We start from the raw sequence: 71,611 nt of genomic DNA on the forward strand, positions 1-71,611 counted from the left end.
GAAAAGATGTGGAGACTCTAGAAAGAGTGCAGAGAAGAGAAACAAAGATGATTAGGGCACTGTAGACTAAAACATATGAAGAACGGTTGCAGGGACTGGGTATGTCTAGTTTAATGAAAAGAAGGACTAGGGGAGACATGATAGCAATGTTCCAATATCTCAGGGGTTGCCACAAAGAAGAGGGAGTCAAATTGTTCTCCAAGGCACCTGAGGATAGAACAAGAAGCAATGGGTGGAAACTAATCAAGGAGAGAAGCAACTTAGAACTAAGGAGAAATTTCCTGACAGTTAGAACAATCAATCAGTGGAACAGCTTGCCTCCAGAAGTTGTGAATGCCCCAACACTGGAAGTCTTTAAATAGATGTTGCATAGCCATTTGTCTGGAAAGGTATAGGGTTTCCTGCCTAGGCAGGGGGTTGGACTAGAAGACCTCCAAGGTCCTTTCCAACTCTGCTATTGTATTGTATTGTTTAATGAAAAGAAGGACTAGAGGAGACATGATAGCAGTGTTCCAATATCCCAGGGGCTGATGCAAAGAAGAGGGAGTCAAGCTATTCTCCAAGGCACCTGAGGGCAGGGCAAGAAGGAATGGGTGGAAACTAATCAAGGAGAGAAGCAACTTAGAACTGAGGAGAAATTTCCTGACAGTTGGAACAGTTAGAATAATTTATCAGTGGAATGATTTGCCTCCAGAAGTTGTGAATGCTCCAACACTGGAAGTCTTTAAATAGATGTTGGATAGCCATTTGTCTGAAATCATATAGGGTTTCCTTTCTAGGCAGGGGGTTGGACTAGAAGACCTCCAAGGTCCCTTCCAACTCTGTTATTCTATTCTATTCTATTGTCTGGAATGATATAAGGTCTCCTGCTCAGCAGGAAGTTGGACTATTGGGAGTGTCATGGGATCACCTTTTGCAATCTGACAAGCAAAGTGAATATGGCAAGAAAAGTCATAAAATGGAGTAAAAGTCACTTAACAAATGTTTCACTTAGCAACTTAAATTTTGGGCTCAATCGTGTTTGTAACTCAAGGACTACCTGTACAAGTTATCTGTCATTTTTTCCAAGGCTATCGTAACTTTGAATCATTGTTAAAAGATCAATCTTCTGCCAAGATTGTCAGCTGTAAATATTTCAATGATGGTGGCGTATGAAAAGAGCTCGGATGGCATCTCGATTCCATGCTTGCTCACATGCATGTTCATATTGTGAGTTTTCATTTGGGATTTCGGAGCCAAGGGCACAGAGGAAAAGCTGCTTTTGTTTCATAAATAAGGATCAAGAGATATGGTTTAGTAACAAATTTTCATATGCCCTGGAACTAGAGCTACCAGATTCAGGCTGCAGAAATCCAGCTAACAGTAAGGAGTTAGTATATTCTGACCTTTTTTCTCTGTCATCCAGTGGCTGTTCAGATGTTTGCAGTTTAAATTTCATATTTTTACCAGGAACCATCACATATCTGCTCATTTCTTTCAGTCATTGGCTACCAAAATTACAAAACACTTAGAGCAAAGGACAACATAAAGTCATTGAGTTCCATAAGGGGCCATTTGTTAGGGTTTATGGATCCTAAATTCCAAAATATCTGGACAACATCAGATTGCTTATCTGTAACCGTGGTTTCTTGAATGAGTTGTATTACATCTGATTATAATTTGGAGCAGCACTTCCCAAATGTTTCCTTCATTACCCAAAACCACTTGGAAAATCCATTTTGCCCAATGTAGGTAAAACACTTAAGTCAATTTAAATATTTCTGATGTGATTGGGTAATGGGTTCATGTGTCATTACCTAAAGAAAAACCCGCTTTCATCCAATTGGGTAGTTTACCGATTTTGGAATCGTTAGTTTAAGAGCGTTGGGTAAACCCAACTCTTATTAGAGAATGAAAACAGCAAACATATCAGCTCTAGATCTGGTAGACTGCTTTTTCCCTTCTCCTTTTTCAAAATCACATAAACAAAGGCTGAAACCTGCTTTAGCTGACATAACAATTTTAGATATTAGCTATGTTATACAGGTAGTCCTCAACTTCTGACCACAATGGAACCCAAAATTTGTCGCTAAGTGACACATGTTAGTGAGTTTTGCCCTATTTTCTTGCAACAGTTGTTAAGTGAATCACTGCAATTGTTAAGTTAATAACACGTTTGTTAAATGACAAAGTCCACATTGATTTTGTCAGAAAATTGCAAAAAGTGATCACATGACCTGGGACACTAAAACTCATAAATATGAGTCAATTGTGTTTGAATTTTGATGACATAACCATGGGGATGCTGCCACAGTCATTAAGTGAGAAAAATTGTCACGTCACTTTTTTTAGTGCCATTGTACCTTTGAATGATCACTAAAGAAACTAAGTCAAAAAACACCTGTATAACAAGGCCAAAATGTAGTTGCCTGATTTTGAACACATTAGCTGTGTTTGTATTATGTACTTAAGGTAAAGATAAAGGTTCTGCACGTGCGTGCTAGTCATTTCCAGCTCTAAGGGCAGTGCTCATCTCGTTTCAAAGCTGAAGAGCCAGCACTGTCCGAAGACGTCTCCGTGGTCCTGTGGCCAGCATGACTAAATGCCAAAGGTGCATGGAATGCTGTTACCTTTCCACCAAAGGTGGTTCCTGTGTTTCTACTTGCATTTTTTATGTGCTTTCGAGCTCCTAGATTGGCAGAAGCTGGGACAAATAACAGGAGTTCATTACATGATGCTAGGGATTTGAACTGTTGAACTTCCGACCTTCTGATCGACAAGCTCAGTGTCTTAGCCACTTTGCATAGCCATGCTTAATTGATCTAATTTTCTTGGTTCATGAGTGACATGCTGAATTAGAAATTAACCAAGAACTGGAATAATATGTATATTTATGTTAAGGTAAAATTTGATTGGTTATATTGTTATTCACTAGGTCAAACTCAATTTTATTGAGGGCTTCATTAGCTTTGTGTTTTACCTCGGGGGTCCAGGGTGGGCATGACCAGCTCAACGTCACTCATGTCAGGGGTCCGGTGCTCTTCCAATGAAAACGGGCTCCCGAGCTTCATTTTTGACTGCAATGGCCTCCTGCAACCCTCTGCCAGCAAAAATGGAGCTCGGGAAGGCTGCATTCAGCCCGCCCCCCCCCCCAGCTGCATTTTCACTGGTAGAGGCACCACAGGCCAGTCCTTCCTTGTTTCCAGGGTAGCCCCACAAGCTCAGTCTAAGAACCCTGTGGACTGGATGCAGCCAGTGGGCCTAGAGTTTGACACCCCTGCACTATGCTGTACAAAGCCCATTTTGTTGCAGGCATGTCTTGCTTCTCTCTCTGCCCTAAGCAACAGCAAAATGTATTTCCTTGCCACACAGCAGGCTGGGCAGTCCCTATCAAAGCCAATGTTAGTCAAGAGGACACCTGCCAGGGTTTTCCTATCTTGTTGCCTAGCACTTGCAGGTACTACAGCTGGAAGGAAAAGGGTAGGCAACAGATGTGGGTGTCATACACAGTCTTCCCAGGGTCTCACCAGCCTAGAGAGAGATACATTGTCTTTGAAGGTCTTGGGGATTGGAAGCAGAGGTGGTATTCTGCCAGTCTGCCCCAGTTCGAGCGAACAGGTAGCGGTGGCAGCGGGTGGCTCCACCCACCAGTCCAGACGCTATCACAGACACTATGCACAGAAGCATCACACGTGAGTGAAGCAAGCATGCACACGCTCACGCTCCCGGTTCTGAACCAGTAGCAAAGATAAGAGGAAACCATTACTATAATTTAATCACACAATTTCCATAAGCAACACCACTCCTCCTTCCTTTTTAAAAATAGTTTTTATTAAGAAAGTATTTAACAGAATTAAAACAATGCAAATTGTGAACAAGAGAAAAAAGGGTAAAAGTAATAAGAACATTTTTCTTTTCTATTTCTTTTTTACAAAGTAAGAAGTTTCAGCATTTCGTCCTCTCTTCTTCTTCATCCAACATTGAAGCATGTGATCACCTTTTCTGTTCAGGACTCAAGCCATGTGATCCAGTCCATCATTAAACCAACTTTCCAAGCAGCTCCATGTCTCCAGTGTCTTTTTCCCCACTTGGAGCCGAACCCAGAAGGAAATTTGGTCCAACAGCTGTTATTATGGCCTGGAAACACCTTTCCAAAAAGATTGGCTATTCAGCCTTCGAAAGGGTGCCACTGGGCCAGCTGATGGCATAGGTGATTGAGGTCATCTGTAAGACATACATACAGAAGAAGATCTTTATTCATTCATTAGAGCCATGGTGACACAGTGGTTAGAGTGCAGTACTGCAGGCTACTTCAGCTGATTGCCTATTGACTGCAATTTGGCAGTTGGAATCCCATCAGGCTCAAGCCTTCCATCCTTCCCAGGTCAGTAAAATGAGCAGCCAGATTGTTGGAGACAATATGCTGACTCTGTAAACCACTTAGACAAGGCTGTAAAGCACCGTGAAATGGTATATATGTAAGTCTAAGTGCTATTGCTATCTTTGCATCAGCCCTACCATGTATTATTATTTCCTGCCCTGTCCACCCCACTACTGAAACAGAATGGCTTGAAACCTCTTACCTTGGACAGCTGTTGTTTGACACTGTCCAAGATGAAATGGTTGCCACTCAGCTAGCCAGTGGCACAGCTCATTCAATTCATCTGAAAGACAAAAGAAACAAGGATTTTAGTCATTCCTAATATATTCTTTTACTTTGTTATGATTGCTGGAAAACATTCACCTTCAAAAGGGGAAGATGAACCATTAAAAGGGTGCCATCCTGCCAGCTGAGCGCAGAGTTCATTTACGTCCTCTGTAAGACACAACAAAAAGCAAGTCCATTAGTCCATCATCTCTGGAACAGCCCAAATAATATTTTTATCCAGGGTTATTCTTACCTTGGGACTGGCTACATGAGTATGGCTGCCACCCAGCTAGCAGGGCACACAAGTTCTCTATATCTGTAAGAGACACAAAAAAGGAGCTAGGTCATTAGTACTTCATCCCCTGAGATGGCTCAACCCATTGGTTTTCTTCTGATTTCCTTTCCACCATGGCTTCCGTGAGTTTTCTTTTACAGCCCATCCCCAAATCTTCTACTCTCCGCAGCTCTCGTCTTAATGAAACTATTTCCCTCTGATTAAGTCTTCTGGAGAAACAAGGGATTCCTTCAATGGGTGAGATGGCCCAATTCCTACCTGTCATATTGGAAGAATTGACTTTCCAAAACTACGAGTAGTACTGGCACTATCTCCTATCGAGTCAGCGTCCGGTAAAAAGTGGTCAGTAAAAGTAGAATCATTTAAAAGTGTTTACTCCTGTCCCTTCGGTAACCCTGGACATTCTGAGATGCAAAGAGAATTTTCAGAGTAGAAGCTGATGATGAAACGTGATGTCACCGCAGAAGCCAAGGAGCACACCAGCAATTTCTATCAAGAGGTAAGCCTGGGAGGGAAGAAAATGCCCAGTCCTTCTGCTGACCACCCACCTTCCCTGGTAGCCAATCATCACTTTCAGAGATGTGGGAAATAGCTTTCATTTGGGCAGTAGATGACTTCTTTCTTCTTGAATAAAGTTTTCCTGAATGGCCCAAAGTTAGCAATCCTCAGTCTGTTCCAGCTGTGTGGGAATAAGAGATGACATTGCATTGTTAGCGATCCCTAACACCCACTTTATGATCTGTTTCTATGAGAGGAGGTTTTGAAGTATTTCTAGCAGGACTATCAGATTCTACAACAGCTTTGTTCCCTAGACCACCTGTCTGGTAAACTCGCAAGATTTGTTTTTCTTACCATAAATATGTATACATCTGAACTAGACTATGTTGTTTCTCCGTGTCATATATGTGGGTATATGGATAATTTTGTATTTATCCCGTTATTGGTTATCCATTGAGACCTGTATGCAACAAAATTTCATTTTTAATGTATGCTGATTAGTGTACATTCAAAGTGACAATTAAGTTTTTTATTCTATTCATTCCAATAGCCTATCCTATCCTGTCCTGTCTTATCATATCCTATTCTTCATTCCAATATCTGTCCTATCCTATCCTTCATTCCAATATCTATTCTATTCTATTGTATTCTATTCTTCATTCAAATATTTATTCTATTCTATTCCTGTTCTGTTCTATTCTATTTTATTCTATTCTATTCTTCATTCCAATATCCTATTCTATCCTTTCCTATCCTTCATTCCAATATCTATTCTATTCTATTCTATTCATTCCAATAGCCTATCCTATCCTGTCCTGTCTTATCATATCCTATTCTTCATTCCAATATCTATCCTATCCTTCATTCCAATATCTATTCTATTCTATTATTATTCATTCCAATATTTATTCTATTCTATTCCTGTTCTGTTCTGTTCGATTCTATTCTATTCTATTCTTCATTCCAATATCTATTCTATCCTATCCTATCTTTCATTCCAATATCTATTCTATTCTATCCTATCCTTCATTCCAATATCTATTTATTCTATTCTATTCTTCATTCCAATATCTATTCTATTCTATTCATTCCAATAGCCTATCCTATCCTGTCCTGTCTTATCATATACTATTCTTCATTCCAATATCTATCCTATCCTATCCTTCATTCCAATATCTATTCTACTCTATTCTATTATTATTCATTCCAATATTCATTCTATTCTATTCCTGTTCTGTTCTGTTCTATTCTATACTTCGTTCCAATATCCGATCCTATTCTATCCTATCCTATCCTATCTTTCATTCCAATATCTATTCTATTCTATTCTTCATTCCAATATTTATTCTATTCTATTCCTCTTCTGTTCTATTTTATTTTATTCTATTCTATTCTTCATTCCAATATCCTTTTCTATCCTTTCCGATCCTTCATTCCAATATCTATTCTATTCTATTTATTCTATTCATTCCAATAGCCTAGCCTATCCTGTCCTGTCTTATCATATCCTATTATTCATTCCAATATCTATCCTATCCTATCTTTCATTCCAATATCTATTCTATTCTATTATTCATTCCAATATTTATTCTGTTCTATTCCTGTTCTGTTCTATTCTATTTTATTCTATTCTATTCTTCATTCCAATATCCTATCCTATCCTATCCTATCCTATCCTATTCTATTCTATCCTTCATTCCAATATCTATTATATTCTATCCTATCCTATTCTTCATTTCAATATCTATTCTATTCTATTCGTGAAATTGAATCTGATCAGAGGGCATATTTGGATGGAGACCATAGCATACCACACCAGTGAGGGGGTGCTAAGATATACGACAATTAATAGCTGGAGCAGTGAAGGGTTGGACAGCGAGTAACAGCACACAGTTATAACCAATCGGCTGAAGAGAGCCAGCCACTGAATGCGGGAATCTGAGCTGTAATTGGTTGCTGTGAGAGTAAAGGGGGAGTTTCCTTGTTTCCCGCCATTTTCCTGTGTGCTGTGTGTGGTCTGTGATTTACCTCATGATGTTCCTGTCGTGTTGATTTTCCTGATGATGCTTCTGTTTGTCTCCTGTAAATATATTTATTTACATAAAATTGCCAATTTGTGTCAATGACTCTGACTCCATTTGAACACCGGTTGCGCAATTCCCTGACAAATCTGATCAGAGGACCTATTTGGATGGAGACCATATCACACCACACCAGTCAGGAGGTCCTCACTGTTAAGCTTCCCCTGCAAAGGCTCTTTGCTGCCAATTCACAGCCTTCCCACCTCATGGTCCATTCCACACATGAACTTGTCACCTGAACAGGTATATCCCTTAAGAAATCCAACCAAAACTGAAAAGCTACCCACCCAAAGCACCAACTGAACTTTGTCTTCATGAAGCCAAAGCTACAGATGCAGAGATGAGGATTGATTAGAATGTCTTTAAACAGTACATCAACTGCATCTCATCCTTTGAGATGGAAAAACCCAAAAGGTTAAAGGAACCTGCACATGTTGTGGTCCAAGGGAACCAGCTGTGCAACTTGTCCCATATTCACAATAGCCCCATAGCTTGTGACGAGGAAGGGATGGATGAGGAGAGCATAGGTGGCAGAAGAACCGATGCCTCTGTTCCCATGAACATCAGCCACTTGTTTGATCAGGCAAAACTAAAAGGTGCATTGGCATCATTTTTGAATATTAGGAGTACAGACGAGATAAAACAGATTTTACAGAAGTTGTGAGTACTCCATCACTGGAGGCTTTTAAAGAAAATATTGGACAACCATTTAAATATGAGCCAGCAGTGTGCAGCAGCTGCCAAAAAAGCCAACACAGTTCTAGGCTACATAAACAGAGAGATAGAATCAAGATCACGTGAAGTCATATACCACTTTATAAGTCCTTGGTAAGGCCACACTTGGAATACTGCATTCAGTTTTGGTCGCCACGATGTAGAAAAGATGTGGAGACTCTAGAAAGAGTGCAGAGAAGAGAAACAAAGATGATTAGGGCACTGTAGACTAAAACATATGAAGAACGGTTGCAGGGACTGGGTATGTCTAGTTTAATGAAAAGAAGGACTAGGGGAGACATGATAGCAATGTTCCAATATCTCAGGGGTTGCCACAAAGAAGAGGGAGTCAAATTGTTCTCCAAGGCATCTGAGGATAGAACAAGAAGCAATGGGTGGAAACTAATCAAGGAGAGAAGCAACTTAGAACTAAGGAGAAATTTCCTGACAGTTAGAACAATCAATCAGTGGAACAGCTTGCCTCCAGAAGTTGTGAATGCCCCAACACTGGAAGTCTTTAAATAGATGTTGCATAGCCATTTGTCTGGAAAGGTATAGGGTTTCCTGCCTAGGCAGGGGGTTGGACTAGAAGACCTCCAAGGTCCTTTCCAACTCTGCTATTGTATTGTATTGTTTAATGAAAAGAAGGACTAGAGGAGACATGATAGCAGTGTTCCAATATCCCAGGGGCTGATGCAAAGAAGAGGGAGTCAAGCTATTCTCCAAGGCACCTGAGGGCAGGGCAAGAAGGAATGGGTGGAAACTAATCAAGGAGAGAAGCAACTTAGAACTGAGGAGAAATTTCCTGACAGTTGGAACAGTTAGAATAATTTATCAGTGGAATGATTTGCCTCCAGAAGTTGTGAATGCTCCAACACTGGAAGTCTTTAAATAGATGTTGGATAGCCATTTGTCTGAAATCATATAGGGTTTCCTTTCTAGGCAGGGGGTTGGACTAGAAGACCTCCAAGGTCCCTTCCAACTCTGTTATTCTATTCTATTCTATTGTCTGGAATGATATAAGGTCTCCTGCTCAGCAGGAAGTTGGACTATTGGGAGTGTCATGGGATCACCTTTTGCAATCTGACAAGCAAAGTGAATATGGCAAGAAAAGTCATAAAATGGAGTAAAAGTCACTTAACAAATGTTTCACTTAGCAACTTAAATTTTGGGCTCAATCGTGTTTGTAACTCAAGGACTACCTGTACAAGTTATCTGTCATTTTTTCCAAGGCTATCGTAACTTTGAATCATTGTTAAAAGATCAATCTTCTGCCAAGATTGTCAGCTGTAAATATTTCAATGATGGTGGCGTATGAAAAGAGCTCGGATGGCATCTCGATTCCATGCTTGCTCACATGCATGTTCATATTGTGAGTTTTCATTTGGGATTTCGGAGCCAAGGGCACAGAGGAAAAGCTGCTTTTGTTTCATAAATAAGGATCAAGAGATATGGTTTAGTAACAAATTTTCATATGCCCTGGAACTAGAGCTACCAGATTCAGGCTGCAGAAATCCAGCTAACAGTAAGGAGTTAGTATATTCTGACCTTTTTTCTCTGTCATCCAGTGGCTGTTCAGATGTTTGCAGTTTAAATTTCATATTTTTACCAGGAACCATCACATATCTGCTCATTTCTTTCAGTCATTGGCTACCAAAATTACAAAACACTTAGAGCAAAGGACAACATAAAGTCATTGAGTTCCATAAGGGGCCATTTGTTAGGGTTTATGGATCCTAAATTCCAAAATATCTGGACAACATCAGATTGCTTATCTGTAACCGTGGTTTCTTGAATGAGTTGTATTACATCTGATTATAATTTGGAGCAGCACTTCCCAAATTTTTCCTTCATTACCCAAAACCACTTGGAAAATCCATTTTGCCCAATGTAGGTAAAACACTTAAGTCAATTTAAATATTTCTGATGTGATTGGGTAATGGGTTCATGTGTCATTACCTAAAGAAAAACCCGCTTTCATCCAATTGGGTAGTTTACCGATTTTGGAATCGTTAGTTTAAGAGCGTTGGGTAAACCCAACTCTTATTAGAGAATGAAAACAGCAAACATATCAGCTCTAGATCTGGTAGACTGCTTTTTCTCTTCTTCTTTTTCAAAATCACATAAACAAAGGCTGAAACCTGCTTTAGCTGACATAACAATTTTAGATATTAGCTATGTTATATAGCTAGTCCTCAACTTCTGACCACAATGGAACCCAAAATTTATCGCTAAGTGACACATGTTAGTGAGTTTTGCCCTATTTTCTTGCAACAGTTGTTAAGTGAATCACTGCAATTGTTAAGTTAATAACAAGTTTGTTAAATGACAAAGTCCACATTGATTTTGTCAGAAAATTGCAAAAAGTGATCACATGACCTGGGACACTAACACTCATAAATATGAGTCAATTGTGTCTGAATTTTGATGACATAACCATGGGGAAGCTGCCACAGTCATTAAGTGAGAAAAATTGTCACGTCACTTTTTTTAGTGCCATTGTACCTTTGAATGATCACTAAAGAAACTAAGTCAAAAAACACCTGTATAACAAGGCCAAAATGTAGTTGCCTGATTTAGAACACATTAGCTGTGTTTGTATTATGTACTTAAGGTAAAGATAAAGGTTCTGCACGTGCGTGCTAGTCATTTCCAGCTCTAAGGGCAGTGCTCATCTCGTTTCAAAGCTGAAGAGCCAGCACTGTCCGAAGACGTCTCCGTGGTCCTGTGGCCAGCATGACTAAATGCCAAAGGTGCATGGAATGCTGTTACCTTTCCACCAAAGGTGGTTCCTGTGTTTCTACTTGCATTTTTTATGTGCTTTCGAGCTCCTAGATTGGCAGAAGCTGGGACAAATAACAGGAGTTCATTACATGATGCTAGGGATTTGAACTGTTGAACTTCCGACCTTCTGATCGACAAGCTCAGTGTCTTAGCCACTTTGCATAGCCATGCTTAATTGATCTAATTTTCTTGGTTCATGAGTGACATGCTGAATTAGAAATTAACCAAGAACTGGAATAATATGTATATTTATGTTAAGGTAAAATTTGATTGGTTATATTGTTATTCACTAGGTCAAACTCAATTTTATTGAGGGCTTCATTAGCTTTGTGTTTTACCTCGGGGGTCCAGGGTGGGCATGGCCAGCTCAACGTCACTCATGTCAGGGGTCCGCCGCTCTTCCAATGAAAACGGGCTCCCGAGCTTCATTTTTGACTGCAATGGCATCCTGCAACCCTCTGCCAGCAAAAATGGAGCTCGGGAAGGCTGCATTCAGCCCCCCCCCCCAGCTGCATTTTCATTGGTAGAGGCACCACAGGCCAGTCCTTCCTTGTTTCCAGGGTAGCCCCACAAGCTCAGTCTAAGAACCCTGTGGACTGGATGCAGCCAGTGGGCCTAGAGTTTGACACCCCTGCACTATGCTGTACAAAGCCCATTTTGTTGCAGGCATGTCTTGCTTCTCATGCAGAGAAGAGAAACAAAGATGATTAGGGCACTGGAGACTAAAACATATGAAGAACGGTTGCAGGAACTGTTTAATGAAAAGAAGGACTAGGGGAGACATGATAGCAGTGTCCCAATATCCCAGGGGCTGACATAAAGAAGAGGGAGTCAAGCTATTCTCCAAGGCACCTGAGGGGAGGGCAAGAAGGAATGGGTGGAAACTAATCAAGGAGAGAAGCAACTTAGAACTGAGGAGAAATTTCCTGACAGAACAGTTAGAACAATTTATCAGTGGAATGATTTGCCTCCAGAAGTTGTGAATACTCCAACACTGGAAGTCTTTAAATAGATGTTGGATAGCCATTTGTCTGAAATGGTATAGGATTTCCTGTCTATTTATTTATTTATTTATTATTTATTTATTTATTTATTTATTTATTTGACTTATATACCGCTTCATAGGGCTTTCAGCCCTCTCTAAGCGGTTTACAGATTTTTAGCAAATTGAGTCAGCAAATTGCCCCCACAGTCTAGGTCCTCATTTCACCCACCTCGGAAGGATGGAAGGCTGAGTCAACCTTGAGCCGGTGAGATTTGAACCACTGAACTGCAGATAACAGTCAGCTGAAGTGGCCTGCAGTACTGCACCCTAACCGCTGCGCCACCTCGGCTCCTTTTTAGGAGGGGGGTTGGACTAGAAGACCTCCAAGGTCCCTTCCAACTCTGTTATTCTATTCTATTCTATTGTCTGGAATTATATAAGGTCTCCTGCTCAGCAGGAAGTTGGACTATTGAAGACCTCCAAGGTCCCTTCCAATTCTGCTCTTCTGTTGTTGATGTTGTTGTTATTGAGAGAAAAAGAAAATTATTAGCCTAGAAACCTGTTGACCCTTACTTAAATTTGCCTGGGTATGGACTTTGATTTAAGATATTTTGTATCTGATTATTATGTTTCATTTATCTCCCCACCCTTACTTTTAGCCTAATGCTGAAATTCAGCAGAAACTTTATATTTAGGGAGTCTCATGGGATCACCTTTTGCAATCTGACAAGTAAAGTGAATGTGGCAAGAAAAGTCATAAAATGGAGTAAAAGTCACTTAACAAATGTTTCACTTAGCAACTTAAATTTTGGGCTCAATCGTGGTTGTAATTCGAGGACTACCTGTACAAGTTATTGGTCATTTTTTCCAAGGCTATCGTAACTTTGAATCATTGTTAAATGATTGTAAATTGAGGACTACCTGTATTTTACCTTCTCTAAGGTTACAACATAATTTTCTACTTTCCATAATCTACCTTTCTAATCATAAAATCCATAAATCAGGTTTTTCTCCTTTTCCCCCCCGGGAAAACATGTAGAGGGGTTTTCCATTCATTAACAATTGTAATTGTTAATCTAAGCAAACAGTTTTGCCATCTCTGCTAGTTCCAACATCTTCATTCCTCTCTTGTGGATATTTCAGACTTTCTTTTTTGCACAAAATTACACATCAGGCAACAATGATCATATATAAAAATGGCACTTCTCTAATTGTCCATTAGCCCCACCCAAAAAACTTCTGATTTCAGCTGAATATTAATCTTTAAAAAATTAGTATTGCATTGCCCCAACATTTTCTGCTTCTTTCACAAGACTACCAGACATGATAAAATGACCATGTTGGCCACCTTTCCAATATAAATTTGAAGTATCTTTTATATATTCTTGATATTTTTCTTGTAACTATATACCAATGGTACATTATTTTATAAACATTCTCTTTTAAATTATAACGTAGTATGAATTTCAATCTTTTTAACCACATGTTTTCCAACCATCTCAACATTACATTATCACAAAAGTTCTTAGCCCATTTTATCATGCCAGCTTTCAATTGTTCTTTGTTTCAAATTTCATGTACAAAAATGTGTACGTTTTAATCAAGTACATAATCAGCTTCAAATTCTGTCTTCTGCTGCTCAGTTCCAGATGCCCTATTATCTGCTTTAAATCTTTCTTTTTAACTGTCTATACAAAAACCATATCCTCTGCAACCAGTTGCTCTTTTGGTTTCATCTTTGGTTCTTGCATCTTCCAACAGGTTAACTACCGTAGTTCTCTTTGCCTGCAATTACCTCCATAGACCGATCAGATCCCACAGATTAGGCCTCCTCCGAATTCCATCCGCCGGCCAGTGTCGACTGGCGACTACTCGGAGGAGAGGAGAGCCTTCTCTGTGGCTGCTCCGACCCTCTGGAACGAACTCCCCGTGGAGATTCGAACCCTCACCACCCTCCAGGCCTTCCGCAAGGCCCTTAAAACCTGGCTGTTCCAACAGGCCTGGGGCTAAAGAGCTGTTGCCCCCATCTCGAATGGTATGACTGTTGTATGTTTTTAAATTATGCATTGTTATGCTTTGTTTTTAATTTTTAATTTTTTTTTTTGGTCTGTATTCCCCTTCCCTGGTTGAGTTGTGAGCTGCCCTGAGTCCCCTTCGGGGGAAAAGGGCGGCATATAAATGTAATAAACTGAACTGAACTGAACTGCTGTTTCCTCCTCCTGAAAAAGAGGTGTCCGTGCCTTTAAAACCAGGATATTCAAGAGGGGAATCTTTTTATTTTGGGAGGCTTCTGACGGATTATTGCTTACAAAAGGCACATGATGTTGCCAGGAGCTTTTCTTTTTTTAAAGAGCGAGAAATAGCAAGTGGTCATAAAACAAACCATGCCAAAGGAATATCTTTAAATTAAACGGCATTCTAGAGGGGAGAAAATCTTTCTCCTGGAAGGCCGAAGAAAAAAACTGCAGAAATTAACAGCTCTGTCAACAACGCGTTTTTTAAAAATGAAAAATGAGAGGTATGTATAATGCCATGATTGTCCAAAGTTCCTATGTAAAAGTTTGCAAACTAAAAAACAAATTAAATTAAGATTCACATGACATATGCCATTGACTTTTCTCTTTAGCTGCCATTCCTCTATAATCTATGCAGTTCTTCTGTTTTCCGAAATGCCTATGGCAAATTCAGAAAATTAATCTTATACAAACGCATCAGAATCCGATTAGGATTTGGCTCCTTAATAAGTAAAAGTTAATATGTAAAGAAAAGTATCAAGGAAGTCTGCTCATATGCAAAGTATATTCCTATAAGACAGCTGTGGGAATTTACCCCATAATTGGCTGGGTGAAATTAGCTGGGATCAATAGGATAGGATAGAATATCTATCTGGATCAATATCTATCTGGATCAATTGATCCCAGTGAACATTTGCCAAAAGCCATATGGAGAAAACAGTCCTGGGAAAGCTTTTAGATAAGGAAACCGAATTCATTTTGAGTGTCTATGTGAATAGCAATACACAGATACACACAGAAATGAGAGGCCTCTATTATCTGAGATATAAACACACAGAATTAGCCTTGCATCCTTTTGCCGCCTCGTGTAACAAATCAGTCATTCCCATATGCCTAATGTAGCTCTCTGTATACAATTCCATACTTCCTACCTCCCTTATCAAAGAGTACCTTTTGTCCCTCCTCCCTGCCTTTCTGCCAGAATGTGTAATCAAGAAGTGATTTGTAACATACTGTGAGATCCTTTGTTTGTATTAAACTGCTGACTAGCTTCTTTGAACTTTCCTAATAAAAAGTGTTCTGGTTTAACCAGAAACCACCATTTTCACCCAGTCTGCAGTGTGTGCGTGTCTCATTGCCAAAGCAGCCTAGGAATTAGAGATTCGTGAAGTGGTCCATCGGATTGTGAGAATGCTTGTATCATCAATGCAAGCTCACTCTCACAGACAGCTTTCCCACAAGATGTGATTTGCCTGTTTTGGACTATTCTTCCTATTAATGTTTACCATAATCTTTGAGAGCCAGTTGGTGTAGTGATCAGGCATCAGACTAAAACTCAGGAAACTGTGAGTGGGTGATTTTTGGCCAGTCTCTCTTTCTCAGCTGTAGAAAGCAGGCAAGTGATTAGTCCAAGCTGCCAGAAGGACCCAGGACTGATTCAAAGGCATATATAATGATGGGTACGTAATATATAAATAAATATAAATATATAATACAAAATGTATTATAAATATATTATGTAAACAACATCTGGGGCATCACTGAACTACCATTGGCATTGACAAAATCATCCCCAGTCAATTGCAAAAGGCAGCTTTACTTGGTACAGATAAAAGGTATCCTGCAATGATACCTTTAATCCTATTCATCAATATCTTCCTGTCCCAGGTCCTTGGGAAAGAGTTAACAGGTAGACAAAAATGCCAAATCCAGTCTGAACATCTGACTGTGTCACAAGCATAATGATGACGATGATGACAAAAATCACCATCAGTCAATTGCAAAAGACAGCTTAATATGGAACAGCTTACATCCTGTGACAGTTCCTTCCATCAAGCAACATCTACTTATCCCAGGTTCTTGAGAAGGGCTCATTAGGTGGATAACAATGCAAACCCATCTGGCTGTGCACCTAACCATAATAATTTTTGACCACTGGAAATGAAAAGTAAACATTTAAACACCTGGAGATGAATAAAAACACCTGGAATTGGAGTGGGCTACAGTATATATCTCCCTAGAGCAGAGGTCTTCAAACTTGGCCCACTTTAAGACTTGTGGACTTTAACTAGCAGAATTCTCCAGCCAGCTCTGCTAGAATGGACACCACCAGCAAGGGATGTTGGGAGGCATAATTTAACAATGTCAGGAAGCCATCAGCAGTTTCATTCAAAGTGGGCTTTATATAAGGCATACCATATACAATACAATACAATAGAATAGAATATGCTCATCTTACTTTCTAATTTGCACTGTAATCTTCAGAGTGTCAAGTAATCTTACTCTAGGCTGGTTATACTTTATGAATGTTGCATTAAACAATATTTTCTTATGCAGTATTGCCTTTTTTAAATATTGTAAAAAAGGCCCTTGAATTGAAGGAGTGGTGTGTAAAAATATAAATAAGAGTGCACAGAAAATAGAATTTATGGATAAATAGCACTATGGCAAGCATTTTTCAAATACCCAGGGCAAAAGCACAGAACCTAACCAAATTTTTTCATGTAAGCTCATTTAAAATTAATATCCTCCAACTTGGCAGAAAGACAAAAAAAATATTGTTCCAAAAGTAATCTTTCCCATACCGGGAGTCGAACCCGGGCCGCCTGGGTGAAAACCAGGAATCCTAACCGCTAGACCATATGGGAAGGACATATTCACCTCGTTTCCCCAGCTCAGGTCAAGAATGAAGAAAGCCAAGTCAAGTCAGCCCGTGCCTGCCATCTTTTGGAGGGACAGCAAAGTGCTATAATTTAAAGCAGTCACTTTTCTGAGCGACTATCCTTTGCATTGTCAGTCCCATGCAGCGATAAGTCTACTACAGTAGTATCTTAAATGAAAGAACACTCCCCGTTGATAGAATACATCCCGCTGGAGCCTCCCTACGTTTACCTAATAGTAAATTCTGTGATGAAGTTTACAGGAAGGCACGTTTAGGATTGCAGCTCGAGGTCCCTTCAGACTGAGGTGTTGATCCAGACTGCAGAATTCCGAAAATCCACCAGAGGGCAGCAATGAAGAAGAGGATTGTTTCGATTCCCTGCCATCCAGCGTTAATCCAGAGGTTTGCAACCCTACAGCTCCCCATTAGAGCAACATCTTCCTCTGATGAATCCAATTAAGGAGTAAGGGAAAGAGGTAAATTGGCGGGAGGTAACTGCAGACACCTGGGATAGCGAGGGGCCGAGCTGGTTAAAAGGCAGCTGCAAGCTCTCCTCCCTAATGTTCTCTTCTGAAATTGCTTTTGTACTGATGGGGAGAGTCTGAGTGATCCTACAGAAGGGAACTTTTAGCTTGGTAGTTTTGTCCTTCTCATGTTCCAGGAGAATGGTTTCATATCTCGCAGTAAGGTGAGTTTAGGGGGATGGTGGAAAAAGTTGGCCTGGACTTAGGAAAAAAATGTATCTTACTTAAAATAAGCCTAGTATTTGGGATTGTGGGTCATATTAAGCTGCATTTTACTTAACTGTGGTTTATTAGATAAGCAACAACTGGTTGGGTTCACACAGCTTACAAAACTACCAATAATACTGGTACCTGAATGCCATAGGTGAACCCAAGTATTTGACACAGTAGAGGGTTAGCTTTACCTAGATTATATCCTAATATTTTATCACTATATTCTAAAAATGATGTAACTTCTTATGCTAAATTATTTTTGTAATGTGGTTTGTTTTTATTTTGGTTTTTATTAAACCATAGCAGATAGCTTAGTGTGCATAGTTCAATACTTAACTATAGTTATACCTGAGTCTATCTCTAACCCATAATTTGTGAGCATGTTTGGCTGGGGTAACTTATTGCATCCTGTGATTTTATTTGATTTGGCTTGATATGATAGGTCAATCAATCCATTGTGGGTTGTAAACCAAGCACTTTAGAAACCCAGCCAGTGTGACACCATAGGACTAAGCTGTGATGGTGTTCTAAGATGTGAATTCAGACTGGGTGTATTATGCACCCTCTGCCCTTGCCAGAAAAAAACCAAGATGTGATTTCTTTGATTTTTGTCAAAGTGGTACATGGGCTCATCATCTCTACTGTGCCTTATGGGTTTTGGCTTAATGGAAAGATTGAGTCTGGGTGTTAACTTATTCTGGCAATGGGTTTTCTGTGAGAATGGAACTGAATGAAAGCTACTGAGTAGCTGCTCTTCCTGCTGCGGAGACCTTAAAGTAGGTTTTGGCTTTCAGTGAGTTAGATCCTGAAATCCCAGCTTCTGCTACAGCTAGCCAGCATCGTATCAAGCATATTAACCAGCCTGGGAAGAGTGAGGAGGATGTCCTCTGTGATTGAGATGCCTGTATAAAATGTGACCTTACCCAAATATCTCTTTCAGACTGTTTCTCCTCGTTGTTCTAGTCCCTGGAACATGGCTCCAGTTTGCTTCTATAGCAGGTAAGCAGGAGGCTGAGCAAATGCAGCAAACTAAGATCTTTGTATGCTTTGACTGCCGCTGGAGAAGGTCATCTCCATGGAGTAGAAAGAGTCCCTCCCCCAATTTTCTTTCTTTTGAAGAAATAGAAGGTGGCCTAGTCCTCATCTTGATTAATCACACAAATTGGGCAAAGATTATGTCTTGCTCTTTTCCAAGGTGCAGCCTCCTAAGAAATTGGTACCTTTTAGATATTTTGATTAATTGTTTCTTCCATTATTATTAGAATGGTTAATAAGGAAGGTCAGATAGTAGGTACAGCTAGAGATAGCAACATATATTATACTTCTGGCTATTGCTTGATTGGAAAAGCATCTTGGGACTCAGACTCTGGCAAAGCACTATCGTTAAATTTTTCCAAGCTCTTCCATGCTACATTCATAATCCGTATAGGTTATGCAGAGAGTAAGCTGGTTTGGTGTTCTTTTACTGCAGCCTTCCCCAGCTTAACATGCTTTAGATATTTGGATTATCTTTTTGGCCTTTAGTCTCTGGCGGGAAAGAAAGAAATTAAAGTGTAAAATATCTGGAGAAGCTGGTGAATTGGTGCAGGCTTCTGCAGTTATCAACTGGATCATGTCAAGAATTTCAGATATTCTGAACAGTTGCCTTGCCCATTGGAGAGACCACGACCTGATCCTTTTGGAAACTTTGTTCTCATGCTAAAACAGATCCAGTCAGTTTGAAACATCCCTCACAGGGCAATTGTTGGGAGAAATAGGTAAAGGAAAGCCCCAGGTACCCCACCTTGTGTTCCTGAATGAAATATGAGATTCGAATCTAATAAAATGTTCTTCCTCTTTGAGGTTCAGATTGGGTGGAAGTGGAATGTCTAGGCAGCCTTGCAAAACTCAAGTTGAATCCGAGTTATTTCCACAACAAGTATGTCACTTTTGCTGCCCTTGGTGAGTTTTGATCCTCCTTTGTCTTTTATTGTGAATTGTTAGGAATTTTTCAATCTGATCTTTGTTTTTTAATATGGCATTCCATCTGATGATGCAAGGATGAAGTAATGCTGTTTAGTAAAGAGGTGCAGTGCATCAGATTCAATCTCCAGAGTATGTTTTAAAATGCACTGCAGGAGCCTGCAATGGAGCATCTTGCCTGCAGCATCTTAAAGCAGCCGGGTCTATTCCCAGAAATGTCTGGCAGCTGCCTTAAAATGTTGCAAACAGATGCAGCATTCACTCTCTGCAACATCTTTCAGGAAGTGAATCCAAAGAACTGTGTGGCTTTCTACCTGAGTGGTTAACTCTCTAGGCTCCAGGCAAGTGACAATAACTTGTGCTATAGCTTCAATTTGTCTTCCTAAATTAACCTCCCTTCATTCCATTTGGAAATCAAATGTTTGGGTTTGTTTACTGCCTGGATGGGAGGCTGTGTAAAATCCCACTTGAGACTTCTCCACTTGCATATTGAAGGAATATACTTAATGGTTTCTATATGTTGTGATTCCTCTAAATCTCCCCACCACAATCAGATTTTTTAAAAAACACAACCTAGTACATTAGAACTATTAATATCAATTGGTTTTTGAGGCAAAAGCTATCTTAGCAGCCATTTAATATTGTAGACACATCTATAGCAAGCTCTCTTCCCTGCCAATGATGGCATACATCCATAATTCTGATGCATATTTTCTCTGCTCAAGCTTTCCATCTTTTATGCTGCACCACAAGGGAGGAAATCACTTTCCCCAAACATTTGCAAATGTGGATCTGCCTTAGGTGGAAAAAGGCCTATGCTGCTTATCTTTTATGCAAGATCATGCTTGTCAACAATATGGTGCTGATAACTGCTTAGAAACAGAGTTTTCCTGTTTCTCAATAACTCAATATATTTGTTCTTTCAGATCAGTTTGGCAGAGCTTGGCCGATCAATGAGGTCCAGGCTATGAAATGTGGCTATACCATCTTCCAGGATGCTTGGGGGAACATTGAGGTCCGGGCCTCCCTGATTGGCTGCTACACTCAGATAGTGGTAGGTAGGAGAGGTGTATAATGGTGGACTGGTTGTAAACCAGGCTCTGGAATTCTATACTAATGTCTCAATTCTCAAAGAAAATGATTTGGTCATCATCCATCTTCTTTTGGACAAAGGCTGCAGGTAGATGTTCTGTAGGGTGTAGAGGGCACGCTACGGATGGAGCAAGAAAGGAAATGGGTGTGATCAAAGCAAAAAAAAGGATATGTTTTTATGTTGTCATAAGCCAATCTGTAAGGCACAGGTGTCAAACTCGCCAAGTCATGTTGCCGTCATGTGACATTTTACACCATTTTTCCCATTCGCGGAGCTGGGGTGGGTGTGACCTACGCATGAGGCATCCAGCCTGCAGGCCACCAGTTTGACACCCCTGCTGCAGGGTTCGCTCAGGGGTGTGCTGCTCACGCATGCACAGTACAACTAAAATTGCGCACATGCAGAAGCAAAAAACATGATAGCGCCACCGGGAGAACTGGTTTGGGGGCATGACAGTCCTGGGTTGCTGCCAGTTCCAGCGAGCCAAGCCACCAAGCTACTACTGGTTGGGCCAAACCAGTCCGAATAGGTAGGAACCCACCACTGCCCTGCTGTGAGGTGTTCAAACATTTTCCTCATTATACCCAGGGTTAAGATGTTTAACCTGAGTCTACAAAAATCTGAGGGACCCTGAAAAAAATGCAGAATGTTGTTCCCAGGTTGGAAGATGTATACACAAACGCTAATCTAGGGGTAGGCAAGGTCATGATACTACTTATCACTGCCCACCTTCTTATGCTACATGCAGTCCTACTATATTATCGTGAGTCACCATCATCTGGAATGGTACAGGATCCCTGTCTCTATGAAGCTTGCAATTTGTTCTGCAATACTGTTAACTTCCTGCTTGCGATGTTAATATGGAAATTGTAATCCTGTTCCAGCGGTTCTGAAGATGTTCTTTTCCTATACTGAACAGTACACCTCACTAGCAATGTTGTACCTTAAGTACTTAAAGCAGCACCACTTAATAGGAGGCGTTTCTATGTGCAGGGCCCAAGACCTTGCTGTTAATTATTGCTTTCTTCTTTCTGCAAATTTTTATTTAGGATGATCAACAGTTCACACTAACCATACAAATTGAGGCAGCAACAAACCCAGAGATGCACAATGCAGCTTTGCTCAATGTCCCTGTGAGTTGCTCATATGGCCCATGGCAGCCGAGGGAAATTGTCTGTGAGACAAACTATATGGAGGTAAGTTTGGAGAGCGGTCAAGCAATCCTCAGCACTGATAGTGCTACACAATCAAAATTGTGATGGTTGTACAATTTTCCTGTAAACATGTTGCCAGGAGCTCTCAGATACATTGTGACTGTGGACAGCTGAACTGCACTTGAATAGCTCTGGTTCTGTGTATGTTACATAGAAGTAATGGAAGTAGAATGCAGTTGGCACTTGAACCTGTATGGGCTCTTAGATTCTCCTTTAAGATTTGTTGTTTTTAGCAACGCCAGGTTAAAGCCTGTAGGCGAATAATTTGAAAAGAGATTAATGCTGGAACTGTATGTTCTCTTTTATGGATACCAATTGCAGAATCTGTAGCCAAGAAGTCCTAATCCTCTGCCAAAGAAAGTCACATTTTGCAAGTATAATTCTGTACTAAGGCTAGATGTTGAATTGTGTCAATTTGGGAGAGGCAACTTTGGGAAGGAGGAGAATGTGAAAATCTTGCCAGTCTCTGCTTTTCAGTCATTCCAACATTTTGACAAGTACTACTGATACTTACAAGTAGGGCTGTATGCTCTTCTGTTCAGTTGCCAGTTGAGACAACACAAACACACCCAGCTTTCCACTACAGGTGGCCCTCGACTTACAACACTTCATTTAGCGACCGAAGTTACAACAGCACTGAAAAAAGTGACAGTTTTTCACACTTATGACCATTGCAGCATTCCCCACCGTCATGTGATCAAAATTCAGTCGTTTGGCAACTGATTTCTATTTATGACAGTTGCAGTGCCTTGGGGTCATGTGATCGCTTTTTGCGACCACTTGACAAGCAAGGTCAATAGGGAAGCCAGATTCACTTAACAATCATGTGACTAGCTTAACAACTGCAGTACTCACTTAACAAAGATCACAAGAAAGATGGTAAGAAAGGTTGTGAAATTGGGCAAAACTCACTTAACAAACTCACTTAACTTAGCAACAAAAAGTTTGGGCTCCATTGTGGTCATAAGCTGAGGGCTACCTGTATAGCCACCTGCTTGGACTCACTAAGATGAGATTGATGAGTAGTTCAACAGGTGATAGACTAAGGCAGTGGCTGGATTTCTGGCATGTGAATAAGAGGCCATCGAATATTTTTGGTATTGGGATAGTCTATTTGAGTGAACATTATTAGCCTGTTGCATGATCATGCCAGTCATTGGATCCAGCTGGATTGGCATCTGAATTTGGTTTCAGGAGCAATGCTGGAAGAAATCTTCTTGCTGCAGAGAGGACCCAACTGTCTAACTTTAGAGCAATGGGTCAGTCCAGTCTAGGGACTTCGGGAAGAATAATGCAGAGCTCTAGCGACTGGGGGAAGAATAATGCAGAGCTCTAGCGACTGGGGGAAGAATAATGCAGAACTGGGCCCATCATTTTCTGCACAAGGCGGTTCCTTTTTTTTTTTTAACATAGTAAGGCTGGTTCAGTTTTCGGATAACCTTGAATGTGCCTGGAGGTTAGTTTGGAATTGAACAATTGAAGTAACACATCTAAAGAGCCATATTAAACCATATAAAGAGCCATATTATATACCACACATAATATTACACCGGTCCAGCATCTGATTTTGTTAATATAAACGATGCTGTGCTTCTGTGGTTAGATGGCTTAGGCATTTGGTATTTGGACAGAGATCTTTTTAACGTTTCTATTTTATTGTGTTTTACTAATCTAGGTGAAATGTTAATATGTTGTAGTCCATGTATGATACACCACAGGCTAAATAAATGAATATACCACACCCATCAGTCTGAGAATTTAAGCAGTAGAACTAGAGACAATGATCTTGCCTCAATTTTCCACTGATCCATGATGGAAAACTCAGCTGAAGTCAGGGCAGCATGCATGCGTTGTTAGAACAGGCTGGCCTCTTTGATAGAGTAGAAGAGAGAACCCTTAATTTATAGCATGGACATAAAATAAGGCTGTCCATCATGCCCTGCTTACAATTTAACACGTCTTTAATGCCTCATCTGCAAAGCATGGTCCAGGAAGCGTGGATCATCAACATCCCAAAGGTATCAACTGGCCTCAGGATTACAAATGGGAGGGAGGTGGCTTCTCGCCAGCCTGAGTGCTCATCTCCCAATTGGATGGTATCGGTGTAGCAACTAACCATTCTGCGGTGCAGGCTTGTCTCAGGACTTTCCCAATGTACTGCAACATATTTGCTTTATATGACCTCCTAAGCTTCTGATAATACAACACATAGTTCTGATTTCGGCAAGGAGTGTTGCCTTAAGCAGGAAGTTGTGGTGAGCTGCCAGTGTGGCTGGTGAACTAAATTAATCCACTTCTAAACTCTAATCTTCCTAGCTCAGTGAATATGCTTGTCGCTCCTGCCTCATTAGAAGGCAGGCTGCAGAAGGTGTTCAACTACCTTAGCCTGGGCAGATAGAACATTTATTATCCATTCTTGGTCCTCCTAATTAAGGAAAGTAACTTCCATTTAATGCATTTATTTTATTTGTCTTGTATGCCGCCCACTCCTGGAGGACTCCGGGTGACTCACAACAGACAAGGGAAGGGGGATAAATAGACAAAGACAACACTTTAAAAAAGACACAACATTCACAATTTCCGTGGGGCTGGATGTTTCACAAGCCCCCCGGCCTGCTGGAGCAGCCAGGACTTGGTGGCTTTGCGGAAGGCCGGGAGGGTAGTAAGGGTCCAGATCTCCACGGGGAGGTCATTCCAGAGGGCTGGAGCTGCAACAGAGAAGGCTCTTCCCCGGGGAGTCGCCAGCCGGCATTGGCTGGCAGATGGAATCCGGAGGAGACCTAACCTGTGAGATCTAATCGGTCTCTGGGAGATAATCGGCAGGAGGCGGTCTCTCAGGTACCCAGGTTTGCACTATGCTGTTTTCCATCACAGATAAAGCCAGAATAGGGAGTCCCCATGATGGTAAAGCTGCAGATCAGAACATGGCCCTTCTTGACCAGCATAAAAAAAAGGAACAGATTGTAGTTATTGAGAAGGTTATAGCTTCATACAGCCCTTTTGTGACTTGTGGACTTCAACTCCCAGGGTTCCTAAGCCAGCCATGCTGGCTCAGGAATTCTAGGAGTTGAAGTCCACAAGTCATAATGGGGCCATAGTTCCCTACCTCTGCCTTAATACTACAAAAACGTCCAGGCTGAATTTAAGAACTGGAAGCAATGGGGTGGAATGATAGACATTTATGCTCTTAAACCTCTTAAATGCCTTGAAGTATCTTCCAACTATACCGTCTCTTGTTTCCCCACCAGGTCTCAGTGAGAAGAAATTTCCCTTCAATCTCAGATGGTTTTCTTCAAGATCAGCCTGAAGACTGGGCATCTGCTTTGTCAGAGGTATTTCTCTGTCTTCTCCCTGATCCAAACAGAGTCCAGGTAGCATAATTTCCACACAGACAGTTCTATAACTCTTAAAATGCTTTGTTTTCTTGCTTTCTGCTTCCACATTTTAGGTCAAAAGTGGGACTTCCTCCATATGGCAAATCATCTTTCACATGGGCTCTGAGAATAGATTGATGCTGGTTGAAGAAGCTCAAGCTGCCGGTTATGGGATTAACATGACAGAGACCAGGATCGTGTTGAGAGCTCCCTACAATGCATCTGAAGCTCAGAAAGTGGAAGTGAGCTCACTTTAATTTTCAGAACATATGCAGGACAAAAGGCAGTGGCCAGAATCCATGCGTTCAGTAATGTTGTTTAGCTAAAATAACCATAGCTTGTGGGAATAGGGGTTCATTTCTTCTTCTTGTGCCATATCTGCCATCGGAAATTGGCAATCCTATTTTTATCAACAGCTGCATAAAAAAAGTGCTACTGAGTTTGTCCAAAACAGTCCCTTAGATTTTGAAGCCATGATGTTCTTCTTCTGCCTGGACCTCGTTTGCCTTCAATTTTTCCCTTGGAGGATTAAGTGAAGTATGCCGTATTTTTCCAGGTGTCGCATCACATGTCCAAAATATTCTAACTTTCGCTTTTTTATAGTGTTGATGATTTCTCTTGGTTTTCCCAGGCAGCTTATCACCTCCTTATTTTTGATTTGGTCAACCCAGCTTATACGTAACGGCCACCCGTGAATCCACATTTCACTTCATGTTCATTTCTACCCTTCTCTATTAGTATGGATAGGCACATGGGATTGGTGCCTTCAGACTAAAGAACTTGGTGACATCCCTGATCCCCTACCCACCCAACTGTCTATGGCCCAGGGATACTTGCTCTTTGAAAAAAAATGTAATGTCATCAAACGTGATTTGTATATAGATATTTTATTCCATGTCCTGAAGATCTGGCAATTTGACACTTGGGCAAAGTTAAAAAATTGGAAACTTCGTGCTCCTATTTCAGATCAGTGGCATCCCTTTTTCTTCTGTGAGATCCAGTACCTACTACAAGCAGCGCTGGAATGTCTTCATAGTCGATGCTGCCGTTGCCTGCCCTATAGGTGGGTAAAAAGAGAATAATGATCTACAGACCATGGATCCCTGACCCAATCTCTGAAGGCTTAGGTTTCCCTCCTTATAGCCTTATACTATTTTTTCTCTTCTACCCTTTTACTCCCTAGATGGTATAACCTACGTCGAAGAAACAATCACTTGGACTATCCCAAAGCAGGTTTCTCCTCTTCTAATTGGAGCTGGTACAATCAGAGAGTTGCACGTAGAGATGGGTGTCGACTTATACAAACTGTCAAGCCAGGATATAAAAAGCCGAGGTTACACGCTGGCCAGTAACAAGGATGCCATTATAGTAAAGATACCCATTGGTGCACTGGGTGGTAGCTACAAGGTAGGCATGGGAAACGTTTTGGATATTAAAAGCTACTCTAGGTGATGGTGCATTACGAAGAGGGGATATGGTATATATACTGATGAGTCAAATGTTCTGATGCGGATTTTTAGACTTTTAGATGAGCCGAGGTGGCGCAGTGGTTAAATGCAGCACTGCAGGCTACTTCAGCTGACTGCAGTTCTGCAGTTTGGCTGTTCAAATCTCACTGGCTCAAGGTTGACTCAGCCTTCCATCCTTCCGAGGTGGGTAAAATGAGGACCCGGATTGTTGTTGGGGGCAATATGCTGATTCTGTAAACCGCTTAGAGAGGGCTGAAAGCCCTATGAAGCGGTATATAAGTCTAACTGCTATTGCTATTGCTATTTTAAGTTTTTCTCTTCATTTGTATCGTGTTAAGCCCATTGTGATACAATATAGCTCACCTATATTGGTGTGGGGAAAACATCTTTTTTTTAAGAGGCTGTGCAAAAATATTTGGGTGCCATATCAGTTCTCTTAACGACCCAAGCTGCTCAACCCTGGTCTAGCATACATGAGGACAGATTCCAGGTGTTCATTTATTTTTCACATTTTTGAATTGCCCATCTCCCTCCGAGAGGGACTGGTGGATTCCCACTGTCACAAGCCCTAGGCAACATGGCCAATGGTGAGAGGTGATGGTGTAGTTTTAACGCCATCTGAAGAGCCTCATTTTGCACATTTTTGATCTCTCAAGATACATTATTTGAAGTGGGAAGAAGAAAGATGAATGGTTGACCACAGTTCAGCTTCTGGTTCTGAATGGTACAGTGCACTGAAATGTCGGACTGATGGCAACAGAGCAAACTGGATTCTAAGGGGGATGCCCATTTTTAATAAATGATTTGTCTTGATAGATGACCACTTAAGCCAGGGGTGTCAAACTGGCGGCCCGCGGGCTGGATGCGCCACACGCAGGCCATGCCCACCCCAGCTCCACAAATGGGAAAAACATCATGAAACGTCACATGACAGCAACGTGATGCATGAGTTTGACACGCATGACTTAAGCAATGATTACCAGTTGTTCTTGTCTTCCAGAGTCACGTGGTTGATGGAAAATTGATGATCACCTACAGAATCAACACCTTTGTGGATCATTTATGGGAAGATGACAAGAGAGGTATTACGAAGCATCTTATACTGAAGAAGATCAGCACACCTTTGCAGCTTGCACCCATCAGGATTACAGACTGTGAGTTGTTGTTTTTTTAATAAGAAATTGATACAGGACAGTAGAAAGATGCGGCGTCTATAGTCTTCTGTAGAAGGTGCGATTTTCTATAAAGCTTTCTAGTGGTGGAATGTTCTCTATTGTCCCCTAGTGGTCGGCAAGCCACCTAGATATGTGGGCACACTTGAGTTTTGCAAGATCTGACTTTTAAAAATGCTTTCCTGGAATAATGATCTCACATTTAGATGGTCATTTAAGCAGGACCAGTTGTCTATCATCTGTTATTATTATTATTATTATTATTATTATTATTATTATTATTATTATTATTATTATTATACAATTGTATCACAGCGGCCAGTTGTTTCGCCGGATTTGGCATTGGTTACTAGTCGGGCCCCACCCAGGGGCCTAGGACGTCGTAACGTATTTTCGTAATATGCGTGCAGATCCAAGCAGTGCGGCTTTTTGCATTTGGCTGATGGTGATTTTGTCAATTTTTAACTGTTTTAAATGTAATTCCAGTGCTTTTGGAATAGCACCCAGTGTGCCAATTACCACTGGAATTACCACTGCTGGTTTGTGCCATAGTCGTTGAATTTCGATTTTTAAGTCCTGGTATCTTGCGATTTTTTCATGTTCCTTTTCGGCGACCCTGCTATCACCTGGTATTGCGATGTCTATGATTGTGACCTTATTTTTCTCAACCAGTGTGATGTCTGGTGTATTATGCGCCAGTATTTTGTCGGTTTGTATACGGAAATCCCACAAGATCTTGACCATCTGATTTTCGGTGACTTTTTCAGGCTGATGTTCCCACCAGTTTGTTGCTGTTTTAATATTATAATTTTTGCACAAATTCCAATGGATCATTTGTGCTACTGAATTGTGCCGCAATTTATAATCAGTCTGCGCGATTTTTTTACAGCAGCTGAGTATGTGATCAACAGTTTCATCAGCTTCTTTGCAAAGTCTGCAATTGGCATCATCAGAGGATTTTTCAATTTTGGCCTTAATGGCATTTGTGCGGATAGCTTGTTCTTGCGCAGCCAGGATTAGTGACTCTGTTTCTTTCTTTAATGTACCTGTTTTTAACCATAACCAAGTTTGTTCACTGTCCACTTTATCTTTTATTTTTTCCAGAAATTGTCCATGCAGTGCTTTGTTCTGCCAACTCTCCATTCTTGATTTTATCACATCTTTTCTGTATTCTTGTTTTGTCTGTTGGGCCTTCAGTAGATTTTTGTTCTTTACTTCGATTAATAGATGTTCTTGGGTGTCTTTTAAATAATCAGCCAGTGCATGTTTTTCTTCTTCAACTGTTTGCTTCACTTGTAATAATCCTCTGCCACCTGATTTTCGGGGCAGATATAGTCTATCAGTATCACCACGTGGATGTAAACTGTAGTGCATTGTCATTAGTTTCCTGGTTTTTCGGTCCAAAAGGTCCAAATCAGCTTGTGTCCAGTTGACTATGCCAGCTGTGTATCTTATAACTGGTATTGCCCAGGTATTTATGGCCTTGATTGTATTTCCACCATTCAATTTAGATTTCAAAATTTTCCTAACTCTGTTGGTGTACTCTCGCCTGACAATAGTTTTTACTTCTCCATGCTTGATGTTATCCAACTGCAGAATGCCTAAGTATTTGTAGGCTTCATTTTCTTTGCATTTAATTAGTTGGCCATTGGGCATTTCAATTCCCTCAGATGCAGTGATTTTGCCCCTTTTTATGGATACAGTGGCGCATTTTTCCATGCCAAACTGCATTGAAATATCGGTGCTGAATACTCGGACTGTATTTGTCAATGATTGGATTTCTATTTCTGACTTTCCATAGAGTTTCAAATCATCCATATATAGTAAATGCGAAATTTTTTCAGCTTTTTTGGCTGTTTGGTAGCCTAATTTCATTTTTTTTAAGATTACTGATAGTGGGATCATTGCAATGATGAAGAGAAGAGGTGAAAGTGAATCACCCTGGAAAATTCCTCGCTTGATATTAACCATTCCGTAGCTCTCATTCCCTACTGCCAACTCAGTTCTCCATTGTTTCATTGCCTTTTCAGTAAAGGATGTAATATTTTTGCTAATGCCAGTTGTTTCTAAGCATTTTATGATCCAACTATGTGGCAGTGAGTCAAATGCCTTTTTGTAATCAATCCAGACCATATTCAAGTTCGTTTTTCTGTTCTTACAATTTTCTAATATCATTTTATCAATTAGAAGCTGATCTTTTGTGCCCCTGCTCCTTCTTTTGTTGCCTTTTTGCTCTACTGGCAAGATGTTGTTTGTTTCCAAATAATCCATCATGTTATCTGCAATAATGCCTGTGAGTAATTTGAAGGTTGTTGGTAAGCATGTTATTGGTCTATAGTTTTCAGGTGTTGTTCCTTTAGTTGGATCTTTCTGAATCAAGTATGTTTTTCCAGTTGTCAACCATTCATCAATTTGGCCCTTTTGTAAAATTTCATTCAGTTGCCTGGCCAATATTGCATGTAAACTGGTCAGATATTTGAGCCAGAAACCATGTAATTGGTCCTTTCCAGGTGATGTCCAATTCTTTACCTTTTTAACTCGATTTTTGATCATCTCAGTTGTTATTTCTAATACTTGCATTTGTTTGTTGCCAATGCTTTTCTCAAAGTCATGTATCCACTTTGCTTCCTTGTTGTAGTCCTTTGCATTTTCCCACAATTCTTTCCAGAATTCAACTGTGGCCTGCTTTTCTGGTTTTTCACTTTTGGTGTCACCATTCACATTAAGACTTTGATAAAAACGCCGTTGGTCTGATCGAAATTGCTGATTTTGTTTATATTGGATGATTCATGCCTCATATCTTTCAATTTTTCTAGCTGTTGCTGTTATCTGCTGTTTTACAATCTCTACAGCTTCATTGATGTTTCTTGTATCCAATCTATATCTTCTGATTAGCCGATCTATGATTTTGTTGTTTTTAAGCCGTTGTTCATGCATGTTCTTTAAGTTACTAGCATCTGCCCTTAATTTTTTGATTTTTTGTTCTAGACGGATTTTCCACTTTGGCTTTGATGCTTTTTCTGTTGTGTGACTAGGTACTTTAATTTTAATGCCTAGTTCATTAGTGACTATTACAGCTGCGCTGTACATTAACTGGTTTGTTTCCAAGATGGATCCCGGTTCAATTATTATTATTATTATTATTATTATTATTATTATTATTATTATTAATTTGTCTTGTATGCCACCCACTCCCGGAGGACTCCGGGCGGCTCACAAAAGACAAGGGAAAGGGGGGAACAAGACAAAGACAACATATTAAAAACAAAACCAACATTCACAATTTCTGTGGAGGTAGATGCTTCTCAGCTCCCCCCAGCCTGCTGGAACAGCCAGGACTTGGTGGCTTTGCGGAAGGCCGGGAGGGTAGTAAGGATCCGGATCTCAACAGGGAGCTCGTTCCAGAGGGCCGGAGCTGCAACAGAGACGGCTCTCCCCCGGGGAGTCACCAGCCGACATTGGCTGGCAGATGGAATCCGGACGAGACCCAACCTGTGCGATCTAATTGGTCTAAGGGAGGTAATCGGCAGGAGGCGGTCTCTCAGGTACCCAGGTCCGATGCCATGTAGGGCTTTATAGGTAGCGACCAGCACCTTGAAGCGGATTCGGAGACTAATAGGTAGCCAGTGCAGCTCGCGGAGGATAGGTGTAACGTGGGTGTACCTTGGTGCACCCACAATCGCTCGCGCGGTTGCATTCTGGACTAATTGGAGTCTTCGAACACTCTTCAAGGGCAGCCCCACGTATTGTTTCACCTCCACACTTTTTAGTTTACCACAAGCAGGTTACCCAGAGGGATAAGTTCAGAGAATATAAAGGTTGTTGTAAAAATATCTCTGAAGAAGGCAGTGGCAAACAACTTTTTAATGGAGCCTTGCCAAGAAAACTGCATGGGTGTGTCCATGAAGTCATCGGGAGTTGCTTGAAGGGGATTTTGTATTACTGCAGAGCACAGCTCTAGGCAACCACACCCACCATCTTCATTTCCTTAAGTGCTGGAGCTCAGTTAGACTTAAAAAAAAACATGTCGTGACATGTTGCTGCCATCTTTATCCCTCAATAATAAGGGATAGAGAAACGCGAGAGAAAACAAAGGTCTTTTGATTAACTTATAAAGTGTGGGTCAGAAGACCACAAAGAGGTGGCTCTGGAGTTCTTAACAGACAGAAAGCAATCGGGTTTTCTTAGAGGGAGTGGTGGAAACCAGGACATCTTGTCCAGGGTCCCCCTACAAACCTGGCTGAACCATTTTTTTTTAATTGAAAATTTTGAAAAAAAAACCCTTACAAATATTTACCTCCCTCCCCCCCAACCCCCCCCTCCCCGGCTTCCCAGAACCAATACAAGGTATAAATCTTTAACAAAGCTATTCTAAGATAAACTTAAAAAAAAGTTAGTATCATCTTTCATTTGAGCTTTAACTCCTCTTTGCTAGGCTAACTCTAAACAGATTATATCATTCCTTGTTTCTTCAGTCATAAACTATCTGGAATTTCTTAGTCCCATATTTATTTTGAGTATAGTCAATCCATCTTCTCCACTCCAGTTTATATCTCTCCTTTGAGTGATCCTTGAGATATGCTGATATTTTAGCCATCTCTGCTAGGTTTGTTACTTTCAATGTCCATTCTAGAATAGTAGGCAAATCTTCCTTCTTCCAGTATTGCGCCACCAACAGTTGGCTAAACCATTCTTGATGTGTTGTGTGCATATAGAGAGAGAGGAATGTGCAGGTGTGTGTGTGTGTAGAGAGAGAGGGGGGGAAATCTGAACTCAAAAAGTCAGCTTCACTGAGGCTTAACGTACAGTATCTATTTGCAGCCTTTTGCAGGGGTGGCAACAGATGGCAAAGGAAGAGAAAATGCACCACTTTTGACAGTAAGGGTTGACCTGACACCCAGAAAATGGGCATTGGGTAGCGGCCTGTAAATTGTCCATTCCTGATGTACACTACCTCCTCCTTATCACCCTAGCTTTTTTTAAAAAACAACACTCAACAGAAACATAACAAATGGCTGCCTCTGGACAAGAGACATCAACCTTTGATGATCTTTCCAGTGGATACCAACCCTATTTTCTGCCCATTACTGATAAGGACCACACTGGCTGATGATGCTTTGCTTTGCCATCATGCCAACTTTCCAACTGATTTATTTAACAGTTCATCCAATGCCATCCACATTAAATAGGGTAAGAGCAGTGGCAGATTAAGGCTCACTGGTGCCCTAAGCACTGATAAATCTTGGTGCCCCCCTCCTTTATACATACTGTACAAATATTCATTGGGTTTTTTCTTTCTTTCTCAACTTCGTGGTGCCCCCTTTGGGGGCCGGATGCCCTAAGCACCTGCTTAGTCTGCTTAATGGTCACTACACTAGGTAGAAAAGTCTGGTGAACATCAAGAGGTATCTCCCTGTGTACACTGGTGCCTGTGGGCATCATATTGGCTATTCAAGTCTTAGAATCAGCCAAAGGGGAGGGGATGGTGTCATTCACAAAGCAGTTGGAGGAAAAGATGAGAGAGAACGTCAAGCTCAAAGCAGACTTTTCCTTCAAATGGTTTTCTTCCCCCTGCAGATACAAAGATTAATCGCAAGCTCTTCAATGCAACGGTTGGCTCCTTCTTGCCAGATGTAAACCTGGTTCGTGTGACTGTGGGTCATTCGGGGCCCTTGCCGTTGCCTGAGGCTGAGAAATGGGGCTGTAAGATCATTGAAATCAAACACCCCGACGGCAGCAAAGATTACCTTGTGCAGATCTCATTTGATAGCCCTGGAGTTGAGAAGGAGGTATGAACAGATATCAATGTAGGTCTTGCAGGTGTCACTGTGGGATGTCTTATCATTAGTAGCAAAAGACCACTGGCAACAGAACTGCTGATGTTCCTTTTAACCCCAATATAATAATTCAACCAAAAATGATCTCCATTTTTGTAACTCCATGAAATGACATTCTTTGTTGAGTACCAATACATATTTGGGCGATCCATTCCTGAGAATTCCTGGGAATTTCTAACCTGGGGATGGATTATCCTCCCTTAGTTTTCAGAATAATTTTAGGCCTTGTGAATGTCTTTCCCTTCCCTCCCCAGCGCAAAATGGAACATGGTTGGTCAAAGGCTGGGTAAAAGTAGGTGTTAGATAATTGTATTTGCAGAGGAATACTTGGTGAGGTAGGATTAAAATGCATGGACATATTTTATTAAATTGTATAAAAGAGGGAGCCAAGATTCAAGCTGTAGGGCAGGGCACGGGTGGGTTGCTGCCGGTTTTATTACAACCCGCGTGTGCACTTTTCAATGTAAATTGCATGCGCAGAACAATTTATAGTGAACTGCGCATGCACAGTCACTAAAATCCAAAATGGCGGTGGTCCGGCGGTGGTGAGGGAACTGGTTCAGGGACTTGCAGGTCTGGGTTGCTGCCCGTTCTGCGACCCAGGCCTGAATTCCACTACTGGCTTGGCCGAACCAGGCCAAACTAGGAGCACCCACATCTGGGGCAGGGATGTCAAACGTGATTTCATTGAGGGCTGCATCAGGGTTGGGTTTGACCTCAGGGAGCCAGGGAGGTGGCCGGGGTGGGTGTGGCCAGCTTGATGCCACTCATATTGGGGGCGCCTGTGGAAACACAAGTGCTGTGCCAACAAAAACAGGCTCCCGAGCTCTGTTTTCATCTGTGATGGCCTCCTGCAACCCTCTGCCTCTGCACACAGCCCTCCCGAGCTCCGTTTTCACTGGCAGAGGCACTCTGGGCCAGTCCTTCGCTGTTTCTAGGATGGCCGCGTGAGCCAGATCTATGCATCCTGCAGGCTGGATTCGTCCCCGCAGGCCTTGAGTTTGACACCTCTGCTGTAGGGTATCTGTGGTAAGAGGTATGACAGTGTTTCAATGTGCTACACATGTAAACAAGTTTTGCAATTTAACTTTTGGAAGATGGAGTCAAAATCAGTCTTCCATGACCTTGGTTTTCTCCAAATTCGTGGTCCTCAGCTCCCAGAATTCATAACGATGGTCATGTTGGCTAGGAAATTGAAATAAACCAAGTCCTGATATCTAGAGGTTGCTTGGCTGGATAAGGCTGCTCTAAAGAGTTCGCAACCATCTGAGTCAGTCCATTTATCCATGTAAATTGTTAGATATTGTGTAGATTTTAATGTAGAGTTGCAGAAAGGGACGTATTTTGTAATCCATAAATTTCATCCATCTAAATAGATTGCATGTAACCAATGCTAAGCTCACTTAGTTAATAGTTACACTGTTAGTGATAATGTAGAAATTAATGCTTTCCGTTTTAACTTTTCCCAGTATGTGCCAGAACATTTTCGAAATTATACTACCAACCCCGTATTGCAATTCGTTGTGATTCCTCAGGGAGAATTTTTTGAAGTCCCAGTCCCTCTGTTTGCCTTAGTGAGGGATGCAGGTGAGTTGATTGGAGCTAATATTTTCTGCCTCTTTCCATTATGGATATAATGGAATAATAATATGGTTAGAACCTGGAAGATAGATCCTTGGATAGTAGTATACATTACCACTGCAACTTAGAAGGTAAGCTAGTGAATTGAAAATAAGGTCTGGATATCTGAAATGGTCTAGGGCAGTGTTTCTCAACCTTGGCAACTTGAAGATGTCTGGACTTCAACTGCCAGAATTCCCCAGCCAGCAAATGCTGGCTGGGGAATTCTGGGAGTTGAAGTCCAGACATCTTCAAGTTGACAAGGTTGAGAAACACTGGTCTAGGGTCTCCTGCTTAAGCAGGGGGTTGGACTAGAAGACCTCCAAGGTCCCTTCCAACTCTATTATTCTATGCACTAAATGTTTCGGGTCTCCTGCTTGAGCAGAAGATTGGACTAGGAGACTTCCAAGGTCCCTTCCAACTTTATTATTGTATATTCTATTGACCCAGAAGATGTTACTCTAATGTTGTTACAAACAATTATAGCCTTTCATTGATATCTTAATACTTTTTTTAATAAGACAGTTAAACAGTAGCACTATGATGTAGCTAGACATTTGTATAATGAACTAGCTGATAACCTGGCATTGTCCAGGTATTTATTTATAGGGGGAAATGTCCGGACCAAATGTAATTTCTAATGTTGGATTTTCCCCCTTACCAGAGGGAGCCTCCTTGTGGAGTACTGTGAAATTACCATTACCATGGCAACTCTACTGCGTTTTACAGTAGAAGCCACTTTAAGGCACAACAGGCTGTATCTTAACAGAACACACCACCCTGAAGGATTTTAGAGGTGGCTTACTCCCACAATATTATTTTTTCCAGAGAGTAAGTCATCTGTGTACCAAGTTTGGTTGAAATTGCTCAAGCCGTTCCAGAGTTGTGCTGGAACATACACACCTACACACACACAGCCATATATAATCAAGTAGTTGCTCATGCCATTCTGTGAAACTAAGCTGTCAGAAATGTGAATGGGAAATGCTTGGGGATTGGTGCAGTGAGTGGGAAAGTAAAAGGACAGGCACCCATCTTGTTTCCTCTTCTCTCCAGTGCTGCCTCGCGCAGAAGGATTCTGTGATAACGAAGCCCTCTATTTAGTGGTGAAAGCTGGCAATGTGGATCAGAATTGGTTGCCCTTTGTGGGAAACACACGTCTCACCCAAGAGACTGCACAGACCCTTGAGTATGGATTGCAGGTCAATCAAACTCACCTGGTCCTGAGAGTGCCGAAGCTCGCCACTCACGTGTTTCTGGAGGTATGACAAACCTTGGTCTGGGCAGCCCTTCTATTGAAGAATGTAAAGGGGTGCCCTTCAGGATGGAGTGGGAACCATGGGTAACTATTGTGAACAAGCCTCCCAGGGTCTGCAGGCACAGGTATGCATTGGACTCCCCCTTGCTGCCTTCAGCTCCAACAATCTAGATCAGGGGTCTCCAACCTTGGCCACTTTAAGCTTTCTGGCTGGGGAATTCTGGGAGTTGAAGTCTGCCAGGCTTAAAGTGGCCAAGGTTGGAAACCCCTGACCTAGGTGACAAACATCTGGATGGCACTAAAAGGTAGCAAAGAGTGAGTTTGCAATGTCTCTGCACTGCTATCTTGTGATCATCTGGATGTCTCCAGCCCAAGCATGAGCCATGATGGAAGACTAGCCCAGAATAAAACAGAAGAGTGAGCAAGTGAAGAATCACCCACTTTCTCCTGTGGCTGCTATTACCTTTTCTCCTGATGTTCCTCATGTTGCCTCATTAGTAACAACACGATACTGTTGGCAGCTAACCTTGGAAATTGTTCATGGTTTCCTCACAATCAGTGCTGCTCACTCACTTCCTTCGTCTCCCTCCTCCTACCTCTCTGTGAAAGAACGCAAGGAGAGAAAATGGCCACACCATATCTGGACTGTAAAAAGTCCAGGGAACCACTGAATGGCAGGAAATGGGGGGATTCTTTGTTGTATCTTGCTTTGGGGGTAGAAAACATTACTTATACTTCTAGGAAGTTCCTGCTTCCTAGAAACAAACCTGTAGTCGACTTCCTTTACTTCTGGGAGTAAGCAACCTGCTTGTTTATTATAAGCCAGTATCAAAACCCTCTTTGGTTTAGTAGCAGGTTCTTGTTCCTTCTCTTCCACCATCTAGATGTGTTACTGTAATCTTCACGCTATTTCCAAAGAGGCCATTTCTTTTTCTGTATTAATGAATGGAGAAAATAATCTTCCTGGGAGCCATCTCGGGCAAAGGTACATAAATTGCTGCAGTTAGGAGCTGCATTTGAACTTTGAACAGCCGAGGTGGCGCAGTGGTTAGAGTGCAGTACTGCAGGCTACTTCAGCTAACTGCTAGCTGCAGTTCGGCAGTTCAAATCTCACCGGCTCAAGGTTGACTCAGCTTTCCATCCTTCTGAGGTGGGTAAAATGAGGATCCAGATTGTTGGGAGCAATAGGCTAACTCAGTCAACCGCTTAGAGAGGGATGTAAAAGCACTATGAAGCGGTATATAAGTCTAAGTGCTATTGCTAGTGCTAGCCAGCCAGGAGAAAACCTAAATAAAATACCCTGAAAACCTAACATTAAATTGTACTTTGTGATATGATGCTTAATCATTTCCTACTCTCTTTGTGTCCTAGGAAATAAACTCCTTTGGGGTTGTGACCACCTTCCAGTTGCAATTTAAGGACCATCTCAGTCAAACAGAAATGATTGAATTTACCATTTCCTGCACCTTCTCTCCAAAAGATCTAATTGGTAAATGATATTCCTGTCTCAATGTCTGAAGGATGTTGATTCTGATATCCTTCCAGATACATTAAATGCAGAAATAACCAGATTTCAAGATATCACTTTCAATCTATTTAATCTAGATTAATAAATTCAATATAAAGGCACTCATATATCATTCATGTTATTTTGTACACTACTATATTTTATATATTTTAAAGATTAAGGTGGGTTGGAACTGAAGATAAGTTTTGGAATCACCATTGTATTACTGATATTTCATTAGCAACACAGTTTTTCCCTATCTGAGTTACTCCTTTCCACTTTATGGTTTATGGGAAAATACTGGCATGAATTTGACTTTCATGCCAGTATTTTCATCCCCATTAGTGACCTGTATCCTGCCTTTCATCTCTATTTTAAGTCTCTGCCACCACCCAGCTGCTTTCCAAAGCATCTTTCCTTCCTTAGATTTTTATCCACCTTTATGACTTTATAAGTAACTCAAGGCCACAAATATACTCCTATTTTCCCCAGAACAAAAACCCTACGAGGTAGGTTGGGCTGAGAGACAATGACTGGCACAAAGTCATCCAGTCAGCTTTCATGCCTAACTCACAATCACTTGATTTCTAAGGCTAGCACCTTACATCAAACTGATCCTTCCTTCCTTCCTTCCTTCCTTCCTGCCTGCCTGCCTGCCTGCCTGCCTATTACAGATAAAACTAAAAATACATTTAAAACAGGGGTCACAAGTGACAGTGACCACCATGGGAGAATAAGGGGGAAATATTAACTTACTGCTGATAAGAGCTAAGGACAGGAATACTTTCTCACTCATGCACTGGGGGAGAACTGTTACTATTGAATGATTATGCCCAGCAGATATTTAGATGGGGATACAATCTCAGTTATATTCTATAATCTTCCAAAGCATCTTCATCTTTTTAACAAAAGGATCAATAAGTTAATGCAGCTTCCATAAAGGGCTGCAGTGCACTCCATTCTTGTTAATCAACTTCACCCTTGTAATTCTCTCTCTCTCTCTCTCCCTCTCTCCCTCTCTCTCTCTCTCTCTCTCTCTCTCTCTCTCTCTCTCTCTCTCTCTCTCTCTCTCTCTCTCTCTCTCTCTCTCTCTCTCTCTCTCTCTCTGATGTGGGCTATGCAGAAATTATAGGGCAAGTGGTTTTAGTAGGTCTGCTTCCCTGCTCTTCAATGTGTAGCCTTGATATTTTTTTCATGCTCTCTCGTTGCTTTTTTTAAAAAGGCATTGACCTCTTTTATGAATGATGGGAGATTCATAAATAAATGAGGGAGAGAGAAAATGGTAAAAATGATGCCCATTACTGATGTTACATGGTGACATGTGCTGTAAATTGTTATCATCAACAATCAAAATGTGAAAATCATATTTCTTTCGGAATGGAAGGCTGGTATGAAGGTATTAGAGCGAATGGGTACCCAAGAGTGCCAGTTAACATGGAATGACAGCTGCAATGTTTGCTTGCAGCTGGTTGTGAAAAACTATGATTGGCACCAAGAGCTGATTGTCTGGAGGCATCTATGGTGGCATCAATGATGCGGCTCTACTCGAGGCGAGGGATGAGAATTGGGGTACTGGGGTTGTCAAGGAAGGAATCCTTCTCTCCTGAACTTCCTGGAATAAACTCTGTCTCTTGCAGACTGCCAGCCTAATGGCACAATTGTAGTCTCGGCTCGGACGTTGGTTGGCATGCCAGACTTGGACCTCTCCAATTTAGTGCTGAGAGACAAACGCTGTAAACCAGCTTCTGTGACAAAGGCAGGAGCAGTTTTCCTCTTCAGTGTAAACTCTTGTGGCACAACTCGCAAGGTGAGAGATTACTGGGGGAAGGTTTCCCCCTCTTCAAGAAGGTCTGGAAAAGATGTTGCCAAGTAGAATAGGATATAACCACTGACCAGTCCGTCTACACTCTGGCTGGGTTGGGTTGATTTTTCCCAATGGGAAAGCCAGGTTGGGAATACAGGTTTATATCCATCCAATAGGACATGCATCAACATTTGTGCTCGTAATACAGCTTCATAAGTGACAACTAGAGGAAATGCTTATTTTTACTATGGTACTGGATCTTTCCTATTTCACGTGGGGTGATAAAGGGGACAAGAGAAAAGTCCAACATGGGCCTTTGACCAACCAGGGCAGAGATCCAATTTCTACTTGGAATGCTTCATTCCATTCTTCTTTACAGTTTGAAAACACCATCATGACTTATGAAAATGAGGTCCTGTATTTCCTCCCAGGCCAAGCAACACCTGTTTACCAGTGAGTATTTGTGACTTAAGAACTGAAGCCAACTTGACCCTGCCTTGTATGGTTTCCAAACATGCTGTCATGGCAGTTCTCAGAATTCCCATTTTGGGGAGAATTTGAGTTAAAGAACTGTTATAAGGAGGGATCCTTTGCTTCAGGAAGAATTGCTTTGGCACCCACTATTCTAAAATATCAAGAGATAAAAAGTGGGTACAATAGTATAGGGTGATTTGGAACCCATCTGGGGAGACTCTGCAGCAGGGGTGGGTTCCTGCCAGTTCTAACCTCTTCTATAGAAGAGGTTCCACAAATCTACAGTGCCGTTTAGAACCAGCTCCATCCCCCCCCCGCATCCACACACATCATCAAGATGGAGAGCGAGAGGAGGAATTCTGGGAATTGAAGTCCACAAGTCTTAAAGCTGTCAAGTTTGAACACCCCTGGGGTTTTTTTTTCCTAAAGGGTTAGGGGTGCAAGAGTCTGGTAACTTGACAGCTTTAAGACTTGCGTGCTTCAAATGCCAGAGTTTCTGAGCCAACATTTTGGTTGCTAAGCAAGAGCGTTCTTAAGTGAGTTTCACCACATTTTACAAGTTGGCCACTCCCACTCAGTCACATGGCCGGCAAGCCACTCCCACCTGGTCACATGGCCAGCAAGCCACTCCTACCCAGTCACATGGCTGGCAAGCCACTCCCACAAAGCTGGCCATACCCACAGAAGAGGTTCTAAAAATTTTTGAAACCCACCACTGCTCTGCAGACATGGGTCTCCAACATAGCCAACTAAAGCTGCCCTGGATTTCCGATGTGCATCAACTTCTTCCCCAAAATGTGAAAAGAGCGAAGCTAAAATTTTGGAGCTCTTGGTGAGCTTGGGTGAATTAACGAAGGCTCTTTTGTTGGCAAACTTTATCTTTCCAAGGTTGAAATGTGCTTGCCAGTACTTCATTGGAAATACGCTGCTGTTCCAGTACAGCCCTGCACAACCACCATCGCCAACCATACTGCCTGGGACTGGGCAACTGGAACTTGCCCTTAAACTTGCCAGAGGTAATTTCAAAGCAGAGGGGTCACCTATAGCAGATCTAAGACCATAATCAATAAAATTATGGCACTGTATTTTGTCGTATCGGCCACCAGCATGAGAAATGGTTTCTAACTTGAATTTTGCACTAATTTGAAGGCAGGGATTGTCTTGAAGTTTTCTTGCTGGATGGAGAGGAAGAATGCAAAAGTACAAGCAACAGTTGCTTGTACTTTTAAACAAACATTTGTATTTACCTTTTTTTTAAAATCCAACTTTAAAAAGAATGGAATATCTCGCCAAAGCTATTTTTAAATATTGTAAGCTTTATTTATAATAAACTGGGTCCTAGAAGATTTCCAGCTTAATGTGGGATTCATCTTTGATGAGTCTCAAGTATCTAAGTGAGCACTCATGAATTTCCACTGCTCTCTCAGCTTCACTGGGGATTTTTATATTGTTAGGAAATTGCGAACTTGAGTCCTGAAACTTGGGCTGTTTAGACTTGAATCAACTTTGTGTGTCACGTTTATCAGTTGAAGGGAGCATACCAGGTCATCCAGCAAAACGGTTCAGTTTTATTGTTTCGTTTGTCTGTTCCTCCTCCCAATCTAAGCATGTGGCAGCAGCCAAGAACATCTCTTGGCTGTATTTTGGGTTAACAATAAACAATTAGTTTTGATCTAATTGGCATAGCTGGCATAGCATGAGTTTTAGATCTTTCAGTCCTATCACAAAATCTTTAATTGGGGACAGAGCGAGCAGTCTTGTAACACACATTTTTTCAGTTGCTACTGTTTAATTACCTTAATAGACTTTTAGCAATTTTTATAACATTCTTTCTTGAATTCAACTTATAGAAGTTGAATCAATTATAAAATCATTCCGATCCCGGTTTTCTCACTAATGATAGCAATAGATTTGACTCTAGAGATTCTTTTGCCTCCACTCCAGTTCTCTGATCTGGGCTTAAAATGTCAGTTGCATTGTGCTAATACAGTCCTTGGGCTAATAAGCAGATCAGAGTAGAATACATAATCCTAGTTTAGGCTGGGGATGAAGACTGATTCTTAAATTGAAGAAATTAGTTTTGAATACTGGGGTCCTAATAATTGTTTTGCCCATCTGATTTTTCTGCAGACCAGACCTACAGAGATTTCTACCAACCCACCGAGTATCCAGTAAGCCGTTATTTGCGAGAGCCTCTCTACTTTCAGGTCGAACTTCTTCACAGCCAAGATCCACAACTGGAGTTGTTTCTGGAGAACTGCTGGGCTACTGCAAAATCTGACAGGAACAGTTTTCCACAGTGGCACATAGTGGTTGACAGGTACCAGTTTCAAATGTGGGCTGGAGGTCTTTTGCCACTTACATGAACATTTGAACATTGTGAGTGGAGTTGTTGCAGAAGGCAGTTTGACAAGGCCTGCATAGAAAGCAGCATAGGTTATGTTAGGGCAGTGATGGCGAATCTTTTTGTAAAGATTTGTAAATTTTGTGTGCCAAAATGGTGTGCATGTGTGCTATCACGCGCATGTGCCCACACCCACAATTCAATGTGTCCTGCCCACCTGCGCATGCCCACACGACACCCCCCTCCTGTGTGTGGGGGAGTTTTTTCAACCTCCCCGGGCTCTGGAGACTTTCCTGAAGCCTGGGGAAGGCAAAAATGGCCTCCCCCGGCCTCCCTGGAGGCCCCCCAGAAGCCGGAAACGGATCATTTCTGAACTTCTGGTTGGCCCATTGGGCCCATTTTTCTCCCTTTTCTCGAAAATGGCTTTCCCCTAGCCCTCTGGAGGGCTGAAAATCAGCTGGTCTGCGTGTATGCATGCCAGAGTTGACGGCTGATGGCGCTCCAGAGCTGACGGCTCAGAGCTGACGCATACCACAGATTTGCCATCACGGTGCTAGGGAGTGAAAGACCTGTAAAAACTTTCCAAGTCAAAACAAAATATAACACTTTGTACCATCTGCAGTATTTTATGTTCAATAATTCAGTCACCTAAAAACTGAAAGATACATTGGCAATTCTTGCCATAAGCTCAAAACTCAAGATAGAGCTTGATGGTGTATCTTCTAGAGCTTTAATACTATATCATCCAGCATGAGTTCTCTACCTCATCAGTCAGATGCAAAGGTTTCTTTATGGTTGAAGTTGTACTGATAGAAGTTGCACTAATATTGGACTCCATGGCATAATCTAAAGTGGTCTTTCTGGTCTTTAATTTGGCACAGGCTGGATCTTATAGCTATAGTTTTGTTGAGAAGCAATACATGAGTTATGTATTTTATTTTATTTCTATTTAATAATTCTTAACTATCTGTCTCCCTGAGAGAGGGATTCATTCTCTCTCTCTCCCCATCTCCCTGAGAGAGGAATTCTGTTTGTGTGTATATGTGTGTATACATGCATATATTCAGATATACGTGTAGATATATATAAAATGATTCTTTTTAATCTTATACGCTAGTTGTGAGAATACAGCAGATTCACATCAGACCATTTTCCATGAGGTCCCTAACACTTCTGTCCCATTCCCTACACACCTGAAGAGGTTTGAAGTGAAAATGTTTACATTTGTGGTGAATAATCAAGCTGTTCAAGGACAGGTAAGGGTTGCTTTTATGAGTTATTTGGGTAATTTTTGACGTGACATTTCATGATCTTACAAATTTGATAAGCTGATCCTACTGATGGTATATCAGGGTAGTTGACAGTTCCATTGATAAGATTCTCCTCCAGCATTCTGCTCTAATAGCATTATTGTCTTTACTTCCCTACCAAAGATGTTGTATGACAATAATAGTTTTTCTAAGCTATGAACTTTTACAAGCATATTGCTGCAATATTGTGTTAAAGCCAGAGTACTTCAGTTTTATTTTAAAACCAGTCAAATTCCGTTCTTCCTAAGGAGACAAGAAGTATTTTCTATATTTTCTGTAGTTTGCCATGTTCTTTAGTAACATGCTCTCAAACTATTTTGTGATGCCTGGTGATTTTTGTCTCTTGTTCAGGTCTACTTCCACTGTAACGCAGTAATCTGTGATTCCACCCAGCCATCTTCTGATGCCCTTTGCATCAGGCTCTGCATTCCCAGAAAGCAAAGAACAGGTAAGGGATTAGAATACAAATGACTTGTATGGGTTAATATTTATCTTTCAGGTCTGCCAGCATCTGCTCTGTTTTGGGTGCAGACAAAGAGCTAAGATAAGTAGACATGGTATAATCTCCATAAATGTTATGTTAAAATCCCTTGGTCTCAACCATGTATCATAACTACACTTTGAAGGTTAAGGATGTATCTTTATGGCATCGCTTGTCCTGTCCTGTCCTGAAGCAGTTTAAATTCACCTTCAACTGCTCCATTTAAAAATAGCATTTCCCCCTTTGTTCTGACATAAGTTCTACTCTGTGATAACTTATTGACAAGGCAGTCCAGAGCTGGGGTTTGCATAGTTTTTATTGGCTATTGTATGCTGGTGCAAGCATAACACCTGTCCTCTGGGGCCATTTTGGTTTGGACCACTGTAGCAACTAGATTCTGCAAAGAAATCTGCCCACATAATGCCTGATGTTTTCTGAAGTGCTTATTGGGTGTCCTAGTTGTTTAAAAATAATATTTGGTGAAGAGTGGTAGTTCTCAGAGGTTTATGCACATAAGAGGGGGGAGAAGGAGAAAGTGATGGCCTTGGTCATCTTATTCTTCCCCAGACCTCTCCATTATTCAGGGCTATTACAAGTCCTCCAGCTGTGAAATTAGACAAGAGTATAAAGCTGACCAGGATTTGAAAATTGATTTTAAAAAAACTGGCGAAAATCCTTTGATTCAGTTTCAGTGGCTTCTTTGGCACTTCCACCCATTTTGTGTGTATCCCCATCAGTTCTACCTGTTGATCCTCAGTTATACATTGGACAAGCACAAAATCAATCTCTTATCAGCCAAAACTGAGGCTGTGTCAGTGTATAAGAACTGGAATAGTCATAACAAGAAGTCAGCCAATGGGAACTATTTGATGACTGAGACACAGGGTTTGTTGTGAGCCATGAGATAGTTTGGAGCCAGGGTGTGGTTTAGTTTAACTGTTCCGTGTATGTAAGAGTTCGTTTGTCTTTGCTTGAGTGTTCTGCCTCCTTGCTTCTAGTTCTAGTCCTTGTTACTTCTCTCTACCTTGTTACAAGAGCTGCATGGGTATTGTATATATGCATCATGTTTTATATTATTGTATATTAAGAAGTTTCTTCTATTAATGAATCCCGCTGAATTATTTACTTGTGTGCTGACTGGATAGCTACAGACTCTGACAAGCTGTTTGCTCTAGATGAGGGATATTTTTTTTTGTAAACACAAGTGCTACTCCAGAATCAAGGTATTCCAAATTGATGCTATTTCAGAATAGCACTAAACTCATGTGAAATGGAGCTATTAAATGAACAAACCTTCATGAAAGACATGCACAAAACCAGTGGGTTTTTGTTTCTTGTTTTGGCAAATGACCTAAACCCACCACTTCAGCCATCTGTCAAAACTCCCTTCCTTCCCACCCCCATCCCAAGTTTAGGGGAGTGGTTTTCCCAATAACTAATATTTGTTGTGGGGTAAGCAAAGTCACAAGATACCACCAATTCCATTCTTGTGCCAAGCATCAAGAACTGTATACTGTCTTTGTTAATTGGAAATAGAATCGAGACCAAGAGCTGTGCAAAATATGCCAACATACTTTTCTGCCATCTTAAGGACTGGAAGAAAGTCTTCCAGAAAGAGGCCTTTTGTCTCTTGCAAAATGATACTTTTCCTCCTTAAAACCAGTTGTGTAAAAACAAATACATTTCACTATAGCTGATGATGGAAAATTGGTTGCAATATGTTCTGAATTATATAAGTAGCATAAGCATTATAACATGTTTCCGATTAGAAAGGAATGGCTCTGAAGATGAAAAGGCTAACAATTTAATTCTTTCTAGGCGGGAGCACTGATTCCTTGAATGACATCCAGGGATACGTTTCATCGGGAGCAATTGTGATAGGAAGGCAGAAGGATTCCTAAACATCTCATAAAAAGACTGGAATGGTGGCAAGATGCAATTTTGGTGTACAAGATGTAAAGTATTTATTCCTAGGAGTTGCAGCTGTGTATTATATAATAAAAAGCCTACAATAGGCATATTTGAGTATCTTTGTGCTTTTGTGTAAATTTCTAGAGCAGTTTTATTCAAACTTTTAGGGATAGTGGGCACATGTGGAACTTTTAGGGTTCTAAGGTCATAAAATATTGGTTGCAAGAATACTTTTGTAATGATTAGTCACAAAATATTCATTTTATAGAAAGGAAAACTAGTGAGGCTACAAAATCTGAATGCATAAGAGGTGAGGATCTGATCTTGAACACATTCCAAACCTCCCTTCCTTTAAGGCTTCCTGGCTTCCATGAAATGAAGTTGTATCAAGCATGCTGTTACAGGGAAAACCCATCCTAAGTGATATAGGCACAGCAACAGAAATTACTGAGTATTTGCTACACAGGGTGTAAAGCATGTAGCACTTCATAAATAAATCATTTCTAATCTACATTCAAACTAGTATTTTTTTAAGTGTAACGAATGCCTAGATTACTCAACAGCACTTAATGTAAGTACATAAGGTAAACTAACATGATACTGTAGTCAGCTTCATTTACTGTAGGTCATAAACAACTTGTGTCTTCTGTAGATTTTCAATATAAATGTGCTTTACAGATTAAATAAAAAGCTATTTTAATGTTCTATAGATTCTGGATTCAGCCATGATGAAGCCGTGCCTCTGGCTGGTTATAAATTGTACCTGTAAGAACTTCTGAAGGCTATATAGGTATCCTTACCTTATATCATATACAGTATATAATGTATATTTGGAACAAATGACCAGTAAAGCAGTGTAAATTGACCATGGGAAAAAAATAGACAAAGGAATTAAATATCTTCAAAGATTAGCAAGAAACTTTGATAAGTAAATGATTAAGTGGTAAGGGAAACAAACTTTGAAGATGGGAAGAAAAATCTAGTACGATTACCTGGCAGTTTTATTATCTAGCTGAAATAATCTTTATAACTCTACCATAGAGAGGAAATAAGAATGTGGCTCAACATGAGACTATAAAAAAATACACCAATTTGCTCTGAAAGAGTTGCTAATTGACACTAGAGGCAATATTTCAGCAAGAAATGTTCTTCTGCCTTTCAATTGACTTTTAAAACCACTACTATAATGCTGTTTTAAATCCACACACACTTCATTTTTGTTAGTCATTGCATAACATATTTCTGCTTTGTTATAGTGGTCATTTTAGAAAACCTCCATGCTTGCTAGATGATGCATGAGTGTTTTTACAAATTTCCCAATTAAAAAAAGCTAGCCTGTTGAATACTTTTCCATTATATAATTAATGCTTTTTAGAATTGAAATGCCTACCAGAGTTGATCCAATTAATAGTTTATCTTTCCATTGTCCTCCTGACATGCAAAGAAGTGCCTTGATAAAAAATAGAATGTGCATGCTACCCCATGCTCAAGTAGCCTTTAGAGAACGTTTTATAACCCAATTAATCCCAAGTAAATATGGTAAAGGCTGCTATGCAACATATGAAGACTTTACACTTGATTGCCTTTTTTTAAAGATAGAAAATTACAAGTGTTGCAGCTTCAGTTCGTTCTTCTGTAACAAGATGCATGGGTTTTCTAAATCTAAATCATCTCCATTGTATTCAGTTCTTTCCCAAAGAAGTTCATTCATAAATAAGCATCTGAATGAGCCATCCACCAACTTGCTGTCCTACAGATGGGTCACACTATCTTTATACACTTTATGCAGCTACCATAGGCTTTTGACTGTCTCCACTGGCTGTTATGTCAGTTGAAGACTTCATCCAGGCATTCCAGTTACAAGTATGCTTCATGTGGGAGAAACTGAGAACGATTTCCAAATTTTAACAAAGATGAATTTCTCAGAACTGCAAAGCCTCTTGCCAATGTGCAACCAATGAAAATAGAATTTTTTCTAAGTTACTTGATATTTACTTGATATCCAGAGGGTAGATGGCTTCAATGTCAATTAGCAACAATGGAAGTAAGATACTAGGGAACTACCAACATCAGCATCATAATATTGCTCTGTTGGACTGATAAGAGGTGCAGCACTCATGTACAAGCAAGTCAAATAGCACATATATCTATGATCCCTTGAACAAGGGGAGTAGTTGAGGAAGGTATATGTAGATTGAGAACAAATGGCTCAAAACCAAAACATCCCAGTTGCTTGACACACAACGCTATGAACCTATTTCGATCATGATTTTCTTTGTAACAAACAGTGGTTTCTAGCAAATAAGATGTTCCAAATCACAGATAGTATTGAGAATCGAACCATTTAAAATCTGATCATGAAAAAATGTTTTTGTTTAGACTGCCACTCTTCACTTCTATCCACTTAGAGGACAGGTGCTTTAAAGGATATTACTGAAACTATATGGCAGCGATGGGGAACCTTTTTTGGCTCACGTGCCATAAGTGGGGGGAGAGCAGGGGGGGTCATGTGTGGGCATGCTGCACCCATAATGCAATGCGTGACCTCCCCAGTGCACATGTGTGCACTACAGGTGCGACCCCCCATTTTTGCATGCTTTTTCCCCCCCCCCCCCCCCCGGAGGCTTCTCTGAAACCTCCGGAGCAGTCAAAACAACCCTCAGAGCAAACAGGAAGTCCGTTCCTGAACTCCCGGTTTGCCCGTAGGGCCGGTTTTTTGCGCTCCGGAGGCTTCAGGGAAGCTCATGAAGCCCCGGAGGGCCTCGGGGGGGAGGGGGGCTCTTTTCGCCCTCCCCAGGCTCCTATAAAGCCTCTGGAGCCTAGGGAGGGCGAAAAATGACTTTAAAAAAGGGTGAATCCAGCTGGCCAGCGGGTGCATGTGCGCTGGCCAGCTGACAGGGCAGCACCTCACATGCCCTGACAAATAGCTCCGTGGGCCACCTGTGGTATGCGTGCCATAGGTTCGCCATCACTGCTATATGGACTCAGGAAAATGTGTGGTTATCAGGATTGTTTGTAGCCAGAATCCAAGAGAAATTATGCTTCTCACTGGATTTTCCTATGTTCCAATACGTCATTTTTTAAGTATTTACCCTATTCCTAATAGCGGGGCTAAGACATGCTCTTTGTCTTCAGAGTGCACATAAATTACTCCATGCCATTCACTTGATTTTCTTGAAATGTACCCTCTAGTGAGAACTATTCTGTGACCCTGTCCTAGCAACTTTCATCTTTCTTGGCTACAGAGTGAAGGGTTCCCTTTGAACAGCAAATGTGTAAAGAGGCAAGAAGCGGAATCTCACTTATACTAAACATTGCTACAAATTTATTACAGATTTCTCTTTCAAGTACATTTTGAAAAGTAACAACCACTTTTTAAACATGTGAATACAAATTAAACACAAAAATCATACATCCCGGTGGCAATGCAGTGAGTGGGGTTGGGGGAGGGAAGAGGAGGAGGCAGCAGCAGGAGTGAAGGAGATCAAAGAGACAGAAGCAACAGAGTAAGGTCCTTTGCACTTGGGAGCTGTGGCAGTGACTATTTCAGCCACAGGCGGTCCAAAAAGCTGGCCCGTAGCACCTCTGATTACAAATGTAGATACGCTGTTAAGAAGGGGCCAAGCTGTAAGACCCAATCTCCTGAGCAGACTGAAAGAAAAAGCTCCCTGCTCTCCTGTCAGGAAATTAAATATTTTATTTTTAAAAAGTTATTCAGAGTACAGGGTAGAAATAAAAGGTAAAGGAGCCTGTGCCGTTCTAATAAGGCACCCCTCAAAATAAAATCTTAAATTAGATGGCTTTTTGATTGGTCTTTTCCTTTGAGGAAAGGGACATGGTCCAAAGTAAGTCTGCTACACTCTGGACAGCAGAAAAGGCAACCAAGGAATCAATGTATCTGCCAAAGTAGGAGGTGCTAAGTGAACTGTTGACTGCTGTGCTGGAGGCATTCCCTACCTCCCAAAGTGACTGACTGGTTTCACAAATCAACAGTCCCTTTTGCGCTATGGGAAACTCTCTGGGACTGGATATTCAGATTGCTAAAGCAAGAAGCTTTCACACTTTGCAAGAAGTCTTCTCTAAAAGAATTGCCAAGAACAATGTAGTGCCGTGGGCTACTAACAAAAGAGGCAAGACTGCTATGAGCAAGCAGGCATAGAAGGACAAGGAGCTCTCCCACTGACCCATCAAAGGCCAACGCCTTCTGACCTTCTGTGGAAGGGTCAGACTTTTGTAATGGAAGGGGAAAATGCCACCCCCGCAGAGTGATGGAAACAGCCTGGGACAGATTGAGAAGCCCATCTCCATAGTTAGTTGCCATGCTCCAGAAGAACCCCTGCCCAGCTCTAGCAGGATTCCCCTCGGAAGAGACATGCCAGTCCTGCCTTCAGCACAGTATTCAGAAGGGAGGAGAGCCTGGAAGCTAACAGCTCAATGACTTGGCTGGCAGGCAGGGAAGGCAGGCTGGGGAGGCTTTAAAGCAATTGGCATGAGGTCTTCTTGCGCCCACGTTTGGCTTGTAGGGCAGCTCGGGTTGCCATCTCAAACACTTCCCGGACTCCATCCTTTGTTTTGGCAGAACATTCCAGGTAGCCAAAAGCACTAATCCTGTTGGCCATATCCCTGCCCTCCTCTGGCTTCACTGGTTCCTAAATGAAAAAAAGACAGTGAGGTCTCCTGTACTTCATACTGAGGAAGGAAATAAGAAGTAAGTAGCACTCAGCAAAAATCCAGCAATAAGAATTATGGGCTTCCACAAGTAACTTTCATTTTAAAGAAGGATCTTTTTTCTCTAAACAGATTCCAAAGCATTCCCATTTTAAAGACAGCAGTTAAGTCCAGAAAGAGATGTTAAACTATTGACTTCACCTGCTTCATCTTGGCTAACTCCCGACGTGTATGTTCATCATTACGCAAATCCTTCTTGTTTCCTACCAGGATGATAGGCACATTGGGACAGAAGTGCTTGACCTCTGGAGTCCACTTCTCAGGGATGTTCTCTGTATAGTAAGAGAACATAAATGAACTAACACCTTCTAATTCACTGAGTAATTTGGTAATAAGACAATATTACAATTGTGATGGAAAATCTGTGAACTGTTTACAACTATCTGTAACCTTGCAGTAATATTGCAACTTTAATAAGATCAAAGTATCTTAGTCCTATTAATATATAAAGACATTTGGGTTACACTAATGACACATGGAAAAGCATTTTTATTCCAAAATTTTCCCACAGCTAATTTCTGAGAAGCATTTGCAATTTAACTACTGCTTCAAAGAAATGTAAATATCTTTCCCCTTCCTGGAACATTACTGCAATCCTCAGAAAAGAAAGAAATCACAGTAACAGTATTGCTATGGAGAAATATGGTAAATGGCATAATCATATCCTACTACATTGACAATTTTGTTCAAGAATAGACACCATAAATATACTGTATTTCTACACATATAAAGGAAAAAGAGTAAATCTGTGGACTCCTTTCTTCCCTGTACCAGGAAAAGGCCCTAGGACAATCAATTGATTAAAAATATAAATACAGTCTCCAGAGGGCTGTCAACATTTTTTTCTGAAATATAAATATTTGATAAGTAAAACAATATTTAGTGTAACCAGCAAACTATTATATACACACAGGGGCATCAAATTAACTGTACTCAATTTTTAATTAAATAAAAAGGAAAGAAGGGTTTCTTGGTCTGACCTACCATTTTCCATGACTCCAAATTTTGAGTGTGGATCTCAACACACCACTCAGAAGGATAATGGGATTCTCTGCCCCATCTCCCAATTTAAATATTATTCTGTACAAAATGAGAGGTTAAAGACTCACCTAAACTGTCAGGGCTGTCAATGGAGAAGCACATCAGGATAACATCTGTATCTGGATAAGACAGGGGTCTCAGGCGGTCATAATCTTCTTGTCCAGCTGTATCCCACAGGGCAAGTTCTACCTGTACAAGTACAAAGTTGGCAAACTTTAGAGACATGGTCTTAAAGAGTAGATTCTGAAATAAACTAGTTGCTCACGCCATTACATCCTTAGAATGGTTCAGTGAAACGGCCCAGAATCGAAGCACAGAGTATTAACTGAATTCAATCGGTGGAAAATGCAGATCTGCATTTTATTTTTACTGTATTTCAATTCTTTCACACTAATTTTAATTCCTGTTCTTCAGCAGATACAACATACGGGAGAAAGTAATCACATTGCATAGACCAATCAGAACAGAGAAAATATATTTAATCTCAGATGGGCATACTGCCTGGTCCAGGGTCCAAAGCAGACATTTCATACATTCCAAAATACACATCCCAGAATTAAATTATTTTTGCTTCTGCATATATACACAATACAAATGTATCTTATGATCACCCCTTTCCATCAGCTGCATTTTGCATTTCATACTCCTATAGGATTAGATGAGTCTTGAAAATCAGCAAATTACCTGTTTTCCATCCACTTCAATGTCAGCCACATAGTTCTCAAACACAGTGGGGACATAGACTTCTGGAAATTGGTCCTTGCTGAAGACAATAAGGAGGCAGGTCTTTCCACAAGCTCCATCTCCCACAATGACAAGTTTCTTCCGTATGGCAGCCATCTCTACTAAAAGAAGAAACATTTTCAGCAACTGATTGCATGGCTCTTGGTGTACTTTTTTTAACTAAGAAGTGTTAAATATTGTCCCACTTGATTTTATTTTCAGATGACCTTACCTTTAAAAAAACCCTATCATGCTACAGGGACTCAGATACAATCCTCATTTCAAACTTTTTGGACCCTCATATTTATTGAAAACATTTATATAGCTCCCACCTTATATCGAACTCTGGGCGGTTCCCAACCAACAGTGAGAGCCAGAACAAAAAAGATTGTAAAATCAATCACCGGGGGGGGGGGAGGGGGGGGGAAGAAAGAGATCATAAAATCAAGAACAACTCACTTAACAACCACTTTGCTTATCAATAGGAATTCTGGTCTAAATTGTGGTTGTATGTCAAGGGCTACCTGAATACTTGTGAAACCAGAACATCAACTACAACCTGAGAACTACCAAATCAATCCATACATTTCAAGAACTGTGGTTGACATTATAGTTTCAAGAGATATGGTATAAGATTAAAACTGTCTGAACAATGAAAGATCAACAACACTGAAACAAAAAAATGTGACGAAAGTATATACCAGATAAGGTTAAGAGAGGACTACCTATAAACATTGTTGGTCCCAAGACAGACAGAATTCTAACATGAATCCTTCATCCAAGAATTTCCAAAATGGCAGGGCAAAAGTTAAAAGTAGCAATATGAAATTAAAGCTACAGGTCAACTTGCAATCACTATTGAGCCCAAAATTTATGTTGCTAAATGAGACATTTGTTAAGTGAGTTTTGCCCCATTTTATTAATTTACTTGCCACTGTTGTTAAGTGAATTGTTGTGGTTATCTGGTTTTCCCATTTGACTTTTGTTGTCAGAAAGTTGCATAAGGTGATCACATGAACCTGGGACACTGTAACCGTCATAAATATGAACCAGTTGACAAGCAATTGATTTTTGATTATATGATCCTGGGGATGCTATAATGGTTTTAAGTGTGAAAAATAGTCATGTCACTTTTTTCAATGCCATTGTATGTTTGAATGGTCACCAAACTGTTGTAACTCAAGGACTATCTATACAATGATTAGTCATCATTTACTGACATGTAAGTCTTTACTGACATATAGGGGACTTCCTATTTTATACTTATTTTAATCAGTATGAATATAAAGCCACACAAACCAAAGTGTGTATATCTAAATGCCCCAAATCTAAGATTTACTGCATTTGGGGTTTGGCCCCAATTACATATTTCATTTCCCTGCCCTAAGACTACAATATTCAATTTCATTGGTATATCAATCATCTAAAATCTGTCTGGAAATAATATTTATCAACTAAGGAAGCTAGGGAGAAGGAGGAAAGCATTTTGGGAGAGGCAGGGTGAGTAATTACTCTGTAAAGTATTGATCTTAACTATTGTAGAGTTGAAGTAAAACAAGATTGTTAAAAGTCCTCTTGGCTGACAGATTATAAACCTGAAACTAATATATATATAATAATCAAAATATAATCAAAATATAAATCATTATCAGCAAAAACTCATATACAATAATTCAAAAGTGAGCAAGTAGTAAATACTGTTTCAATATTGGGATGCACACTGTGCAACTCTAGCAGTGCAATTCATTCCTGTGAGAAGAAGTGTTGTAGATGGAGAATTTCTACAAATGTTGATGCAGAAAGCAGGCAGTCATCCATGAGATGCCTGGGCATCTTATTTAAAGCAAACAGAAAGATACAAACCTTCTTTTTAAAAAATACATAAAACTGGCATGTGAAGAAACACAATTGAGCCAGAATCACATATAAGTCTCCCCCTCCAAAAAAATCTCCCCCAGTTGAAATATTAAATTGTGTCATTTAAACAAGTTAAGCATTGATAACTAAAGTCTTATGGGACTTTATACTAAATATATAATAATGAATACTATAGTTCAAATGTCATTTTAACTGTTATTAAAAGTCTGTTTTTTTTTATTAAAAAAAAGTGGTGTCAAGGAGGGAGGACATTCCAGAGATTTGGGCCCGAGATGGAAGAAGTTAGATATTATGGTTGACTGCTGGAACTTCTTATGTTAGTACCATTGCAAGTGAAAGCTACATTGTGTATATAATATTCTATGCAGTATATGCTCAAATAAACACTTGTCCTAAAAGTAGTAAAAGTACGTAAAGGTAATTTAACAAATTCTGCATCTATGAGTTACATTTCATTTCAGATACAACTTATAAATAGTTCGCTTAGTGACTCTTCAAAGTTACAATGGCACTGAAAAAACTGACTTATGATCGTTTTTCACACTTATAACCACTGCAGCATCCCCATGGTCATATGATCAAAATTCAGATGCTTGGCAACTGGTTCATATTTATGACAGTTGGGCAGAGTCCCAGGGTCCTGGGATCCTCTTTTGCCACCTCCTGACAAGCAAAGTCAATGGGGAAGCCAGGTTTACTTAACAACGGGTTACTAATTTGACATCTGCAGTGATTCACCTAAGTGTGGGAAGAAAGATTGTAACATGGGGCAAAATTCACTGTAGAACTGTTTCACTCAGCAACAGAAATTTTAGGCTCAATTGTGGTTGTAAGACTACCTGCAATATTATTTAATAAAATATTGCAATAAGCCATTATTTATTTATTAATCCATTCAATTTGTATGGCTGCCCAATTCATCAAGTGACTGTGAGCAGTGAATAATCCAAAAATAAAATACAAAGCAGCTGAGAATATATCATACAATAAGCAATACAATAAGCAAGAAACAGATCCTTATACACACCCAGGCCCAGAGTCAGATCTTTAAAGGCTTGTGAAAGGCCAGCAGAATCGGGGCCACCCTGAACTGAAGAAGGGAAATGTCCTATAGGGTGGGAACTGTGGCAGAAAAGATAGTTACATCTTGTAGGCTCCACTAACCAACACTCCCTTACCTGATGGGATCCAAAGCATGCCCATCCTGTCTGGCTCGAAAGAACTGGGGAGTTCTTTAAAGGTGACAACAGCACCTTGAATTCCATCAGGAAGCATTCTGACAACTAATGCAGCTTACAGAATAGTGGTGTTACACATGCCAAATAATCGGCACAATATTTACTTCCTATGCTGCCACGTTCTGCTTCTCCTCTTATGGGCACTCCTCATTTAATGACCATTTGTTCAGTGACCATTCAAAGTTACAATGGCACTGAATGAGGGAAATTAAGTCTGTCCTTAGTACTTGCAGCCATTGCAGTGTCACCATAGTCATGATTCAGATGCTCGCTAACTGCATCACTATTATGACATTGTAATGTTCCACGGTCAACAAGCAAAATCAAGGGGGAAGCCGGTAGGAGGTTGAAAATGGAAAATATATGAAGATAGGATGTTGCAAATGTGCAGGATTCGCCTACAATGGGACTGCTGGAACTGCCTTGGTTAAGTTGGTGCAGTCATGTGACATCAGGCTTTGTGACCACATTGGTTAGCAATGGAGTTTCTGTCCCAAACAGTATCAGTAAGCAAGGATACTTGTATTTTTAAAAGTGGTCAAAACCCCATTTTTCCCATTTTATTTTTGATGTCTGTGAAATCACATGGTATCTGAAATGCATGCTTTGAACTTATCTATCTTTATAATTTTTTAGATATATTTTTAGAATCCATACCTGTCTTTAAGGATTCTAAGCAACATGTAAATATTTAACTCAACTTACAACATGGAAATAAAATTCCAAATATCTCTCTCTAATGTGTATCACTTCCAATCACTCATTGAAACCAAAAACACATTGAAATGAAATAGCTTCAAGTTACTTTGGAAAGCTATAAAAGAGCAGGAGCTGAATATACCTGCAGGAGGAAAGTTCTAAAGGGTGATGCTTGTTTAGGCAGCAGAGAAGACCTGCTGCCTAAACCACTCCATACATTTCTTCTATGGGCAGATACTGTCAACAGGCTTCCTTTAAATGACTGGGCTAGACAGGCAGATTTAGTTTTACCCAGGCTCTGACAACTGGATCCCAAGGCTTGATAATTGGGCCACCATACAAAGCCAACAAATATAATAATAAGGTATCAGAATTAGCCCTGCAAGCTAATTAGCAATCAATGTCATGATGATGTTTGTGTTCTTAGATACTGGCAGGACTTTAACCATAAAATGATTTATGTATGAAGTATTATAGCATATATTATGCAAACCCAGCCAATAGTGACTTATTTAAAAGCATTATTAAACAAACCATGGTTTAGTAAGATGGGTGAAGCAGGTTAGCAATTACATAGGCTCTAACTGTGTGCATCTGCTTTCACTTAATTTAACTATTACTCCTTAATATAAAAAACAATCTATCCTTGGAAACCTGGAGTTCAATGATGCCGGGAAATGTGGTTTTATGTATCTGTGATATGTCACAAGCCCAACTATGCAACATCAGATGTTGTACAAATCCAATCAGATACAGGTGATATCATCCATTTAATAACTCTTTGCAGTTAAAAAAGCAATGAAAAAAGTGACAGGATTGGTCCTTGCACTTAATACAATTACAGCAGTCGTATGATCAATTGATCAAAATGTTAGTGCTTGGCAACCAATATGTACTTACAACATCCTGTGCTCATGTGATCACCATTTGTGACCTTCCCAGCTGCCTTCTGACAGCAACGTTATGGGGGAAACTAGATTCACCATGTGATTTACAAGTGACTCACTTAATCATGGCAAAAAAAAGTTGTAAAATTGGGCATGACTTATTTAACACCAGCCTTGCTTAGCAACTGAAAGTTTTGTCCCAACTGCAGTAGTAAGTCAAGGACTACCTGTATACCGTATTTTTGGAGTATAAGACGCACCGGAGTATAAGATGCACCAAGGTTTTGAAGAGGCAAATTTTTTAAAAAAATAGGTAGGTAGAGGGATAGAGAGGGAGAGAAAGAGAGAGAAATACAGAAGCTAGGTAGGGAGAGAGAGAGTGAGTAGGTAGGTAGGTAAGTAGGTAGCGAGAGGGATAGAGAGAGAAATACAGTAGATAGGTAGGGAGAGAGAGTAGGTAGGTAGGTAGAGGGGGGGAGAGAGAAAAACAGATAGTTAGGGGGAGAGAATGAGATAGAGGGATAGATAGATAGACAGAGAGAGAGAGAAATACAGTAGGGAGGGAGGGAGAGAAAGAGAGAGTAGGTAGGTAGGTAGATGTTTCCAGGTGTATTTATCCATGTGCTGGAGAAGGAAATCGCTGACAATCTGCAGCACCTAACTTTCTTTCTGCTGGCACAGCACTTGATCAATGTAATTCTCATCAATTAGTTCAAGAGCTTTCCAAAAGGGGGAAAAAAATTTTTTGCACTCTGCAAACCTCCCCAAAACGCCCCCCCTTTTTTCCAAAAAAGGCATGAATAGCCTTAGGGGGAGCTTGCAGAGTGCTCGGGGAGGGGTGGGAGACGAGCAAAAAACGGCACATTTTTTTGTGAAAGCAGACCCGGTTTTTGTCAAAAAAAAATATGCATACATAGCCTTATGGAAGCTTATAGAGTGCTGCTGGGGCTGGGGGCGGGGGCACCAGCCCATTTTTTCCTCATTTCTGCCCTCCCCAGCCCCCAGGAGCTCTCTGAACGCCTCCATAAGGCTATGCATAGCCATTTTGGTGAAGGGGGTTAGACTTCGGAAGGCCAAAAATGCTGTATTCAATGTGTAAGACGCACCCAGATTTTCAGCCTTTTTTTGAGGAAAAAAAGGTGTGTCTTATACTCTGAAAAATACGGTAACTTTGGCCATGCTGGTGGGCGACTGATATCAACTGGAACTCAGCAATAACCAGAGGGCCAAACCTTGATTTACAATAAGACTGAAATAGCTTTTACTATACTTTATTTATTTTTAAAAGCATATTTAAATGTTAATTTGCATTAAAATACAAATTAATAATGTAATACACAACATTAGCAAATGTCATATTAACAATGCTTATGAAAAAGAACTGAATGAGTTAATTGGTATTTTCTACAGTCTGACTCATTAGGTCCAAAACAGAAGGGTTTTGTTTGTTTTTTCTGCAGGAAAATTTCTCATTTGCCCACTTCTGAAATCTGCACTGCCAAATCTAATGTTGCTGGAAACTTACATTCTGTTTTTAAAGATGAGAATGTTTTTATAACATAGCTCAAGGTTAGTAAGAGAGGAACTGAACAGTGAGAAAATGCTTTGGATGCAAGGATAAACATATTTAAAGCTAGGAATGTTACACTAATATCTGGTGTTCTAAACAATCTTCTTTCAAATACAGATGAAGAGAATACAATTTGCTTGACCAACAGGAACACTAAATGCTTGTTAAAAGATTTTAAGGCCAGAACTAACTGATCAAATTAAATTCCACATGAATCCTGAAAACTGTTCATACTGCTAGAGAATCCTCCATAAGAGCAATCAATGTTAACCTCTCTTCGGTGCTAGATTGCAATCATCAAACACAGTCCCAATTAACAAACTCTAAAATTAAGATATGTTGTTCTCTAGTATATGATTAGCGTCAACATCCTCAAGTGACTCAGCAAGTTGGCAAACAATTTTATTATGATTTAATTAAGCACAGGGTGAGAGCGCTAAGAATATTTCCTATTTTTAGTCACCAAAACCAGCCCCCAAATTCTACTATATGGGATTTAGGTTGGCTTCCCCAGAATGTACACACTCTAATCAGCTGTCTCTTTACTCTTTCACTGTAATGAAATCTCCTTTCTTATATTACTTATAATTTTTTTTTAAAAGAGCTACAGTTAGTGCCCATTTACCTTAATGTCTATGGAGATTCTCAATCATCCAGGTCAGTTGTTTTTAAAAAGGCAACTAGATTTTCTTGGTTTTTTTCCCTTGAAAACGTTTTGCTTCTCATCCAGAACTGAAGAAGTTTTTGGATGAGAAGTGAAACATTTTCAGGAGAAAGGAAAAATTAAGAAAGTCCAGTTGACTTTTGAAAAGCACCTTTGGAACCAAAATAAAAATAAGCATCATCCCAGTGATCTAAGAAAGCTTTAATATTCAACATACCATTCAAGAGAGTCAACTCACAGTAACAATCCACCAGATAGCTCACAATAAAGAACTGTAGCAACTCAGTATTGGGGATTTGACAGCATTTTGTTTCTATTCTCATACACAATGTATCAAAATTAATACTATTCATACTTGATAAAGCATGGTTTCTGATGCAGAAAATTATTTTAATTTCTTTTAATACATTTCAATCTAGAACTAAGAAATCAATAAATTGCTGGATATAAATATTCCCATATTTGAATATTAGGAGATAGGGTTGTGCTGCAATCCAGTTACTGTCCCTGTATTACACAAATAAAGAATATCATAGTTGAAAGTTTAGTAAAGAACATTAAGAGCAGAATGAGGAGGATTTAACAATCTGCAGCCTGAGATTACTCTTGACTTTCAATTTATCACTGGTTCTAGCCCGAATAGTGGATAAGTAATTGACCATAAATACTTGATCATAAATACTAAGATAAAAGTATCACACAATGCCTCCTCTCATTTAATTAGATAGGATCTATTTAGTTCATTGTTTTTGCTGAATAATGGCTGTAATAAATTGAAATTGCTAGATCTCAGAACTTTTGAAACAAACTAATGAGTAAATAAAAACAATTCCTCAAGAAATTAAAATACAACTGTAGATTCCTCCAAGCACATGCTGAGCTGAGGAATCAGTTTTCAGTATCAAAATAAGTTTGAACCTCAAGTTTTTAAAAGTGTTAATATATTTTATTTCAAAATTAAACTACTCCTAATGCAATTTAGAACAGGCAGTTTTTTCCGGGAATGTTTAAATAATTCAATAAATTCTTTGCTGATTTTACTGTGCCACAAATCTTTCAGAAAATTACCAGATTCTGACTGACTTTTGCCCACCTCTGACTTAAAGAAAACAAAGGAAGATAAGGGGGAATAAAGAGAGAAGCTGGAACATTTTGCACTTCTCTTATGTGGATGTGTCACAATTTTTTTTCCATGGGAAAAGCAGTAGTTTGGGAAAACAGAACCTTGCACACTGAATTCTCACCACCAATACTACAGATATTGCTTAAGTGGGAAGACAAGATCACATACAAAAATCTACCAATCTACCAACAGCATAATAATAATATATAATCTGCAACTATACATATATATTCAAGACACAAACATACAAAACCAAATCTCAATTCCTGAAAACTTTCAACTTAAATGTAGCTCAAAGAAAATTGATAGAGAAATAATGTACTGCAGTATATGCAGCACATTTCCAAATTTCTACAGAACTTATTTCACAAAATTCAACTTAATTAGATTTGACTCCCAAACCAGTCAGTCCTTGTACAGTACACAGCTGAAATTTACTGTACAATTGTAATTACTGTACAATTACTGTAATAATGTGTGTGTTCTCAAACTATCCTTCATATTTACAGATGAAAAAGCTTAGCCAACAGATTTAAGATGAATTCCATTTTTTAAAAATTCACCATAAAATTTGTGATGTCGGTTCTTCTCTGATTTTCAACTAGCCAAAACAAAGACACTGTTACTGTGGAAGTGGTAAAGTTTTGTCTATAATTTTATTTGTTATTGTCCAAACAGGGATAAAAACATACACATTTTACATTTCAGTGGTCTTAGGACAAGAAACGAAAACACTGCATACATTTTAGGAGAATTTATTTTTAACAAGAAAGCGGAAATGCGTTTTGCAAAGCTTCCAAAGTTCCCAAGCTTTCTATATTAACAGTAAAACTGTGCTGTACAAACTTCTCTTTCTCTCTTCGTGACCGGGATAAATGAACTTGGAGCAATTTAAAACGTTCTGCTCTTTTATCGTTTTCACTACACTCCTGCACCGATGCAAATCTGTGATTGCCAAGAAGCAAAGCGCCAGAGACTACACAAATATTACGTACAAACAAGTGGTTGAGTCTGTCATCCGAAGTCACTTCAACTTCATTGGGAAAACAGGCGAGGAAAGAAACACAGAGGCCACGGGGGGTGGGTGGGAGGGGGGTCGGGGACAAGAAAAGCAGGCGGATGGCTTCCCAGCTCCCCTCGAAGGGAATTTCCAGAGCGCCTTTAACCACTTTTACCGTGTAAAATGGAGATTTCCGAATAGAGCCGGAAACCAGCGGGTGTGTTGGTTGGACTTTTTTTCCCCCTTTTCATTAGCTACCCCCGCCCCAAAACTACAAAACTAAGCTGTGCGAGCGCGAGGGACCCCGTATACCTTCACCCCCCGACTTCGTAACTGAGACCCTCCCCACCCAATCAAAACCCGTTCACTTCGCCTACCCCCCCCCCGCGCCCGCACCGCTTGGGAGGGAGGCACGAGCCGCCCCACCGCCGTCTTCTCACTTCGCGCATGCGTCCCAGGCACCTCTCCGACTCCTTCCCACCCTGCATCCAACTTTACCCCAACAGTTTTTTGTTTTTTTTAAAAAAGCTTCAGCCCTTTGAAACCCCCCCCCTTCCCCAAACTTCTTAAATGTTCTCACCCTCGTAAAACAAAGTATCCCAGTCTTTTTTTAAAAAAAACCCAATCTCCCACAAATTGCTTTCTTACCGGTTTGGTTTCACCCGACTGCCGGCTCCGCCCGGCTCCCCTCACCGCCGCCGCCGCCCGGACTCTCCACAGCTGCCCCTTACAAACCCCACCCACTTCGTGATTGACAAGAACCTCCACCCTATTGCATAACTCTATGCAAACTTCTTGGAGGTCTGCCGTCATATAAAAGAGGTCCGAATCCGCCCCACTTTCAGATTGACAATAGAGGGCGAGCAATGGGAAAGCACCATGCTCTCCAACTTCTGTTTGATCGTGTCATCGGGCGCTGTCCGATTCCGGAATGATGGAAGCCGACGACCAATCGGTAGCCAAACTCCAGAACGATCTGATAGGCAATGGAGATAGACCAATCGTGTCCAAAATGTGTCCAACTGCACACGGAAGGCGGGCCATTCCTTTCCTAGACTTGGTTGTCATTGGCCGTGTGTTCGTGGCCAATGAAGACGCGTGAAGAAAGTACTGTAATCATTTCCCGGCAAGGGCGGGTTTAAGTTGGACGCCACGCCCACCGTTATAATAGCATCAACAGACCAATAGGATTTTCCCGGCAAGCTCCGCCCCTTTAACCCTTGCGAACAGGCTCGCCCCAGGCAACGCATGGAGTTTACTTCCCGCCTAGTTATGGCTCTCCAAGACAGTGATTTTTTCTGGCAGCCATTTTGGAAGTTTCTCACTAGCGCCCCCAGAGGCCAATGGTCACGTTTCCTCTCTTCCTCCGCGAAAAGCTGCGAACAGATTCTGCATTACGTCTGTGGCAGTTAGAATTGTGTGAAGTCTTTTGGGGAACTGGGATGCTCCTCTATCACCCCGGATTCAAGGGCTATCTTAAAATGATGGCGCACTGGAAAAGGGGGAAGGTTCATTTTCGTCCAACATCCAAACTGATTTCATAAGTAGCCAGACCATTGATCGAAGTTGAATTAGAACAGTGGTTCCCAAACTTGGCCACTTTAAGACTTGTGGACTTCAACTCCCAGAATTCTCCAGGGAAAAAATTCTGGTTTCTAATTCAGTGGTTTGGGAACCACTGAATTAGAAGAACCAGAGTGTTGTGATTTGATTTGTGGTGGTGGAAGGATGAGGTGAAGCAGACATATCTGAGCATTTTTTGTTTTAGACTGTAGGCAGGCATACTCTATTTATGCTTCACAGGCTGTGACGACAAGCCAGTGTTGGCAACCTTACCGAAATATACAAGTCCAAACTAAACGGCAATTCTTAGGTTATTGCAATTGAGATTGCAATTCCAACACATTTATAGTTGTGGTTTGCAAACTACCAAGTGAGAACTGCAGGGAAGTTATTCAGGCCCAATTATGTCTACAACTCAAAACTAAAGATGGAAGAATTAAACTTCACATAGGTCTAAGACTTGCAGAGATGCTAAAAGTTAAAGCTATAAATTTCTGGCAGCCAATAGTCCAATATTACATAGAAATATATGGGCAAAAGAAATGAACATGATAGCCAGAAGGAGCCTACAATTAAACAGAATTAGATCTTGTGTAAAGAAGCAATTTAAATGTAACATTTTAATCCATATTTGGATATTGGTATACTCTTAATGTCCATCGATCCTAGTTAACACGCTAGATTTGCAATCCAATACCAGAAAAAAGCTAGGCTGTTTTCCCCTACATTGGTTTACAAAATTTATAGTAAACTCATTGCACATTTTTATGCAACACATGCATTTGAACTTTTTTTCCTCATAGCATTTTTAAAAAAATGTTTGTCTCCTGCACAAAGATTGGGAAAAAACTGATATCTTGAACCTTACTTTAAAAATTAAGCCGCAATTCAATCACTACAAGTGCATTTTAGGAAAGCAATATCAGGTTTTACAAAATCTATCAGGATGATAATATTCTTTGCAGTAACACAGGACATTTATAGAACTGAAGTGCAATTCCTTTCACATCTTTGAAATCAGTGTCATTTGATCACAGTGGCCAATTCTGTAAGTTTTTTTCTTCTTCTGGGAATGAGAAAGAAAATTAAGTAGTAGTTGGAAAATGTGTTCATCACTGTTAAAAAAACTTTCCATATAACCAACCCTTCACAAGATTCTGTGAAAATCCATTTGAACTTAGTGGATAAACCATCCTGTGAACTGTTTGGTTTTGGCATGCATGATGTGAATCCAGCTTGTAAACTATAATTTTGCAAACATGTCATATGAAGACAGCCATCTGTGGTCCAATAAATTATAGTTAACCAAGCTGTCTTAGCATGTTGCAATCTCATCAGTTGTGCCACTGAAGCAGAGCAGAACTTCTAATTTAATTATAAAGTTGTGAAATATAAATACGAATATCAATTATCATCCATGAGACTTCTACAACTTCTAAAGACAATGTTACATTAATTTTACCTGACTAGTAGCGAAGCTGTACTACAGCTTTCACATTCCAATATATTAACTAGAGCTGCAACTCTAAACAAGAATTGCCTGCTTGATGCATATTAAGCTTAAATATACTCTGAAAAAATTGCTTTCAGGCTCATATTGAGGAGCATCTTTACTACAGCAGCCACTCAAACTACATAAGTATGCATTTCTGTTTATAGATTGTAGAAAAGTAAAAATAAAAATGCTACCCAATTTTTGAAAATGGATTCCTTATTTACGACCCATTCAAAATGCATGGATACAAAATCTAGACTAAAGGTTTGCTGTAAAGTTCACAGAAGTTTGGAAACTATTATTATCACTGAAGTAGTCAAAATAATATTTCTTTGTAAACAAGGAGCTTTATAATCATTCATCCCTCTAGAGCCCTAAACTTCAACGGATGCCAATCTAAAAAAAAAAAAAAAAAAAAAAAAAAAAACAAATAATGAAACAGCTTCTTCATACAGTCATATAACAAAGAACTGATAAATGATGATTGACTAGATTAGGATCTTAGCCAGTGTATAGAACCAGTGCATGGAGTGAAGCTGCTTCCAGCCTAGTCTGTATACATGCACTTAATTTCATAAGGAGTTAAGGATAGACAGTATGGTTGTTACTGTATTATTTCAGATGTCACAAACAAAACAAGTAGCAAAATAACAAAAAATTGACAGCAGTAGAGGAAAACCTTTCCGACAATAGCTTTAAACACCTGATTATCAGGGAAACAAACTGCTTTCAAAAAATGAGAAATTATGATATAAATCAAGATAAATTAAGAATTTGCTAGCATACTAGGAATGCCAAGCATTTGAACTGGGATGAAGTTTTATGTCATGTACATAGCAAGTCTCCCCATTCCACTTGAACAATAAAGGACCACTGGCTTTTGCAAATGTTTATTGACTCATTTACTTCTCTTATCAGTTCTGACCTACACTTTCTACCCACTCGTATCTTCTCCCTCTCCCCCGCAAAGCCAGCCCTGGGCAAGTTCTCAGAATACAACAAAGGGGCATTTCCTCTTAGTAGCCACTTCCTCAGGATGAGAGAGGAGAACAGCTTCCCTTACTAGTGAGTAATAGGGATGAAGGAGAGGTGGTGGTCAAGGAGTCAAAACACAACACGACTAACATTAACAGGAAAGGACAAAATGGGAAGTGGGTGTTAAGGCGCCTCAATAACATGACATAACTGCACGGGCTAAGGATAAGAGGGAGCAGCCGCAGGAGTGGAGAATTTCCCAGGCCCTGATGGACACGAAAAAGGGAAAAAAAATTCCTAAAAGATTACAAAAGTTATTTCATGTTTTGAGTCACTTTAACCGTGACAGGTGAGGGAGGGAGGCAGATCCTCCTCCACACTAACAGTCCGTGGCAGGCAAGTGGGCAATGCTAGCAAGGGGGTTGCTAGCGGATGGTGTAGCGCACATACGGCACCTCTGTGTCTTCGCCACTGTCGTCATTGCAGCACAATTCAAAGACCAGAGCTTTCACATGACGCCCAATCTTCTTCTTGGAAACTCTGGTGACAATTTCCGTCATCCTGGGAGGAGAGGGAAAAGGCAGCTGTCAGGCAGATGCAGATTCAATTGACGTAGTCAGTACCCTTGCTCATTCTCTTAAAACAATACATACGGCTGATCATGGCGCTCCTTCAGCTTGGCTGGCTGCATAAAAAACGAGTAAAGCATAGAAACTCCTTGGGACAGCATTGTTATCTCCAGCTTGTACTCTTTCTACATGTGGGAAGGAAAAAAAAAAGTTCTTTACTGAAATGGTTTTCATATCCATTCGCAAGCCTCTTCTGAAGCCATTAACATTTTGTGGCAAATGGCGACTGGGACACTCTCAATGCTTACCTTGAAATAAGCCAGGAACTCACGCAGTGTCATCTCCTGTCCATCAGGCTGGATACCCTGCACCTCAAAGCGGTCCCATAAAGTCCATTCAGTATTATAGTACTGAAGAAAAAAATGTAATGCAACATGTTAATAACATATTAGTTGTAGTAACATGTGCTACAGTTAATACTCAATAAAAAATGCAACAAACACAAAAGCATAATTCATGGTCATTTACTCCATGTAAGAAGGCATCAGTTATTCATAATTTCTAACATGTAAGGACATGGAAAAGTTGTTAGAGCCACTCTTTTTATCTCTGTATCTCTATCCAAATAACAAAAAGAGAAAACAGACAGAAGTATTCTCCCCTAACAGATGGAGATAATGAAAACAAAGCAACAAGTACAGAAACAAAAGAAATGGGAGAGGCAGTTTTATGAAACTCTTGGAAAGGCTGATTTACATAAACTTCCAAGAGACTTCAGCATGCCTTTGGCTCTCTTTTCCATTCTCTATCTTAAGTTGTCCCACTTGGCAAAACTTAACAAAAAATAAAGGATTTTTTTTTTACAAGCTTTAGTAATATTCTTTGCATGGTATTCAAAGAAGGGGCTATCAAATGCAAGTTCAAAAGATTATTTTTTCCATTATGTACCAGGGGCCATTTGTGCAAACAAAAGAAGATGAACATATGTATGTGAAAAAAGCCACCCCACTCACCTTGTTCTTTGGGCAACAGATAGGCTCAGAGAAGCCAAAGAAAGGCAATGCCAGGTTAAGGAAACCATTCTTGAAAGATTCAAGTCGCTTGTGGCCCTGTATTACTTTGTATAGTTCTAAACAAACCAAACCTACTACAGCTGCAGTCGTTGTGGCAATTGCAGGTATAATTTTCCCTGCAATCAGCTTGCTCTGAAAAGAGAAGACAAAAGAGCTTTTTGATTTTTTAATTTTTGTTTTAGACCACATTTAGGAGTTCAATAAACGTCCACAGCTTTTCCTCTCCCCAGTTTTTTAGCCAGGTGAGGTAGGTGAAGCTAAAAAAGAGCGATTGGCTCAAAATCACCCAGTGAGCTTCCATAGCTGTGGATGAAGTATAGGAAACGTCTGCACTGTCTCCCTCACACCCTTAATACATTCTACTGTACATAACCTTTATCCATCACAGTAAGCTTACCTTATGCCGGTCAGCAGGAGGAATATCATAATTTTCAGCTCGCAAGTTAGAAGCAGCAACAATAAAATCCATATGGAAATTTGTGTCATCATCCTGAAATTTGGTACAAATAAGGTGATAATTACAACCAGCAATGTCACGGTCTTCAGCATTCTTTTGGCTTTGGGACCTGCAGTGAATGCCAGAAAAAGTCTGAAGCAGCTTCCTTGCCAAACCGGAAGCCTACCTATGGCTTCAAAACTGAACAGCAGAGGTCATTTCTGGTATCATTTGCATGTCAGGTTATAGTTAAATAATGATGTATTCATTTAAAAATGCCTTACTTTTTCAAAATCAATTGGAAACATCCTGAAGTCATGAAGTTGCTGAGGACTCGGAAGTGAAGATTTTAGCTCTTCTAATCGGCTATCATCTAAGAAAAATAAATGTAAAAATTTCAGAAAAGGCTGCTACAATGCATGTCATCTCTTTCTCAGCAACCTAAAACCTTTTCTGCTCTAAGCTGATGTAATGTATTGCAATCTCAAAGCCCCTAAACTTGTTTAGTAGTCAGACTCTGCCATAAATCCATGAACAGCATTTCAAGAAAAACCCTATTAAAATCTGATAGTAATTATGCAAGCAGCACAAAAACTGTTCCAGAAATGAAACAGTAAATCAAAATATGGATTGTGAAATTGTGAGAGATAGCAACACTTAAAGAAGAAACTGGGCCTTCCATTCAATAGAATCAAAATTATTCAGAAAGAAGACTTATTCTCACTCAAAGCCTGGCATTCTTTACTTTTATTTAGTTAAAATTGTGCCTTTGGCAGAGTCATCTCATTCCCAGTTCTTACCAACTGAAGCATTGGCATTCTGTAGCTCCTGATCAGAGATATGGATGCGGACACCAGATTTGGGAGTGAATTCAGGAACTTGCACCTGGCACAGCAGCTCCACAATAGCTTCTCTGTCTCTAGTGCCAGTGATGCCATATGTTTGGGCAAATAAGTTTGCAGCTGCCACTACATAATCCATGTGCAAAGGCTGTGGAGATAACGTTAGTTGAGTCAGATTGGCAATTTTTTTCTGAATGCAGCCTTTTTAACTAAACATTCTACACATGACCAATTAAATTCTACTTCAGCAACTAGCTTCTATCTGAAATGATTACCTAAAATGTACACAAGTGCACACGCACACATACAGAGTTTACATAAAAGAAAGCTGAAGATTATCTACTCCATCTTAATTATATCATCACTAGGTTTCACCCATTGTCTTCTAACAAATTGCCTTATATGCTACTTCCTATATGCATATATTTTTTTCTAAGGATTATATTCCATGAATCTGATAGACTGTGCTCCATTGCTTATGCAGTAATAATAGTTGAAGTGCCATTGAGCTTTTTTTCTATTAACAATCCGTTCCTTTGAAGCTGCAATAACAAGACATATGAAGCAAAAGATCCAAATTAAATGCTGGCGGTCTATCATAGTGCCTTTAGCCAAAACAAACCAAGAGAAATTATTCTCATTCCTAAATATAATAATCAGATCTTGATAGAACCATTCATAAATTATTTTGCACAACTTTTCTTTTATCCCCTTCTGATTATCTCAATGTTTAGACAAAATATCTTTGCTTCTCACTGAAAATTACATGAATTCATCTGCTAGAAGTCTACACCTTTTCCAAAATGGATAAACTGTAAACTGTATTTCCTCCTTCTAATCATGCTTCTATTTTTATAGATTTATTTTAAAACAACATACTATATATATTTAAATACAGGTAATCCTTGACTTACAACCATATTTAGGACCAGAATTTCTGTCACTAAGTAATAAAGTCATAAAGCGTCACATCATGGGTGTCAGACCTGCCATAACTTAAATCTCTAAATAGAACTGAGCCTTGGTTCCATTTGTTGAGAAAGGTGTAGTTTATTAGAGATCAAGAGTATTACAGTATTGCAAAGCCAGAATTGAAAATCACCCACCAAAATTCCTACATTCTACTTTTCCCTCCTTTAACTGTCTCTCATTCCCCCATCCCCCCTAACCAATTTGGTTCAGGCAAGAATGTTTTCCTAACCATCAAGCAGAGTTTGGTATGAGGCCCCTTCCTTCTTCCAGCTGAGTGATCTTGAAGCCGTCTCGGAGGAGATACAACACTTGCTTTTCTTTCCCCATCTCATTCCCCCTCCCCAGAGTTCATAGGCGTCTGTCACTGCATAGCAGCAAAGCACAAGCAAGAACAGGGGACAGCTGACAATGTGACTGCAATAATTACTTAGTGACAGCAATCCTAGCACTTCCCATTTCCATTGTTAACCGAGAATTGTGTGTCATTGAATACTTCTCCCACGCCAAGCCATTGTGGGCTTATTCTCTTCTAGCCTTGAACCTCGGTAAGGTAAAGGACTACTCCCTCTTGAACTCTCCCCACCTGCATATTTTCTCCCCATCTATGCCTTTTAGCGACTTTGCTTTGTAATGTGGCATGTAGACCATGAGCCACACAGCTGAGGCTGCTTGACATGCTGCAGCTCTGGAGCTACAAGAAACTTTGAGCTCAATGTAAATCCCTTTGCAGTGCAAAGCCCAGCCTGGCCCAATACCACGGTGTGATATTGCTACCCAGGAAGCCCCGGCTGCCTCGGTCCAGCCACCCTTCATGCCTTGCACGCCAAAAACCCTGTTGCTCTGCATTCTGCCACCCCAGCTGACCTTTGCCATCTTTTTGCCTCGATGATGAGGCATGCCTGCTCTAACCTTCTGTAAGGTAACATGAGGCCATCTGCCCCAGGTCCTGTGAGGAAACTGCCATGTGAAAGTTGGGGGAGAAAATCCCATGTGGCCAACAGGTGCCTTGCAAAGGGCCAGACCAGGCATGCTTCACCAGCAGTAGGAGCAAAAGGACGGCAAAGGGCAGTTAGGGCAGCAGGGGCCATGGAGTGCAAATTACAGGTCACATGATGAAAATTTGGGCGTCCACAAACACACTTCAACTCTGCCCCCCCCCCCCAAAGGCATCAATGGAGGCTGGGGGCGGAGTTGAAGTGCCTTTGTGGATGCCCAAATTTTCATCATGTGACCTGTAATTTCAAACGGGCACCAAACAATGGTCATAAGTCGAGGACTACCTGTGTAAATGTCAATATTGCACTTTGTAAGGACAGAAGATCGAAGTAGAAATCTTTCTCCTATCACCTATCATCTAGCTAATATTTTTTTCAATTTTCAAGCAGATCATGATGCTTACATTTTTGACATCAAAAGTGAGTGGATGAGGACATCGCTTTGGACCTGACCAGAAGAGGGTTCCTGAATTAGTTTTCTGAAAAGAAAAATGGAAATAGTTAAAAGGACAGCAGAGCAAAATATACCATTTTACCATTATAAAGAGAGACTGAGGCCATGACACAGGAATCCTTACCAACTCACCTGATTTGGGGGAAAGTTGTGCAGCAACTGACGAATATTATTGCTATACTGGGTATGCCAATGATTACATGCCCAGGCCACACAGTCACCCCAGGATTTAGGACGGT

The 71,611-nt window shown here is 40.4% G+C and overlaps 3 protein-coding genes and 1 non-coding gene across 9 annotated transcripts in view; 1 reads left to right on the top strand and 3 right to left on the bottom strand.

The window, feature by feature from the left end:
• Nucleotides 1-5,364: 5,364 nt before the first annotated feature.
• On the top strand, nt 5,365-45,432 carry LOC116504090. Its single transcript, XM_032210932.1, has 21 exons — nt 5,365-5,421; nt 7,872-8,097; nt 19,460-19,558; nt 20,506-20,633; nt 21,722-21,868; nt 25,135-25,218; nt 25,335-25,502; nt 26,227-26,323; nt 26,444-26,667; nt 27,730-27,883; nt 33,479-33,690; nt 35,208-35,325; nt 36,415-36,620; nt 37,988-38,105; nt 39,761-39,930; nt 40,307-40,380; nt 41,290-41,417; nt 42,532-42,721; nt 43,863-44,001; nt 44,407-44,503; nt 45,104-45,432. Exons 1-21 carry the CDS (start codon nt 5,365-5,367, stop codon nt 45,430-45,432), a joined length of 3,165 nt encoding a protein of 1,054 aa, XP_032066823.1.
• On the bottom strand, nt 16,795-16,866 carry TRNAE-UUC. Its single transcript has one exon. It is a non-coding gene; the product is annotated as a tRNA-Glu (tRNA).
• A 4,313-nt stretch (nt 45,433-49,745) lies between the features above and the next one.
• On the bottom strand, nt 49,746-62,879 carry LOC116503900 (transforming protein RhoA-like). Of its 5 annotated transcripts, none has more exons than XM_032210620.1 (5): nt 62,647-62,879; nt 52,901-53,058; nt 52,285-52,405; nt 51,317-51,447; nt 49,746-51,096 (listed from the first exon to the last, which is right to left on the bottom strand). In XM_032210620.1, the coding sequence occupies exons 2-5, from the start codon at nt 53,054-53,056 to the stop codon at nt 50,923-50,925; spliced, it is 582 nt and encodes a 193-aa protein (XP_032066511.1). In that variant the 5' UTR covers nt 53,057-53,058; nt 62,647-62,879; the 3' UTR covers nt 49,746-50,922. The 5 variants fall into 5 exon arrangements, with proteins under 5 accessions (XP_032066511.1, XP_032066510.1, XP_032066508.1 ...); XM_032210619.1 differs by having other exon boundaries at nt 52,901-53,061; nt 62,647-62,876; XM_032210617.1 differs by lacking the exon at nt 62,647-62,879 and adding an exon at nt 62,174-62,290.
• Nucleotides 62,880-65,930: 3,051 nt separating this feature from the next.
• Nucleotides 65,931-71,611, bottom strand: part of UBA1 (ubiquitin like modifier activating enzyme 1) — a 42,629-nt gene continuing 36,948 nt past the window's right edge. For both annotated transcript variants that reach the window (XM_032210023.1, XM_032210024.1), the window contains exons 18-26: nt 71,505-71,611; nt 71,323-71,397; nt 68,910-69,099; nt 68,394-68,482; nt 68,071-68,163; nt 67,614-67,805; nt 66,909-67,010; nt 66,685-66,785; nt 65,931-66,592 (exon numbers count right to left, since the gene is read on the bottom strand). The exon at nt 71,505-71,611 is cut by the window's right edge and continues 89 nt beyond it. In XM_032210023.1, coding sequence (XP_032065914.1) covers nt 66,457-66,592; nt 66,685-66,785; nt 66,909-67,010; nt 67,614-67,805; nt 68,071-68,163; nt 68,394-68,482; nt 68,910-69,099; nt 71,323-71,397; nt 71,505-71,611 — 1,085 coding nt within the window. In that variant the 3' untranslated portion in view covers nt 65,931-66,456. The remainder of the gene's footprint in view (nt 66,593-66,684; nt 66,786-66,908; nt 67,011-67,613; nt 67,806-68,070; nt 68,164-68,393; nt 68,483-68,909; nt 69,100-71,322; nt 71,398-71,504) is intronic.

The sequence above is a fragment of the Thamnophis elegans genome, chromosome 2 (genome assembly GCF_009769535.1).
Source record: "Thamnophis elegans isolate rThaEle1 chromosome 2, rThaEle1.pri, whole genome shotgun sequence".
Taxonomy (NCBI): Eukaryota; Metazoa; Chordata; class Lepidosauria; order Squamata; family Colubridae; genus Thamnophis; species Thamnophis elegans.

Excerpts from the sequence above, each read along its gene's own strand:
- LOC116503900 (XM_032210617.1), bottom strand. The coding sequence starts at position 62,249 with ATGAAAAGGGGGAAAAAAAGTCCAACCAACACACCCGCTGGTTTCCGG. Across the intron at positions 51,448-52,284 it reads TGACAGCCCTGACAGTTTAG|AGAACATCCCTGAGAAGTGG; the intron begins GTGAGTCTTTAA and ends CTTACTATACAG. Across the intron at positions 51,097-51,316 it reads AGTTAGCCAAGATGAAGCAG|GAACCAGTGAAGCCAGAGGA; the intron begins GTGAAGTCAATA and ends TTTTTCATTTAG.
- LOC116504090 (XM_032210932.1), top strand. The coding sequence starts at position 5,365 with ATGAAACGTGATGTCACCGCAGAAGCCAAGGAGCACACCAGCAATTTC. Across the intron at positions 21,869-25,134 it reads GTGAGACAAACTATATGGAG|GTCTCAGTGAGAAGAAATTT; the intron begins GTAAGTTTGGAG and ends TTTCCCCACCAG. Across the intron at positions 25,219-25,334 it reads GGGCATCTGCTTTGTCAGAG|GTCAAAAGTGGGACTTCCTC; the intron begins GTATTTCTCTGT and ends TCCACATTTTAG.